Genomic DNA, 53610 nt, shown 5'->3' with positions numbered 1-53610 from the left:
GATCTTAGACAGGTGTGATCTTAGATAGTGTGTAGAACGCACAGGTGTGATCTTAGATGGTGTGTAGACACAGGTGTGATCTTAGATGGTGTGTAGAACGCACAGGTGTGATCTTAGATAGTGTGTAGACACAGGTGTGATCTTAGATAGTGTGTAGAACGCACAGGTGTGATCTTAGATGGTGTGTAGACACAGGTGTGATCTTAGATGGTGTGTAGAACGCACAGGTGTGATCTTAGATAGTGTGTAGAACGCACAGGTGTGATCTTAGACAGGTGTGATCTTAGATAGTGTGTAGAACGTACAGGTGTGATCTTAGATGGTGTGTAGAACGCACAGGTGTGATCTTAGATAGTGTGTAGACACAGGTGTGATCTTAGATGGTGTGTAGAACGCACAGGTGTGATCTTAGATAGTGTGTAGAACGCACAGGTGTGATCTTAGACAGGTGTGATCTTAGATAGTGTGTAGAACGTACAGGTGTGATCTTAGATGGTGTGTAGACACAGGTGTGATCTTAGATGGTGTGTAGAACGCACAGGTGTGATCTTAGATAGTGTGTAGAACGCACAGGTGTGATCTTAGATAGTGTGTAGAACGCACAGGTGTGATCTTAGATAGTGTGTAGAACGCACAGGTGTGATCTTAGATAGTGTGTAGAACGCACAGGTGTGATCTTAGATAGTGTGTACGCTAAAATCCACGCGTTCACATTTATAAGAGCAGTCATGATGTGGAAATGATGTTCGCGTCTGAGCAGCCGAACGCTCTTCTCTTATGGCGCTTTTCCACTGCATGGTACGTTACGGCTCGGTTCGGTACGGCACGCTTTGGCGCTTTTCCACTGCATGGTACGGTACGGCTCGGTTCGGTACGGCTCACTTTTGGCGCATTTCCACTGCATGGTACGGTACGGTACGGCTCGCTTCAGCTCGCTTTAAATGGTACCACCTCTGTTGAGGTTCCAAGCGTACCGTACCGATACTAAAATGTGACGTGAAAACACTGCAGATCACTGATTGGTCAGACAGAATCATCACTACCAGCGTCATTGTATTTACGACACGAGACACTAAACCCACTAGATTTAAATAGCCAGTAGACAACAGCCAGCGCTGTAGCGCCTGTTTTAAAAGTATTTGCTTTAAAAAAATAAAAATAAAAAAAAAAATACTTCGAGTATAAACTTCGAAAAAAGAAATGGCTGAATCGTGGTCAGTGGACGAGGTGCAGACGTTCCTCTCGTTGGTTACACGGAATGAAAAATTCGCATTTAATATGATGATATCATGGCAGTAGAGACGGCAAACGATCAGTCCCACCCACTTTTTTTGAAGCGGTACTAACTGCAGTGGAAAAGCAACCGAGCTAAAGCGAACCGAACCGTGCCGTACCGAGTCGAGTCGTACCACGCAGTGGAAAAGCGAAGCGAGCCGAACCGTTCCGTGCCGAGTCGAACCGTACCGAGCCGAACCATGCAGTGGAAAAGCGCCATTACTGCATTAATACTCATGAAACACTGTCAGCATTATTACACAGCAGTAAAACTCAATTACTGACATCTGGAAGAGAGGCGTGTTTGTACACACATGTGAGAAATGACCTTTTGACCTTTTCTGCAGTGTTCATCAGAACCACACACGTGACCGGTTCAGAAAAGGCCCGATTTATTGAGACACGTTTCCTCAGGCAGAACATGAAATGAATATTTACATTCTTTCAGGTATAATGGATTCGTTCTTTCATCGAGACGACGACACTGACACAGTACACACTTGACAAACACACCAAGTCGGATTCGGGTTAAACTGGCCTAAAGACACACAAACACACTCCGACATGAGACCGGGTTTCCATCCTCATGCAAAGGCCGAGACGACACCGACGAACGAACGAACGAACGAAAGCTCCAGTGCACGAATCCAGGCACTGCGATTCACCAACACACATGCAAACGCCAGAAACATGATGTGCTGTACGCCATGAAGACATCAACTAAAACTCAAACATGTATTAGCTTCAGATATAATCCACAGACTGACGAAGACCACGAGCTTCGAGCACAGAGCTCCAGATGACTGAGGTTAAGGGCTGACGGCTGTGTTTCTGAGTCCGCTTTAAAGGGTCCGCAGGCGATCCTGTAGCCGTACCATCAAACGCTGTCAGAGCGGGACAACTCCGGATAAAGGAGCAAGAGTCTAGGAGTCCAGGCGCACAGGTCAAAGTTCAAAAGCAGGGAAGCCGGATCGCTCGGGCTGGAGGACGTCTGAGAGATAGTGGACGGCTCCTGCCATTCCTGCAGACAAAACAGCCTCGTTAGGAGAGATATTCAGAACATCATGAGATCATATGATTTAATGTGCTTAAACTCGTCATGAGAGGGAAGTTGTGCTGGTCTTCTCTCCTCTATTGTGTCGTATATCGAGTGAATCGCTTCTGGAACAAGAACAAATGTGGGCGGGGCTTGATTGTGTCTGTGGGGAGTTGATTGGCTGGTTGGATGGTTGTGGTTTGCTATTGGCTGATCTCATGTGAGTGACAGGTTGCCCCGCCCTCGTCATCATCAGAGAAGAGAAGAGATGCTGCAAGAGGAACTTATTCTCATTCAACATTATTAACACAGTAATGATGATGTGCACCCATTAATCATTTACAATAAACACTGCAGTATTCCATAAAAAAAAGGATTTGTCCATTTTGATTTAATGATGACTTTAAGTCCAAATGCCTAATTGAATTAGACTAGAATTATGTATGTATGTGTGTGTGTGTGTGTGTGTGTGTGTGAGAAAGTGTTTGTGTGTGTGTAGTGAGGCTGAGGGACACTGTGTGTGTGTGTGTGTGTGTGTGTGTGTGTGTGTGTGTGTGTGAAAGTGTTTGTGTGTGTGTGTGTGTGTGTCACCAACGGAAGAGACTTGAGTCTCCGAGCGACCAATCAGAGTGTTTCAGGAAGTGTGTTGCCATGACAACAGCAGGTGAAGCAGCGGACGACTCTGAGCACGAGCGTCTCCAGCAGAACTGATTTACACACCGATAATAATCATAAGTGTTTCTTGATCATCAAATCATCATATCAGAGTGATTTCTGAAGGATCATGTGACACTGAAGACTGGAGTAATGATGCTGAACATTCAGCTTTGATCACAGGAATAAATTACACTTTACTGTATATTCACATAGAAAACAGATGATTTACATTAGAATAATATTTCACTGTTTTTACTGTATTTTTGATCAAATAAATGCAGCTTTTGGTGAGCAGAAGAGACAAAAAACTCAAAGTTTTGAACGTTATGTATGAAGACAATAAATTGCACATGTGTGGAAGCACATAAATAAATTAATATAATATAATATAATATAATATAATATAATATAATATAATATAATATAATATAATAAAAGGAGCCCATTCTCACACTCATAAATCATGCCACTGTACTCAGCTCTTTCTGGATGAACAGGCTTCATAACTGGCCTAACTGGCAGAACATCACACACACACACACACACACACACACACACACACGAGTCATCAGAACATCCAGCTCCACACAGACCATCCACCATCCACTCCACTGATGTTGAGGAGTCGTGATTATTAATTTACCTTCAAACAGGGAATATGGCCGGTCGGGGATGCGGCAGCCGTGCGTCCCGTAGTCTAGACACCACTCTGCAAACTAGACACACACACACACACACACACACGAGCCGTCAGAAAAACATCATCTGGAACACCAAACACACGGTTTATAAGAAAACCTTGATCTGCCTGAAGTGTGTGTGTATGCAAATCCCTGAACCATGTCCAGTGTCTCCTCGTCTAAAACACGAGTGATGAAGGCTGTGAATCATGGGACAGAAAGCTTTTCACTGAAGCAGGAGTTATTCGCTGGTGCAGACGAGAGCTGGTTAATCTGCGTGTGAGTGTGTGTGTGTGTGTGTGTCATGAGAACAGCAGGTTCGACAGACTGAGGCCATTATCGGCAGGTTGACGATACCAGCAAACATCAATCTTCCAGACCGAGCTGGTGCCGTGAGCTGATCTGGGATCAGATTATGAGAGGTGAGCTGTAGTAACACTTCAGAATAGACAATACACAGTTTTTAAAAAGTAAAACATGACACTGATAATATAATATATATATTAGATGTTATATATTAGGACTGTCATAATTAATGTGTTAACAAACAGAATGAATTTTTTCGTTTTAACGCATTCAAAATATTTGACGTAATTACGGCAGTATCCGTTTCTCCAGCACCGTCTGGCTACAGTTACATTATATGATCACGCTCGTATTCATGCTAATGCTTTTATACCGTTCAAGCGTAACGAGACACAGAAGAGAATGAAGTGCAGTATCTCCTGTCTGTGTGACACACACACACTCTCAGACACACACACACACACACTCTCACACACACACACACACTCTCACACACACTCTCACACACACTCACACACACACTCTCACACACACACACACTCTCACACACACACACACACACACACACACACACACACACACACACACACACTCGCAGACACACATACACACTCTCTCTCTCACACACACACACTCTCAGACACACACACACACACACACACTCTCACACACACACACACACACTCTCACACACACTCTCACACACACTCACACACACACTCTCACACACACACACACACACTCTCACTCGCAGACACACATACACACTCTCTCTCACACACACACACACACACACGTGCGCACAGAAAGCTGCTTCAGACAGTGCTTGAATGGACAAAAACATTTATTAAACACAACTATGCCAAAATGCCCCTTTTGTCGAGTATCCTCGCAAGCACAGTCTTAAACGAGTTAAATGAAGTCTTGAAGAACTTATGAATTAAAGCTCCAATATGTAACAATTTTGTAATAAAATTTCCGAAAATAACTTGCACAGTGTGATATATTTCCTCCAGTTGTGTACTTACAATATCTCAAAAGTCTCCAAAGATTTTTTATTTCAGAGAAATTTACCAAAATTGACCAAAATTGTTCCACCACACCGGAATATCACATGGTCAAATGCGGTTATAAGTGGTGGTTATAGCGTTATAGCCATAGACTGTATGGTTACAGCTGTTATGGATCACGATTACTCTTTGGCGAGTATTGAAGTGCCAATAAAACGAAAGCGTCCATATTCGGATACACGCAGAGACTGTGTGACAAACGGAGGAATAAAACCCGGATAAATATCGGCCAGGCGTTTTCGAGATGGAGAGAGCTGCGCGACAGTCTTGGACTTGACAGAGACTCTGCTCTCGCGAGTGTATTGATAGACAGGTAAGCAAATCAATTTTTTTTTTATTGTACAAGTAACGTAATAGTTACAGTAAAGATGATTTTAATAGATATGAATTAATGACAAATAGCTGTAAGTTGTAACGGGATAATATAGCATAACATTTCACGTTCCTTGCAGTTCATTAATTATGATGACATAAAATAATACGATCAGACATACAGGTAATACAAAAACGAATAAATTACCTCATCCGTGATCATGATTCATTAATTCCATTTAGATACATCGCTAGATGGTGAAAACGCATTAAAAACGACATCTCCCATCGTCACCTCCTTCATAGCGTCATCAAGCTTCGCCTTTGTTATTGTTGGAAACTGCGCCCTCTTGTGGTGAACACTTTTTACATATTGGAGCTTTAACGTTTAAAGAGCATGCGTCAGCTCTTAAAGTGACATCAGCCTAATTAACCTGCTCTGTCGTTAATGTTAATCTAACAACGAAAGACAGAGAAAATCACTCACTGCTCTCGACTGAATCTACTTTTGTAGTTTTAATAAGGATTCATCTATATTTATTTATAATTTATTCAGTGAAGACTGTGTAATGTTTGATAACTTTATTCAATTTCTGTACATTTCCTACTTGAAACTCTTAAAGCACTGTTTACAAGGTTAAAAACAATGAAAACAATCAGTTTTTGAGCATTTTGATAGAGCAAGTAAAAGTCTGCTCTGACTGGGCCAATCGATAACACTGAGCCCTGATATACTGAAGGGTAAATGTGACATTTATTCTAATAGGTTTATGTGAAGATTGGTAAATTAAAAGCTGTATTTAACCCTCTGGGGACCACAAACGCGCCCGCACGTTTTGCTCGTTTTTTTTTTTTAGCAATGAAAATAAACACTAAATGCTCTGTTAATTTTGATCTTTCATTTTCGTGTAATACATCAATCGATCCTGTTCAGTTTCTATTTTTTTTCTGTATACTCACAATAAAAATAAAGTGTTTTGCTTTTTGACAAATAAAGAAAAATTAACATGATGCGATTTCTGCCTTCTCTCTGTCAGTAAACTCCCATTTGAAACGCGTTCGAAAATGATCTATAACTCCGCGAAAATTCAGTCAAACAGGCAAACAGACCCACGGGCATAAAGCTTGAGATCGCATCTTTTAAATGAAGTCATTTATATAAAAAACAAATATTCTCAGCTTCTGTAATCTGTATAAAAAGAGAGCGACTCCTGTCGAGTTCATTAGGAGCTCATTCACAGTAATGTGACCACTCCCCGGAGAGCGCGTGCTATTCAAACGCAAATTCTGAGAACTATTTCAGAGCTGTGAAACGCCCACATCAGCTGTAAACAAAGCGCGTCGCGACTCCTTGCGAGTGAGACATTATAGCCTACCTTATGGAGAAAAGATTCCTCAGAACAGTGCTGATGAGGAGCAATATCTCCTGAAATGAGGAGCAGATTCCGCTGAGGAGTGAGGTAGGCTGTTTTCTTTTCTCACGTGTGGAATAACGTTATGGAATAACGTTAGTGTAGGCCTATGTAAACCGCAAAAAGATGAATCGCATTTCTATAATATGACTCGCCTTTCTGTGAGATGAATGAAGGGGACATATTTGTAAAGACTGTTTAGCCTAAATATGAATCACGCGTCTGTGTGTGAAAGAATAAACTGCTTTGCTATAGCCTACTGAGATGAGTAAAAATCGACTGGAATATGTTGAAATAAAATGTATTTGTATAAGCAACGTATTAAACTGCAAAAAAAATACTATTTTTGTCAAAAATAAATTCATAGACTAAGATGTTAGATGTTCCAATGTTGGCTATATTCAAACTAATGAATACATATGATAAAATGTAGGCCTATAATCTTTTTTTTTTTTTTACAAAGAAAGAGTACACTTGAAATATTGTTGAAATTGTAATTAGTGTTGTAATTGTAACCTTTTTAATTAAAGCTGCAAGCAGCGATGAAAGGGCCCTCGCACCCGTGCCATCGTCACTCGGTGGCTTTAGGAAGACAGAGCATGGTTGGGCAATGTGCATTTAAGGAGGTATATATAGTAGTTGCTAGCATGTTTATTATGTTTCTAGCATGCTTAGTACACAATAGTTATGTGGTTAGTTCTGCATTACTGTGTTAACCATGTCAGTTTTTGTTGCCAGTAGGTGGGGCTATGTCTATATCTGAATATCGCTATTTAGATGTGTTCAGTGCAGGACTTTTATCAAACATGTGAAGTTTGGGGCAGATTGGACATTGTATACTTGAGTTACAACAACTTCCTTTAGCATTTCTAGCATGTTTTAGAACTTAGCTATGTGTTGCTAGCATGGTTCTTGCATGTTGCATATTAAGTTTGGGGCAGATTGGACATTCCATGCCTGAGTTACAGCAAATTCCTATTTAATTGCAGTAATAGCATGCTTTAGCACTTAGCTAAGTGTTTGCTAGCATATTTTAGCATGTTTCTAGTATGTTGTTAGCATGTTTAGCACTTGCTGGCACTTTTTTATATGTTATCAGGAGTTCACAACAGTGTTAAACATGCCACTTCCTGTTGCCAGCAGGCGGCACTATGACTGTAACTGAATATGAGCATGGTCATGTGTTTAGGACAGAACGTTTATCAAAAGTGTGAAGTTTGGCGCAGATTAGACATTGCCTTCTTGAGTAACAACAACATCCTGTTTCATTGAATTAGCATGCTTTAGCACTTAGCTAAGTATTGCTAGCATGTTTTAACATGTTTCTAGCATGTTTAGAAGTCAATGGCATTTTTAACATGTTGCTAGAACAGCATCAACGTGTTAAACATGTCACTTCCTGTTGCCAGTAGGTGGCGCTATTACTATAACTGAATTTGAGCATGGACATGTGTTCAGGCCATGATTCTTATCAAATGTGTGAAGTTTGGGGCAGATTGGACATTCCATGCCTGAGTTACAGCAAATTCCTATTTAATTGCAGTAATAGCATGCTTTAGCACTTAGCTAAGTGTTTGCTAGCATGTTTTAGCATGTTTCTAGTATGTTGTTAGCATGTTTAGCACTTGCTGGCACTTTTTTATATGTTATTAGGAGTCCACAACAGTGTTAAACATGTCACTTCCTGTTGCCAGCAGGTGGCGCTATGACTGTAACTGAATATAAGCATGGTCATGTGTTCAGGACAGAACGCTTATCAAAAGTGTGAAGTTTGGGGCAGATTGGACATTCCATGCCTGAGTTACAGCAAATTCATATTTAATTGCAGTAATATCATTCTTTAGCACTTAGCTAAGTGTTTGCTAGTATGTTTTAGCATGTCTCTAGTATGTTGGTAGGATGTTTAGCACCTACTGGCATTTTTTTATATGTTTTTAGGAGTCAAGAACAGTGTTAAATGTCACTTCCTGTTGCCAGCAGGTGGTGCTATGACTATAACTAAATATGAGCATGGACATGTGTTCAAGAGATAACTCTTATCAAAAGTGTGAAGTTTGGGGTAGATTGTACATTGCCTTCTTGAGTAACAACAAAGTCCTGTTTCATTGAATTAGCATGCTTTAGCACTTAGCTAAGTATTGCTAGCATGTTTTAATATGTTTCTAGCATGTTTAGAACTCAATGGCATTTTTAACATGTTGCTAGAACGGCATCAACGTGTTAAACATGTCACGTCCTGTTGCCAGTAGGTGGCGCTATTACTATAACTGAATTTGAGCATAGACATGTGTTCAGGCCATGATTCTTATCAAACGTGTGAAGTTTGGGGCAGATTGGACATTCCATGCCTGAGTTACAGCAAATTCCTATTTAATTGCAGTAATAGCATGCTTTAGCACTTAGCTAAGTGTTTGCTAGCATGTTTCTAGTATGTTGCTAACCTGTTTAGCACTTGCTGGCTCTTTTTTATATGTTATTAGGAGACCACAACAGTGTTAAACATGTCACTTTCTGTTGACAGCAGGTGGCGCTATTACTATAACTGAATATTCTCATGTAGATGTGTTCAGGCCATGACTCTTATCAAACGTGTGAAGTTTGGGGCAGATTGGACATTCCATGCCTGTGTTACAGCAAATTCCTATTTAATTGCAGCAATAGCATGCTTTAGCACTTAGCTAAGAGTTTGCTAGCATGTTTTAGCATGCTTCTAGTATGTTGTTAGCATGTTTAGCACTTGTTGGCACTTTTTTATATGTTATTAGGAGTCCATAACAGTGTTAAACATGTCACTTCCTGTTGCCAGCAGGTGGCGCTATGACTATAACTGAATATGAGCATGGTCATGTGTTCAGGACAGAACTCTTATCATATGTGTGAAGTTTGGGGCAGATTGGACATTCCATGCCTGAGTTACAGCAACTTCCTGTTTCATGGCGAAACATCGAAATTTGTCAGGCCGCCGAGGACCCGCCCTTCGACGAAAACTCAAGATCTTCGCAATTTAACGTCGCAAAGGCCTTAAGATTACACTCACCAAATTTGAAGATGATCAGATTAAAACTGTAGGAGGAGTTCGTTAAAGTACGAGGCCTGAAAATGGCAAAAACTGCACAAAAATCTGAGAGGAAGTTCAAAATGGCTGACTTCCTGTTGTGTTTAGGGCTATGCTCCAAGAGACTTTTTTGTAGGTATTAGGTCATTACATGTATGTACCGAATTTCGTGCACGTACGTGGAACGTTGCGGGAGGCGCACTCCGTTGAACTTTTATAGGTGGCGCTATCGAGCCATTTTGCCCCGTCCAATTCTGAAACCTATATCAGATGTAAATTTTCGCCAGTTCTGACGCGTGTGCAAAGTTTTGTGAGTTTTCGAGCATGTTTAGGCCTTCAAAAATGCAATTAAATGCGGAGAAGAATAATAATAATAATAATAATAATAAACAGAGCAATTCCAAGAGGGTCCTCACACCATCGGTGCTCGGGCCCTAATAATAAACAGAGCAATTCCAAGAGGGTCCTCACACCATCGGTGCTCGGGCCCTAATAATAAACAGAGCAATTCCAAGAGGGTCCTCACACCATCGGTGCTCGGGCCCTAATAAAATAGCAAAACATATTTACAAGAGAGATGTAAGCGAAATCTTAAATGGTCAATATAAGTCTTCTTCTAAATACATCTTTTGTCCTTGCATTGTGGCTCAGTCAGTTTCACACCTGAGTGAATGGCTCATTATGCAGAGTGGGTGGGACATTCATAATCTAAGGTGTAAACTACTCCTCCCCCTCGCATATTGGCTTTCCAAGCAAAACCTGTTTTACACCATTTAAATCAATGTATTTTTTTTTTGTGAACGATAAAGCAAGACTATTTTTACATAATTTTGAAGCTAGAACTCAAAGGGACAACATCCATTAGTCAAAAGTCTTGTGGACACATATTTAATATGTGTTTTGTGGTCTTAATTCAGCAACTTTCATTTTAATTTTTTCCAATAACCACGCATAAACATTATTCTCTTAAAAATACAAACATCTACATACACGTTGCTCGCATATTATGGTAGCCCTGTTTGTGCTATATAGAGTGAATTTACACCTTTGCCATTAACATGTTTATAAATAACTGAAAAAAGCACAAATGTCAGGGCATGTCAGAACATCTCAAGGACCCCAAAAACAGCTTGGTCCCCAGAGGGTTAAAATTAAAGCCTAATAAGTATTTAATTTATAGCTTTCAAAGTATACTGTAATGTTGAATACCTATAATTAACAGCTAAAATTGAGAATTTCATTGAGACATCAGTGGCAACATTAGTATCAGTGATATTGGCCTTTTTTGGGAAGTGTGAAATTTGAAATTATTACAATATAAAAGTTCAGAAGAACAGCATTTATTTGAAATACAATCTTTTACAACAATATAAACATCTTAAAGGTGCTCTAAGCCCAAAGTGGGGGCGGCAGGGGGGCCTGAGCAAGTTGAAAAAAAAGCGAGGAAAAAAAAAGTTAAAAAACGTAAAAATATTTGTTAATATGAGTATTGTTATGATATAGCATTATAATAATTTGTTAAAACGCGGTCTCTGTAGACACCCCAGGCTCCACAAACTGCAAGAAAAACAAACTGGGCTAACCCGCACCACGAAACATAACAAGCTGTTCCAGCCAATAACCGACAAGAAGGATTTGGGGGTGTGGTTTGGGGGGTTAGTGCGCGGATGAGGAGGAGGGAGGGTCGAGCTAGCCTCCATTTTGTTTGACAATACTTCGAACGTCAACAAGAAGTGACATCACCCAACATCACTTAGAGCAGCTTTAACTATGATTTCTGATCAATATAATGAGTCATAGCACAATAAAATTATTACTTTCCAACAAATTTAATATATAAATCATATCATCATTTCACATGTATGTAATATTTATGGTTTAAAAAAAAAATTAGTGAAGAATTCATGTCACCTGATCGTAACGATTCTTTCTAAGTTACCTTTTTTTTTTTCTGGAATACTGTTTTATTGACTGCTTTTTTCATATTACACCAAAAAAAAAACTAAATTTCATAAGGAATTTATCATCAGTGTGATTAAAATATCTCAGAATGTGATATATAGTATAAAAAAAGCTGAAAATAGCTAAAAACACCATATGTAAACAGATAGACCTATATATCTAGAGTGGTCATGTGACTGGTGTATTGAGATGCTAACGCCTGATTGGCTGAGAGCAGTGTGTCCACTGAGATACAGTGATGAAGCGACTGTGTGCAGCTTCACTATCCTGGAGTGAAGAACGTTTGTCATCAGTTCCCATGCAGGGTTCCTGTACAGTCACACACACACACACACACACACACACACACACACACACACACAAACACACACAAACACACACACACTCTACCTTGCAGGCCCGATACAGGTACTTCTTGTCGTGTGTGAGCTGGTAGAGGGAGAGGAAGGCGTATCCATTTCCTGCGGTGCCGTGACAGATCCCGTAACCTTTCCTCAGCAGACCTTTCTGCCAGATCAGCTCTCCACAGTCCACAGCGTCACGCAGGTACTTCTCATCCTTGAACACCTGAGACACACAACAACACACAGAACACCTGAGACACACAACAACACACAGATTACAGCGTCACGCAGGCACTTCTCATCCTTGAACACCTGAGACACACAACAACACACAGAACACCTGAGACACACAACAACACACAGATTACAGCGTCACGCAGGCACTTCTCATCCTTGAACACCTGAGACACACAACAACACACAGAACACCTGAGACACACAACAACACACAGATTACAGCGTCACACAGGCACTTCTCATCCTTGAACACCTGAGACACACAACACACAGATTACAGCGTCACACAGGCACTTCTCATCCTTGAACACCTGAGACACACAACAACACACAGAACACCTGAGACACACAACAACACACAGATTACAGCGTCACGCAGGCACTTCTCATCCTTGAACACCTGAGACACACAACAACACACAGAACACCTGAGACACACAACAACACACAGATTACAGCGTCACGCAGGCACTTCTCATCCTTGAACACCTGAGACACACAACAACACACAGAACACCTGAGACACACAACAACACACAGATTACAGCGTCACGCAGGCACTTCTCATCCCTGAACACCTGAGACACACAACAACACACAGATTACAGCGTCACGCAGGCACTTCTCATCCCTGAACACCTGAGACACACAACAACACACAGAACACCTGAGACACACAACAACACACAGATTACAGCGTCACACAGGCACTTCTCATCCTTGAACACCTGAGACACACAACACACAGATTACAGCGTCACACAGGCACTTCTCATCCTTGAACACCTGAGACACACAACAACACACAGAACACCTGAGACACACAACAACACACAGATTACAGCGTCACGCAGGCACTTCTCATCCTTGAACACCTGAGACACACAACAACACACAGAACACCTGAGACACACAACAACACACAGATTACAGCGTCACGCAGGCACTTCTCATCCTTGAACACCTGAGACACACAACAACACACAGAACACCTGAGACACACAACAACACACAGATTACAGCGTCACGCAGGCACTTCTCATCCCTGAACACCTGAGACACACAACAACACACAGATTACAGCGTCACGCAGGCACTTCTCATCCCTGAACACCTGAGACACACAACAACACACAGATTACAGCGTCACGCAGGCGCTTCTCATCCCTGAACACCTGAGACACACAACAACACACAGATTACAGCGTCACGCAGGCGCTTCTCATCCCTGAACACCTGAGACACACAACAACACACAGATTACAGCGTCACGCAGGCACTTCTCATCCCTGAACACCTGAGACACACAACAACACACAGATTACAGCGTCACACAGGCACTTCTCATCCCTGAACACCTGAGACACACAACAACACACAGATTACAGCGTCACGCAGGCACTTCTCATCCCTGAACACCTGAGACACACAACAACACACAGATTACAGCGTCACACAGGCACTTCTCATCCCTGAACACCTGGGACACACAACAACACACAGATTACAGCGTCACGCAGGCACTTCTCATCCCTGAACACCTGAGACACACAACAACACACAGACTACAGCGTCACGCAGGCACTTCTCATCCCTGAACACCTGAGACACACAACAACACACAGATTACAGCGTCACGCAGGCACTTCTCATCCCTGAACACCTGAGACACACAACAACACACAGATTACAGCGTCACGCAGGCACTTCTCATCCCTGAACACCTGAGACACACAACAACACACAGATTACAGCGTCACGCAGGCACTTCTCATCCCTGAACACCTGAGACACACAACAACACACAGATTACAGCGTCACGCAGGCACTTCTCATCCCTGAACACCTGAGACACACAACAACACACAGACTACAGCGTCACGCAGGCACTTCTCATCCCTGAACACCTGAGACACACAACAACACACAGATTACAGCGTCACGCAGGCACTTCTCATCCCTGAACACCTGAGACACACAACAACACACAGATTACAGCGTCACGCAGGCACTTCTCATCCCTGAACACCTGAGACACACAACAACACACAGATTACAGCGTCACGCAGGCACTTCTCATCCCTGAACACCTGAGACACACAACAACACACAGATTACAGCGTCACACAGGCACTTCTCATCCCTGAACACCTGAGACACACAACAACACACAGATTACAGCGTCACGCAGGCACTTCTCATCCCTGAACACCTGAGACACACAACAACACACAGATTACAGCGTCACGCAGGCACTTCTCATCCCTGAACACCTGAGACACACAACAACACACAGAGTACAGCGTCACACAGACACTTCTCATCCCTGAACACCTGAGACACACAACAACACACAGATTACAGCGTCACACAGACACTTCTCATCCCTGAACACCTGAGACACAACAACACACAGATTACAGCGTCACGCAGGCACTTCTCATCCTTGAACACCTGAGACACACAACAACACACAGAACACCTGAGACACACAACAACACACAGAACACCTGAGACACACAACAACACACAGATTACAGCGTCACGCAGGCACTTCTCATCCCTGAACACCTGAGACACACAACAACACACAGATTACAGCGTCACGCAGGCACTTCTCATCCCTGAACACCTGAGACACACAACAACACACAGATTACAGCGTCACACAGGCACTTCTCATCCCTGAACACCTGAGACACACAACAACACACAGATTACAGCGTCACGCAGGCACTTCTCATCCCTGAACACCTGAGACACACAACAACACACAGATTACAGCGTCACGCAGGCACTTCTCATCCCTGAACACCTGAGACACACAACAACACACAGATTACAGCATCACACAGGCACTTCTCATCCCTGAACACCTGAGACACACAACAACACACAGATTACAGCGTCACACAGGCACTTCTCATCCCTGAACACCTGGGACACACAACAACACACAGATTACAGCGTCACACAGGCACTTCTCATCCCTGAACACCTGAGACACACAACAACACACAGATTACAGCGTCACACAGGCACTTCTCATCCCTGAACACCTGAGACACACAACAACACACAGATTACAGCGTCACACAGGCACTTCTCATCCCTGAACACCTGGGACACACAACAACACACAGATTACAGCGTCACACAGGCACTTCTCATCCCTGAACACCTGGGACACACAACAACACACAGATTACAGCGTCACACAGGCGCTTCTCATCCCTGAACACCTGAGACACACAACAACACACAGATTACAGCGTCACGCAGGCACTTCTCATCCCTGAACACCTGAGACACACAACAACACACAGATTACAGCGTCACGCAGGCACTTCTCATCCCTGAACACCTGAGACACACAACAACACACAGATTACAGCGTCACGCAGGCACTTCTCATCCCTGAACACCTGAGACACACAACAACACACAGATTACAGCGTCACGCAGGCACTTCTCATCCCTGAACACCTGAGACACACAACAACACACAGATTACAGCGTCACGCAGGCACTTCTCATCCCTGAACACCTGAGACACACAACAACACACAGATTACAGCGTCACACAGGCGCTTCTCATCCCTGAACACCTAAAACACAACAACACACAGATTACAGCGTCACGCAGGCACTTCTCATCCCTGAACACCTGAGACACACAACAACACACAGATTAACGCGTCATGCAGGCACTTCTCATCCTTGAACACCTGAGACACACAACAACACACAGATTACAGCGTCACACAGGCACTTCTCATCCCTGAACACCTGAGACACACAACAACACACAGATTACAGCGTCACGCAGGCACTTCTCATCCCTGAACACCTGAGACACACAACACACAGATTACAGCGTCACACAGGCGCTTCTCATCCCTGAACACCTGAGACACACAACAACACACAGATTACAGCGTCACGCAGGCACTTCTCATCCCTGAACACCTGAGACACACAACACCACACAGATTACAGCGTCACACAGGCACTTCTCATCCCTGAACACCTGGGACACACAACAACACACAGATTACAGCGTCACGCAGGCACTTCTCATCCCTGAACACCTGAGACACACAACAACACACAGAACACCTGAGACACACAACAACACACAGATTACAGCGTCACACAGGCACTTCTCATCCCTGAACACCTGAGACACACAACACCACACAGAACACCTGAGACACACAACAACACACAGATTACAGCGTCACACAGGCACTTCTCATCCCTGAACACCTGAGACACACAACAACACACAGATTACAGCGTCACACAGGCACTTCTCATCCCTGAACACCTGAGACACACAACAACACACAGATTACAGCGTCACACAGGCACTTCTCATCCCTGAACACCTGAGACACACAACAACACACAGATTACAGCGTCACGCAGGCACTTCTCATCCCTGAACACCTGAGACACACAACAACACACAGAACACCTGAGACACACAACAACACACAGATTACAGCGTCACACAGGCACTTCTCATCCCTGAACACCTGAGACACACAACAACACACAGAACACCTGAGACACACAACAACACACAGATTACAGCGTCACACAGGCACTTCTCATCCCTGAACACCTGAGACACACAACAACACACAGATTACAGCGTCACACAGGCACTTCTCATCCCTGAACACCTGAGACACACAACAACACACAGATTACAGCGTCACACAGGCACTTCTCATCCCTGAACACCTGAGACACACAACAACACACAGAACACCTGAGACACACAACAACACACAGATTACAGCGTCACACAGGCACTTCTCATCCCTGAACACCTGAGACACACAACAACACACAGAACACCTGAGACACACAACAACACACAGATTACAGCGTCACACAGGCACTTCTCATCCCTGAACACCTGAGACACACAACAACACACAGATTACAGCGTCACGCAGGCACTTCTCATCCCTGAACACCTGAGACACACAACAACACACAGATTACAGCGTCACACAGGCACTTCTCATCCCTGTACACCTGAGACACACAACAACTCACAGAACACCTGAGACACACAACAACACACAGATTACAGCGTCACACAGGCACTTCTCATCCCTGAACACCTGAGACACACAACAACACACAGATTACAGCGTCACGCAGGCACTTCTCATCCCTGAACACCTGAGACATACAACAACACACAGACTACAGCGTCACACAGGCACTTCTCATCCCTGAACACCTGAGACACACAACAACACACAGAGTACAGCGTCACACAGACACTTCTCATCCCTGAACACCTGAGACACACAACAACACACAGATTACAGCGTCACGCAGGCACTTCTCATCCCTGAACACCTGAGACACACAACAACACACAGATTACAGCGTCACGCAGGCACTTCTCATCCCTGAACACCTGAGACACACAACAACACACAGATTACAGCGTCACGCAGGCACTTCTCATCCCTGAACACCTGAGACACACAACAACACACAGACTACAGCGTCACACAGGCACTTCTCATCCTTGAACACCTGAGACACACAACAACACACAGATTACAGCGTCACACAGGCACTTCTCATCCCTGTACACCTGAGACACACAACAACACACAGAACACCTGAGACACACAACAACACACAGATTACAGCATCACACAGGCACTTCTCATCCCTGAACACCTGAGACACACAACAACACACAGATTACAGCGTCACGCAGGCACTTCTCATCCCTGAACACCTGAGACACACAACAACACACAGATTACAGCGTCACACAGGCACTTCTCATCCCTGAACACCTGAGACACACAACAACACACAGACTACAGCGTCACACAGGCACTTCTCATCCTTGAACACCTGAGACACACAACAACACACAGATTACAGCGTCACGCAGGCACTTCTCATCCCTGAACACCTGAGACACACAACAACACACAGATTACAGCGTCACACAGGCACTTCTCATCCCTGTACACCTGAGACACACAACAACACACAGAACACCTGAGACACACAACAACACACAGATTACAGCATCACACAGGCACTTCTCATCCCTGAACACCTGAGACACACAACAACACACAGATTACAGCGTCACGCAGGCACTTCTCATCCCTGAACACCTGAGACACACAACAACACACAGATTACAGCGTCACGCAGGCACTTCTCATCCCTGAACACCTGAGACACACAACAACACACAGATTACAGCGTCACGCAGGCACTTCTCATCCCTGAACACCTGAGACACACAACAACACACAGATTACAGCGTCACGCAGGCACTTCTCATCCCTGAACACCTGAGACACACAACAACACACAGAACACCTGAGACACACAACAACACACAGATTACAGCATCACACAGGCACTTCTCATCCCTGAACACCTGAGACACACAACAACACACAGATTACAGCGTCACACAGACACTTCTCATCCCTGAACACCTGAGACACACAACAACACACAGATTACAGCGTCACACAGGCACTTCTCATCCCTGAACACCTGAGACACACAACAACACACAGATTACAGCGTCACACAGGCACTTCTCATCCCTGAACACCTGAGACACACAACAACACACAGATTACAGCGTCACGCAGGCACTTCTCATCCCTGAACACCTGAGACACACAACAACACACAGATTACAGCGTCACACAGACACTTCTCATCCCTGAACACCTGAGACACACAACAACACACAGATTACAGCGTCACGCAGGCACTTCTCATCCCTGAACACCTGAGACACACAACAACACACAGATTACACAGTCACCAGGGGTCTCACTTATAAAACTGTGCGTAGGATCCTTACTAAAAGTGTACGTGTGGCTGAAAGCTAAAAATGGTGTACGGCAAAAAATATTCAGACTTATAAAAGCGTTTGTACGCCAGAACCTGCGCAAAGTTACCTTTATAAACCCAGTTGGCGGAAGATTGTGTTCACATGGGTCTCCGAAATAACCATATATGAGCTTACAACACCTCGTTTTACTATGCATATCCTCATCTGCATATCATTTGCATATGCATATTCATCCACGTGATGCCATGTTTAACGGTACGAGACATTAGGAGAACATGAGATACGGATGTGCGTCACATTACATTGATAAAAATCATTTAGTAGCCGATCCTTGCCTTGTTTTTGATTAATTAAATCAAATAGTACAAAATACATTTCAGAGAAAGTTTTTCTCAATCTTTTCCACTGGTCAAATAGTATTTTTAATTGCTTTATATTTTTAATGGAAACAGATTATAGATCATTATTTGCACGAAAATATTTTCTGCTATTATTATGTGCTAAGCAAACATTAACAGGAAAAGTGTTCAAAAGCAAAATATTTATATTTATTAGAATATAATAAATGTTGTAACTTCTCGGTAATAATTTAATGCAATTTAAGTGCTGAACTCCATTAATGAGAGTGGCATATTTAATCTAAATGAGTATATCAGATGTAAAACATAGTTTAAATCATTCTTTTATTTATTTAAACTGTGAACATGCACTGTATTTATGATTAGGACTCATAATAAAGAGATTTACAGTGGTTTTCCTTCATCAGTCCCTCAGATCTCCATCGGTGCCGTTAAACTGTCGTCTCTAACGCTCGGCTCTTTCAGGGCCGGTTCTGTGCGACGCAGCGGTTATAAATGAGACCCGGATCTGTTCCGCAGACTCCTGTGATGACTGACAAATCACACACTTATTATGTTTTAACTACAGTAATTACATCATTGCAGTCAAATCCAGTAATGACGGGTCTGCAGACTGTATTTACTGTCATAACCTTTCCTGCGTATAATTACACACTCACTGTCTATTCATGATCAGAACTCAGAACAACTGCATTCACACTGCATTTAGAAGTTTCAAAGTTTGAGGTCAGTAAGATTTTTTTTAAAAGAAATTAATACTTTTATTCATCAAGGTTACATTTCTATGATATGGTTTGTTGACTGGTGTGTGTGTGTGTGCGTGTGTGTGTGTGTGTGTGTATGTGTGTGTATAATTGCATCATTTGTCAGAGCTCTGGTGTAAAAGTTGCTGGAAGAAAAATTCACTTTCCAAATATAACACATGCTCAATTTTCCCTTTCAGCCTTCAGGCGACTCAGTCAGACAGAGAGAGAGAGAGAGAGAGAGAGAGAGAGAGTCAGACAGAGAGAGAGAGAGAGAGAGAGAGAGAGAGAGAGAGTCAGACAGAGAGAGAGAGAGAGAGAGAGAGAGAGAGAGAGAATTAAAAATATCAACTCATTAAAACTATAGTGATATTTAACTATACACAACAATTTTCAGATTTTAATTGACACTATACTATTTAATTAGGTAACTAAACTTTTAGTACTTTTAAAACTTTTAATACATTAAATGGTAATTGTATAACATGCTTTAAATATCACAATAAAGGCAATTTCACTGATAAAAGTGACCACTAGATGTCACTGTCGGCTGCTGTATTTCGAGAGAGAGAAAAAAAACTGTAAAGAACTAAGAAATAAACTCAATGAATTTTAAAACAAGAACAGAAGAAGCATGACCTTGAGACTGAGAGGCGGACAGCGTGACAGACGCACTGATGTCATATCATACAGTCCCGTAACATGATACTGTATTTATGAAACATAAAGCCCAGAGAGAGCATGTATAGAGATGTAAGACCTGTAATTATATATAGTACTGTATATATATAGGAAGAATGAATGCAAACAGTCTTCTCGTGTGTACTGAGCTGATGAGTGTGTGTGTGAGACTCACTTTATGAGCCATGATGAGCATATGCAGGACTCCCGGCGCCCCGTGACACCAGTGCACGAGTCTGTCGCTCTCGTTGCTGAGGGATGATGGGTAATTGCCGGACCGGAACCTCTTGTGCCGCAGGTAATCCACACTGGGCCGAAGCAGCTCGTTCAGAACCTCCTGGCTCACTTTAGCACTGGGCTGCGAGCAAAGAGACGTATAATTAACCCTTCAGTGCCACTAATGACCCTTCATGGCAGAAACAGCAGCGTTTCTCAGAGATCGTGCTGTGACAACTCAACGCTTTTAATGTATATGTACAAGATGATTCACTGTAAAAAATTAGCAACGCTTTAGCAATACATCGAAACAATTGTCATGCCAATAAAGCACATTTTGAATTGAACTGACTGATATTACTGTACATTTGTTCAGGCAGCTTGTTTCGTTTCAGCAAATTTAAAAAAACAGACGAATCATCATCATCATCATCATCATCATCACGCCTACATGAATATTTGCATCCTTTAGTTGGAGAGCAGCGACGCTGGACCGTTGTGATGCTGCGTCGCCATGACGACACTCATGTTACCGTGCCGACCGCAAGCCAATCAGCTCGCAGGAGCCTTTTCCATCTCTATAAACACACACTTCTGACACTGGGACTGAAGAAGAGCTCATTAATAGCCTTTATAATGCTGTTATATCATCCGTTCCCTGCTAACCAGCTGATCAGACCGGCTCAGTTACTGATGTCATCAACACCAGTGATGCTTTAGAATGATGTCATATGTCATCATCAAACGAGATCGGAGGAGGGACTAGTGTGACATCATTAAGAACAGAATCAGTTCGTTTAGAGGTCATTTGGGGAGTTTGAAACAGTTTGTCAAAGTGATCTTTCTGGAGAAGTTTGCTCCGGCTGATAAACGCCTCTGAGCTCCCATTGGTCTGTGTGGTGATGATATAATAGGTGGGTGTGTCTCTGAGGCTCCGCCTTCTTTGAGGTGTAAATCTGTTCAGTCGGTTCCTTCACTGACTTGCAGAACAAAAAAGAATATTCTCTCACTGCACCAAAACAACCCTTCTTCTCTCCACTATTCATATACAGTATATAGAGTATAGAGTATATAGAGTATATAGAGTATAGAGTATATAGAGTATATGCAGTATATAGAGTATATAGAGTATAGAGTATATAGAGTATATAGAGTATAGAGTATATAGAGTATAGAGTATAGAGTATATAGAGTATAGAGTATATAGAGTATAGAGTATAGATTATATAGAGTATATAGAGTATAGAGTATATAGAGTATAGAGTATATAGAGTATATAGAGTATAGAGTATATAGAGTATAGAGTATAGAGTATATAGAGTATAGAGTATATAGAGTATATAGAGTATAGAGTATAGAGTATATAGAGTATATAGAGTATAGAGTATATAGAGTATAGAGTATATAGAGTATAGAGTATAGAGTATAGAGTATATAGAGTATATAGAGTATAGAGTATATAGAGTATAGAGTATATAGAGTATAGAGTATATAGAGTATAGAGAGTATAGAGTATATACAGTATATAGAGTATAGAGTGTATACAGTATATAGAGTATATGCAGTATATAGAGTATATAGAGTATAGAGTATATAGAGTATAGAGTATATGCAGTATATAGAGTATAGAGTGTATACAGTATATAGAGTATATGCAGTATATAGAGTATAGAGTATATAGAGTATAGAGTATATAGAGTATATAGAGTATAGAGTATATAGAGTATATAGAGTATAGAGTATATAGAGTATATAGAGTATAGAGTATATAGAGTATAGAGTATATAGAGTATATAGAGTATAGAGTATATAGAGTATATAGAGTATAGAGTATATAGAGTATAGAGTATATAGAGTATATAGAGTATATAGAGTATATAGAGTATAGAGTATATAGAGTATATAGAGTATAGAGTATAGAGTATATAGAGTATATAGAGTATAGAGTATATAGAGTATATAGAGTATAGAGTATAGAGTATATAGAGTATAGAGTATATAGAGTATATAGAGTATAGAGTATATAGAGTATAGAGTATATAGAGTATAGAGTATAGAGTATATAGAGTATATAGAGTATAGAGTATATAGAGTATAGAGTATAGAGTATATAGAGTATAGAGTATATAGAGTATATAGAGTATAGAGTATAGAGTATATAGAGTATATAGAGTATATAGAGTATAGAGTATATAGAGTATAGAGTATAGAGTATATAGAGTATAGAGTATATAGAGTATATAGAGTATAGAGTATATAGAGTATATAGAGTATAGAGTATAGAGTATATAGAGTATAGAGTATATAGAGTATATAGAGTATAGAGTATAGAGTATATAGAGTATAGAGTATATAGAGTATATAGAGTATAGAGTATATAGAGTATATAGAGTATAGAGTATATAGAGTATATAGAGTATAGAGTATATAGAGTATAGAGTATATAGAGTATATAGAGTATAGAGTATAGAGTATATAGAGTATATAGAGTATAGAGTATATAGAGTATATAGAGTATAGAGTATATAGAGTATAGAGTATAGAGTATATAGAGTATAGAGTATAGAGTATATAGAGTATATAGAGTATAGAGTATATAGAGTATAGAGTATATAGAGTATATAGAGTATAGAGTATATAGAGTATAGAGTATATACAGTATATAGAGTATATGCAGTATATAGAGTATAGAGTATAGAGTATATAGAGTATAGAGTATATAGAGTATATAGAGTATAGAGTATATACAGTATATAGAGTATATGCAGTATATAGAGTATAGAGTATATAGAGTATAGAGTATATAGAGTATATAGAGTATAGAGTATATAGAGTATATAGAGTATATAGAGTATAGAGTATATAGAGTATATAGAGTATAGAGTATAGAGTATATAGAGTATATAGAGTATATAGAGTATAGAGTATATAGAGTATAGAGTATAGAGTATATAGAGTATAGAGTATATAGAGTATAGAGTATAGAGTATATAGAGTATAGAGTATATAGAGTATATAGAGTATAGAGTATAGAGTATATAGAGTATAGAGTATATAGAGTATATAGAGTATAGAGTATATAGAGTATATAGAGTATAGAGTATATACAGTATATAGAGTATATGCAGTATATAGAGTATAGAGTATAGAGTATATAGAGTATAGAGTATATAGAGTATATAGAGTATAGAGTATATACAGTATATAGAGTATATGCAGTATATAGAGTATAGAGTATATAGAGTATAGAGTATATAGAGTATAGAGTATAGAGTATAGAGTATATAGAGTATAGAGTATAGAGTATATAGAGTATGTAGAGTATAGAGTATATAGAGTATAGAGTATATAGAGTATAGAGTATATAGAGTATATAGAGTATAGAGTATATACAGTATATAGAGTATATGCAGTATATAGAGTATAGAGTATAGAGTATATAGAGTATAGAGTATATAGAGTATAGAGTATATAGAGTATAGAGTATATAGAGTATATAGAGTATAGAGTATATAGAGTATAGAGTATAGAGTATATAGAGTATATAGAGTATAGAGTATAGAGTATATAGAGTATAGAGTATAGAGTATATAGAGTATATAGAGTATAGAGTATAGAGTATATAGAGTATAGAGTATATAGAGTATATAGAGTATAGAGTATATAGAGTATAGAGTATATAGAGTATATAGAGTATATAGAGTATAGAGTATAGAGTATATAGAGTATAGAGTATAGAGTATATAGAGTATATAGAGTATAGAGTATATAGAGTATATAGAGTATATGCAGTATATAGAGTATAGAGTATATAGAGTATAGAGTATATAGAGTATATAGAGTATAGAGTATAGAGTATATAGAGTATATAGAGTATAGAGTATATAGAGTATATAGAGTATAGAGTATATAGAGTATATAGAGTATATAGAGTATAGAGTATATAGAGTATATAGAGTATAGAGTATAGAGTATAGAGTATATAGAGTATAGAGTATATAGAGTATAGAGTATAGCGTATAGAGTATATAGAGTATAGAGTATAGAGTATATAGAGTATATAGAGTATAGAGTATAGAGTATATAGAGTATAGAGTATATAGAGTATATAGAGTATAGAGTATATAGAGTATAGAGTATATACAGTATATAGAGTATATGCAGTATATAGAGTATAGAGTATAGAGTATATAGAGTATAGAGTATATAGAGTATATAGAGTATAGAGTATATACAGTATATAGAGTATATGCAGTATATAGAGTATAGAGTATATAGAGTATAGAGTATATAGAGTATAGAGTATATAGAGTATATAGAGTATAGAGTATATAGAGTATAGAGCAGGGAACGACAACTGGCGGCCCGCGGGCCAAAACTGGCCCGCCAGCAATATTTTCTGGCCCGCCGGATTATTTTGGAAGTCCTGAATGCTGCACAAAACTCTTCCAATACTTGAGAAAAGCCGTAGTCGCACGGCGATTACAAATTCTGTATAACTGTGCGTTCACACCGGACGCGAATAGCGCGTCAAATTCGCGCCTGCCGCGTCTTGTTATACGCTCGACCACTTTGTGTGCATTCGCGCGTCAAAAGACGGTAGCGGTCAGAACTCTGGTGTTGGACTGAGCGCGGTCTGACTGACAATAGCCCACTCCCGACATCTTTTGACAGCGTATCCGCACTTCATTCTGACCACCTGTACACCGAGCTCTGAGGAGCTGTTTGGTACTGAAACCATTGTCAGTCAACAACATTCTTTTTTTGCAAGGATGTTTGAAATAGTTCGGCAGAAAATAGCCTACTTCATTTGTCAGTAGGGCAATATGATTTTCGTTTATGTTGCTTTGAAATTTGAGTGATATGCTTTGTCCTATTCAATTTATGTTATTTATATTTCATAAATTTTTCCTGTGGCATTTTTTTTCTCTTTTTGAGTGATAGGCTTATTTCTCTGCTGACAGCAGGCTACAATGTTAAAATAGCCTAATATTTATATTGACATTAACCCAATTTTTGTATAGCATTTATAATTATTATAGGCTACTTAATCTCCTTCTTTCCGTTAGAGACATTTGAATGTGAGATTATGGAAACGAGATCTAAATTTTGCGGACCCCTCAGGTCGGGAAATAAAGCGGGTGAACACAGAGTGTATTGTAAGCGGTTGCTGAACAGAACCTTGTGGGAGCGGGACGGAAAAAAACAGTCCCGCGCAGACCTCCTTAAACCTTTAGGTGTGTATGTGTGTGTCCCGAATAAATAATAATAATAAAAAAAGGAATAAAGTTCAAAAGTCGGACTGTAAGCGAATGAGGCATGATTGCTATTCACACCTTTATTAAAATGGCTGTAATCTGTTACCACAATAGTACTTGATCTGTTTAAAATGATTTCCTTGATATATTTACATAAAATTGACATAAAATTTGTCTAATCCAGTAATTAATTTTTTCTATTTTTGATCTGAGCACAATCAGAAAATCAGAAAACCCGTCGTTATTCGTTTTTTTCATTTTAGTTCAGGAAATAAATAATGGAAAAACAAGTCGTTTTTCATCTTTTTATTTTTGTTTTTACTTTTTATTTTTAAACGATTGAACGAATGATCCACGGACGGTGACGGACCCATCATATTCCGCGATTATAGGCCTACAGAAGAGTATTTGTATCCATAGGCCTACTCTGTGTAGCTGGCCCGCCATCTACTGGCTAAAAAAAATATTGGCCCGCGGCCAAAGTTACTTGCCGACCCCTGGTATAGAGTATAGAGTATATACAGTATATACAGTATATAGAGTATATAGTATATAGTATATAGAGTATAGAGTATATAGTATATAGAGTATAGAGTATAGAGCGGGGGTCGGCAACCCGCGGCTCTAGAGCCACATGCGGCTCTTAAGCGCCGCCCTAGTGGCTCCCTGGAGCTTTTTCAAAAATATGAAAATGGAAAAAATATTTTTTGTTTTAATATAATTTCTGTAGGAAGAAAAACATGACAAACATTTTAAAGTTTTTCAACGTTGTAAAAATAATACACGAATAAATAAAACGAAACATAATACATTAAAATTATAATGGAAGTTAAACTTAAAGCACGATCGTACAGCAGAGTAGTCACGTGGTGCGTCATTCTCTCCAGGATGCGCTGCAGGGAAAATAAACATTTAATCATGAATGCTCATTATGTATTTGTTGCCTACTTATCATTTTGATACTAGGGGGCTATTAAAGCTAATATAGACACTTACAGCATGTGTTGCCTTCATTATAAGGCTTATATAAGGCTTTTAATTTTTTGCGGCTCCAGACAGATGTTTTTTTTTGTTTTTTTGGTCCAGTATGGCTCTTTCAACATTTTGGGTTGCCGACCCCTGGTATAGAGTATATACAGTATATAGAGTATAGAGGCGTATGTTCCTGCACTGTTTAACATCAGAGCTCATAGAGCTGGCTATAATAACCTGAACCGCAGCACTGCTACTATTACCTCAGATTACATCACAATCCTCCAGGGTTGGACTCTAAACATCTGTCAGTCAGAAACCACTGCGCTACGTCTCTGTTAGCGCTGTTAGTAGATCATTTACTAGCGGTGCATTCGCCCTCACACACGCCTTTATTACAGGGGATGAAATATTAGGCATTTTAGTGCCTCTCGCCTCCGCTTTTCCCTGTAAAGCATGGAAACGGCCCATAAAGACGTGGGTTACACAGGAGCCGACTGCATATGATGCTCAGGGGACACGGCAGTGGAGGAAGAACAGATGTAAGCTAATGCTACGAGACATGATGGTGCATCTTGGGATGCTTTTTGAAGGAGTATAAACAGATTTCACATGTTGCATTCAGTCAAGTGTGTCCAAACATCTCAGCAATGGCTTACAAGGGAGATCTTTTCAGTCACAGAAACCGTAATTTACACCACACGTTGTAAATTTGACAGATTTAATGCGAGAACAAACAAAATAAATCTATCTTGATACAGACAGTTCAACTAACTCAAGGAAATGAATCAGACTTTAAAGAGATTAAAGCACCAATATTAAAATCAACATCAAAAAGCTGGTGATTATTTTTCTGCTGTAGTCAATTACACTGATATTGTTTTGCCTAAATCAATTTAAAATGAAACACTAATAGCTAAAATTAATTCATTTAAATGAAACAACTGAATTTAGGCTTTACAGTATGAAAAAGGTATTTTTCTAAAGATTCCAAGTGTTATTAAAGCCACACCGTGTAACTTTTCAACCTTCATAATATATTTCCAAGACCCTTGTGATGGTACATCGACTTACAATAGGTTGAATGACACGTCTGCCATAGCCTGACGGGGTCTGTATCGCTTTTACTGGCACTATGTAACTTCGGGGTTCGGGTAGTAACCAGAGCACAAAAAGAACTACAAAATTCGACTGCTTTACGGCATACGTCACTTCCCCCACCACTTCCTCAAATTCGGACGTGAGCGTTTATATACTGTCTATGGACGTGAGATGCCAACCAGCGTTTGTTTTCGGCTTTCGTGCGTATGTTTTTGTCATGGGGGCTGTTGTGTTTAGACCTGGCCACTTCATGCGTTTTCTCAGATCGTATAGCTATCTGATCGTGAAAAAAACAGGTGTAAATGCCCTCCGAAACGCATTCAAGATGCTCAAACCACTTCAGGAGGAGGTCTGAGACGCATTCCAGACGAAACTGAACAAGTGTAAATGCATCTGGTTGTTGAAACCACATATGTAAACTGTACTCCTCCCAAAAATGCTAAAAAATAGATAATAAAAAAACCATGTGAGAGCGTGTTATAGGCTATATGTTATTGCCTGATATGACGACGCGCTGGAACACGCATCACCGCAGATGAGAAGCTGAGCATCAGATCATCAAGCCAACGTGCAAACTATCGCAAATCAAAGTGAAAGTAAGTCGCAGATGCTTAACACACAATCATCATCATTAAAAGTAAAGAAACAAAATGATCTTACCAGGGCTGTTACTTCTCTCTCTTATTGTGGTCTTTGATTTTGAAATTTTAGCTGATGATCAATAAAATGCAGAGGGGTATTTAATAATAGGAGGGGTATTTACGACAGTGCAAGTATTCCACAGAGACTCTAGGGGTCGCTGTTTGACAAAAACACAATTTCTCCACAGTGTCCCTTTAAATTATTAGTGGTTTTAAAGATTAACTAAACTAAGTGCTAGATGATTGCAATAGATAGTGGAAATGAGCATATACTTTATTAAACATCAAAATTAACTAACTAATATTGAGTTAATAGCGACAAATACAAAATAAACCTTCTAATTTGGGGCAATATTGGTGTTATACATCATGCATCTGTAAAAAAGAACTGACTTGGTTCCTGAACTGAAAGGGTTCCTCTATTATGACTTTTTCAACTTTAGTGAGTGTGTAATGTTGCTGTCTCCGCATAAATGACATCTGTAAGGTTACAAAGCTCAGAGTCCACTGCAAAGGGAGATATTTTAACATGATCCCCTTTTCAAGAACTACATGAACGCCTCGTTTGGACTACAACGCGATGTTTCCTGCCTGAGCCTGATGAACTTAGAGTGGTTAAAACTTATTGAAACACTGTTCCTGAACATTATAACACCAACGTTTGCTGCACATCTGATGGAGAACAGCTTGTTTTCTGTAGCTTCTGTAAGCTCTCGCTTTTGGAAGACGGTTCACCGCTACTTAGGAAAATTAACCAGGGTTTTGTGAATGATTACCGTTTGTATTACCAGTTTTCCGACAAATATTAATTAAATGGTGGATAACATCGTATCTGAACTGTATTAAAAACATTACAAAAAAACATTCCACTCTGAAACGTCCAGTGAAACCTGTTCTGCACGATCCTCTTGTTCGTTAACACTGTCAGGGTCTGAATCGAGCTCGAACTTGTTTGAAATTGACGCCATCCTTATTCATATTTACACTAGAGAAGAACTCATGGTCATGGTAAAGGAGCTAACCAATCACAGCACACTGGGCCAGCTAACCAATCACAGCACACTGGGCCAGCTAACCCATCACAGCACACTGGGCCAGCTAACCAATCACAGCACACTGGGCCAGCTAACCAATCACAGCACACTGGGCAAGCTAACCAATCACAGCACACTGGGCCAGCTAACACACTGAGCCAGCTAACCAATCACAGCACACTGGGCAAGCTAACCAATCACAGCACACTGGGCAAGCTAACCAATCACAGCACACTGGGCCAGCTAACCAATCACAGCACACTGGGCCAGCTAACCAATCACAGCACACTGGGCCAGCTAACCAATCACAGCACACTGGGCAAGCTAACCAATCACAGCACACTGGGCAAGCTAACCAATCACAGCACATTGGGCAAGCTAACCAATCACAGCACACTGGGCCAGCTAACCAATCACAGCACACTGGGCAAGCTAACCAATCACAGCACACTGAGCCAGCTAACCAATCACAGCACACTGGGCCAGCTAACCAATCACAGCACACTGGGCCAGCTAACCAATCACAGTACACTGGGCCAGCTAACCAATCACAGCACACTGGGCCAGCTAACCAATCACAGCACACTGGGCCAGCTAACCAATCACAGCACACTGGGCAAGCTAACCAATCACAGCACACTGGGCCAGCTAACCAATCACAGCACATTTCGCATTTCAGAAGGAGGGGCTTCATCGAAATCGGCGTGTTCGACACAGACTGGGGAGAGGAGTGTAATAATGCAAAATGTGTGAAAAACTATAACATTTTTGAACAATCAAGCATGAAAACATATTCTAGTACACCCCAATAACAACATCAAGACTCCATAAAAGGGCATGGACCCATTTAAAGACAATTTGTGCAAAAAAAAAAATTTGAACATTGAAAGCACATTAAAATTATTGTGATATTCATGAGGTTGCTTAATTTGATGTCAAAACAATCATATAATATTTACTATTTATATTAACCATTTTCAGCAGTAGAGTTCTTGAGGTATAAATAGGAATCACTTCTGTCAGACTAAACTTAATAAAAGCGTGTTTGAATCTACTGTTCACACATATACGATTGTTTCAATGTGTCTGAAAGAGCCTCTTCTGCTCAAAGCTGCGTTTATTTGATCAAAAATACAGAAATATTATTCTAATGTAAATCATCTGTTTTCTATGTGAATATACAGTAAAGTGTAATTTATTCCTGTGATCAAAGCTGAATGTTCAGCATCATTACTCCAGTCTTCAGTGTCACATGATCCTTCAGAAATCACTCTAATATGATGATTTGATGCTCAAGAAACATTTATGATTATTATCAGTGTTGAAAACAGCTTCATATTTTGTGGAAACCGTCTTTTTTTCAGGATTCTTTGATGAATACAAAGTTCAAAAGAGAACAGAATCTATTTAAAACAGAATCGTTGTAACATTATAAATGTCTTTACTGTCACTTTTGATCATTTAATGCATCCTTAATGAATAAAAGTATTTCTTTTTAAAATCGTCCCTACTGAAAGCTTTTTAAACATGACTCTTTGTTTGGGGTTTCATTTTATTACAGGCTTGCTTCTTTTAAACACTTATGTGATTTAGATTTCCCTAAAGCAGTTTAATATTAAAATTGAATTAACTTCCATCCCACAGTGCTGTTAGTCTCAGAGAGGGCAGAAGCCGCCGACGCTGCAGTAAAACCCTCACTGGTGCATTCGGGATTCCTGTCAGATCTGGGCTAGATGCCCTCAGTCCATCCGGCCTCGTCGTCACTAATGTGGTTTACAGATCAACATCTTAAAGTTCAGGATAAATTATTCATCACCTCTGCAGACCTCTAATCAATCTCTCAGCTGACTGCTGTGAACTCCAGCTCGTTCATAAGAGATGTTTTAAAGAAATGAAAGCACAACAGCACAGACTGCAGTCGGTTATGCTTGAATAGATGATTCATCATTGCATTATTTGAAGATTTGCTGTATACAAACATTTGTGTGCACTGTAACCTACAGGTGCACATCAGCTACTTTAATAAATCAATGGAACAACGTGTTCAGACAAAAAGCCAACATTAGCATGTTTTCTGGAAAGGTCAGATGGTCTGAGAAGGTCAAATCCTGACAGAAGGATTCCTCATTTAAATAATTAATGCGCAGAATAAAGGGGCGGGGCCTGGTTGAGTTAGTTAGTAGTGTGTTAAACTGGTGGTTATAGTAAGGGGCGGGACTTTCCCAAACACACTCGAAGCGCTCGACCAATCACAACACACTGCTCCAGCCGACCAATCAGAGCACAGTGTGCTTTTCAGAAGGAGGGGCTTCATAGAGACAGGGCGTTACTGACAGACTGGGAAGCGAGGAGCCGCAACAATGGAGAATATGAGGAGAATAATCAACATTCAAGCAGGAAAACCTGTTCTAGTAGAGCCTGAAAACATCATCAAGACTGCATAACAGATCCTGCTTTCTTCACACACACACACACACACACACACACACACACTCACCTGCATGAGCATGTAGTAAATGCCTGCCAGACCGTGAGCGGCTCCTACGTACTGCTTCTTGTGCCACTCGTACAGCAGTGGACATCGCTCGCTCTTCTTCTCCTCTTTAGACAAGTTCTTCCCAGACTCCAGAATAGCCGTCACCACCTTGGAACAACCGAGAGCACAGTGGGATGAGATGATAGTCTTGTTCTGGATCAGTATCGGTCACTTTTCAGCAGAATTATTCACAGCGGTTCAGCGAAGGTAAAAGAATGGATTAAAATACTCTGTGAGCAACGCCACAGTGAAATACAACAGAGGACTATTACAAAGCAGCAAACGTATGAAAAATTTGACCGATATGAAAAATTTGACCGATATCAATAACCGATAATTCTTTATATTTGAAAGCCGATAACCGATATATTGGCCGATAAATCTAAATCCAAGTTTTTATATAATTTTTGAGAGACCGATTACAAAAACCTAAACACACAATTACACTGTTCTCATGATCATGTTATGTAGCCGATATGACAGATTTGAGCTGTTCATGTTTCACTGAACTGTATTTTCCTTTTTGAAGTGATTCTGATCATATTTCAAGCAATTTAAACCCATCATGTTGAACAGTCGCATCTGAAGCGTCTCAGCTCAAGGAAATAATACATTATTTATCGGCTTTAAAACATCGGCCAAATGTTCTAATCAGGCCGATAACGATAACATTAAAACTGAACATATATCGGCCGATACCGATATGGCCGCTGATATATATCGCGCATCCCTGTACATTAGGTCTATAAAAGGTCTATCGTTGCGGTGAAAACAATGAGCAATGGATTCTTCAGTTCTCCTTTTGTGTTTAACAGACTAAATAACAAAAAACACTGGTTTGGAACGACATGAGGGCAAGTAGATAATGAGATACATTCACTTTTGGTGAGTCTTTGAGTCTAGATGAGCAGTGAGATGTTAGCCGTAAGAGCGCCGTGTCATCGGGACAGATGAACCAAACATGTGCCTCGTCATAAAGCAGAAGAACACTAGGAAGCGATGGATAGAGGGATAAGACTGCAATAGAGAGGATAAATGAAAGCGGTTACAAGTAGTAAAATGAACCTGACTGGAGGTTAATGGCGCTGAGGCTATTTCAGGAGCAGAATACTGGATGAGGATAGATCTGTCCCGGGATAAGAAGGACCTCTGGTCAGCAGAGATGTCTCTCTCCGTCTCTGAAACTGCCCCATCACCAAAACCAGCCGAGATTCTCTGGAGATCCGACGGTGAACATGAATCCGATAGTGCAGATTCAGATCTCTGTCCTAATCACGAGCGCTACTGGAAACTCAGCTCTGCACTCGCGTGTCCAAACTACAGCATCACGTCCGAGTCACCAGGAAGAACAACATACGCCCAACTCCAGATTGAGACACGCAACTGGAGCGAGCGCAATGGACAATGAAAACTGGCAACGTGTAGCATCAAGACAAACATTCCAGCCTGGAAACGCACATTTCAGAGTAAAATAACTTCTGTAGAAGTGTTTTTCAGAGAAACGAGTATGTGAACTTAGCATGTTTCCTCAAACATTACGGTATGTTTATGCTTTAGTCAAGTGAAAAAGATACATACAGCACCTTTAAACTGCAGTTCATCCACTGGCCACTAGAGACTCAATCCCATAGACCCCCCATGTTAAAATTCCCAACTTTACAGCAGAGAAAATATAGCTAATTATCTATATAGCTAATGTTGCCCTTCATGACGACTGTGAGGGCGATGATATAGCTCATCTGTTTAAATTATATTAAGCCATCAAGTTGTGCATAATTAAGGGTGTGGCCACTTGAATGACAGGTGGAGAAGCTGATGTCACTACTAGCCGTTTGTCTGCTAGCGCTAGCGTCACGTCACCTCAGCTAATCCGCCTCGTTGCACATTGTCGTTTATCCGGGAGTAGTCTCGCGTAGCCAGACCTTCAGACTGACGGCTGAAGGTCTGGAATTCATAGCAGCTTTCTTTGGCCAAGGCCCGCCCATAAGGCCGTTTGACCGACATGTCAAACAACCAATTACAGTTCGTTTCGTTCAGCGTCACGTTTCGGGGCGTGGAAATGTCCCCACAACAACAGACCGGCGTGCAACAAGTCAGTCAGCATAGAAAATCAAAGAAGGAGAAGAAAACAAGCAGTAAGTCATTGATCTGTTCGTGCACGTATAACCTCGCATACTTTTGAGAATCCTACGTTTAGCTGATCTTGATAAATGCTCATTGTCACTCATGTAAACACAACAGTTTTTCTTCCGCAATCACACGTCTGCGCTTTGTTTCCCGGCGGACCGAAAATAAACGCGACACTCGCGCCCCCGGAAATCCGATAAAATTCAACCAATCAGATGACGACTTCGACATTCCTGAAGTGTTTCCAGTTAAGTGTACCATATGCATCAGACGTTTAGCCAACGTTCCGTGGGCGTGACGTCTGAGGCTGAGACTAATCCGGGAGTGACGCGCAGCCAAGATGGCGACGGCCGGCTCCGCCCACTTTGGGCTTCAGAAACACTACGGGTGACGTCACACACACTACGCCCAGTGTTTTACACAGTCTATGGCAGAACCGCATCCATCTGTCCCATGATGCTCTGCAACACTCCCTAGGTATAATTCAGCACAGGAACATTACAGACAAATGATGAGATAATGACTGCAACAGACAGATATTGATAACTGTGAGATATACACAGCCATTTAGTTTGGGATCGGTAAGATTTTTAATGTTTTTAAAGTCTCTTCTGCTCACCAAGCACACATTTATTTGATTAAAAATACAACAAAAAAAAAAATATATATATATAGTGAATATATAGTAAAGTGTAATTTATTCCTGTGATCAAAGCTGAATTTTCAGCATCATTACTCCAGTCTTCAGTGTCACATGATCCTTCAGAAATCACTCTAATATGAGGATTTGATGATCAAGAAACATTTATGATTATTATCAGTGTTGAAAACTGTTGTGTAAATCTTTTTTTTTTTTCAGGATTCTTTGATGAATAATTTTCAAAAGAACAAGCTTTATTTGAAATAGAATCATTTGTAATGATTTTTGTGTGTATGTTTTTGTCATGGGGGCTGTTTACACCTGGCCACTTCGTGCGTTTTCTCAGATCGGATAGCTATCCGTGAAAAGACCAGGTGTAAATGCCCTCCGAAACGCATTCAAGACGGATTTGAATCCGACCGCTCAAACCACTTCAGGAGGAGATCTGAGACGCATTCCAGACGAAACTGGACAAGTGTGCATCTGGTTGTTGAAACCACATATGTAAATTGTACTCCTCCCAAAAATGTTAAAAAAATAAATATAAAAAAACGTGTGAGAGCGTGTTATAGTCTATATGTTATAGCCAGATATGACGACGCGCTGGAACACGCATTACCGCAGCTGAGCATCGATTCATCAAGCCAACGTGCAAACTATCACAAATCAAAGTGAAAGTAAGTCGCAGACGCTTATCACACAATCATCATCATTAAAAGTAAAGGGGAGGGGTATTTGCAAGTATTCCACAGCGACTCTAGGGGTCGCTGTTTGACAAAAACACAATTTCTCCACAGTGTGCCTTTAAAAAATGTATATAAATAAATCCCTCAGAACACAAAAAACATTCTAAATCAAAAACCCAACAAAACAAAATACCATAAATGAAACACACACACACACACACACACACACACACACGTACACAAACAAAGGCATCTTATATGACAAAAGATCAGGGAAATTTGATTTCTCATGTCATGATCCCTTTAACTGCACCAAACTTCATTCTTTCCCACATCTTTAATAACCATAAATCCTCCAGATGCCGGATTCAACTCAACGGCAGCTTTAATGTTATATAATTACTGTGGCAAACATCTCACACACGATATATGTCGTGCCAACAAACACATTCCTCTCCTTCATCTTTCTTCACCTCTTTTCTGGCATCCTCATCAGCTCTGCCCACATGCGCTGCAGAACTGGACGCTGGCCAGCGCACAGGACTATAATGCATGACGTACAGTAAAGCTGCCCACGAGAAGCTGAACATTTACAGTCAGGTCAGCGGGTTTAATGCATCCGTGAGAAACACACATTCAGACGCTCTCTAGAGACAGAACAACTGCGGCTTTATCAATGGATGTACTGTAATGCATTTTATCAATGCAAGTTAAAAGTCCCCCTGTGGTGAAAATCCAGCTTTTAATGTTGTTTATGTGTGTATGTGGTGTTTTTAATGTGCTTTAAGACAAATCATGTGTAAATTCATAAGTCGACTCCATTGCTGAGTATTTCCTCCTTAAAACTGCAGTGAACCAAAGACAGTCTCAAAAACACGCTTTGAAATCGCTGGTGTTTCTGACGTCACAAACTACCTTGTAACCAATCAGATCAACGTGTGATCGTCAACCAGTGGATCTCTGAGCTGAGCGAGTGAGTGGAGGCGGGGCTCATTTGCATATTCATAGAACCGCGCATACTAAATGAGGCAAGGGTGTCGAGTTACATTCAAGATATTTTAAGGCATGAAGAATATTTTTTCAATGAAAAACATTTAAATATGTCATTTTGGTGATCAAAGATGAGTTTTTACTTTTGCGTGGACTTTATGCTCCACGTTTATGCATGAATATATTTTTATTATGAATAGCATGAAAGATGACAATCACCTTGGCGATGGTTGTCTCATCCACCACATCCGGCCCGATTTCTTTGTTGACATAAAGCAGGGCGTAAAGATAGCCGGCCCGTCCGTACAGAAGCTCGTCGGGAACGTCTGAGTCTGGGCTGAGGACGGAGCGCTGGAGCGCGAGCAATCTGGAGAAACACAGGAGAAGACATGCAAGAAACAAAAGAGAAATTAGTTCAATCTCTCTTATCTTTGTACAACATCGTGAAGAATGTCTCCTTGGGGTGGTTGATTATCATCTCACTTGTCTAACTTTAGTTAGTGTGTAATGTTGCTGTTTGAGCATAAACCACATCTGCAAGGTTGCAATGCTCAAAGTTCAAAGTTCAAAGCTCAAAGAGAGAGAGAGAGAGAGAGAGAGAGAGAGAGACCACAGACTGGCTGTAGAGAGAGGACGGCACAGGCAGAGATGGCAGCCGAGAGAGCAGAGACTGTGTTCACTGTGCTCTCAGAGAGAGGTGTGTGTGTGTGTGTGTGTGTGTGAGCAGAGACTGTGTTCACTGTGCTCTCAGAGAGAGGTGTGTGTGTGTGTGTGTGTGTGAGCAGAGACTGTGTTCACTGTGCTCTCATAGAGAGGTGTGTGTGTGTGTGTGTGTGTGTGTGTGTGTGAGCAGAGACTGTGTTCACTGTGCTCTCAGAGAGAGGCGTGTGTGTGTGTGTGTGTGTGTGTGTGAGCAGAGACTGTGTTCACTGTGCTCTCAGAGAGAGGTGTGTGTGTGTGTGTGTGTGTGTGTGTGTGAGCAGAGACTGTGTTCACTGTGCTCTCAGAGAGAGGCGTGTGTGTGTGTGTGTGTGTGTGTGTGTGTGTGTGTGTGTGTGAGCAGAGACTGTGTTCACTGTGCTCTCAGAGAGAGGTGGAGACAGAAGAACACTTCCTGATACACTGTGATCACTATCACAGCATTAGATCAGACTATTTCACTAGATTCCAACAACTAGAACCAAATTTTATGGCACTACCAAATTCAGAACTCCAGCTCAATCACAACAGCAGCAAAATATGTGACAGCCACAAACTACGAGAGTCAGCCAGTGGACAAAACTACAGTCAGAATCACTCTCATCTTGTCTGAATGTTGGTACAAATGTACAAAGGTGTTTTTTTCTTTACTTTTTTTTTTTTTATATAAATGTATTCATGCATTTGTTCACTGATTGATTTGTTTACTGATTGATTTATTGACTTTATTGATTATTTGTTCATTGCTTATGTAATGGCCAATGCTTTGGCAATACTGTACAAGTCATGCCAATAAAGCTCATTTGAATTGAATTGAATTGAGAGAGAGAGAGAGAGAGAGAGAGGGAGAGAGGGAGGGAGGGAGAGAGAGAGAGAGAGAGAGAGAGAGAGAGAGAGAGAGAGAGGGAGAGAGAGAGAGAGAGAGAGAGAGAGAGAGAGAGAGAGAGGGAGAGAGGGAGGGAGAGGGAGAGAGAGAGAGAGAGAGAGAGAGGAGGGAGGGAGGGAGAGGGAGAGAGAGAGAGAGAGAGAGAGAGAGAGAGAGAGAGAGAGAGAGAGAGAGAGAGAGAGAGAGAGAGAGAGAGAGAGCACCGCATGCAGTTGCTGAATAACACACTCCCCACAGACGGATGAGCGAGAGACTTCACTACAACACCGGCATCTGTTTCTCACACACTGAAACGCCTCACAGGAGCAAAAGCAATTTCTACCTCCAGCTCTTCAATCAAATCCAAATCAATGCTTTCCTCTCCGCTATTCTGCAAACAGATGAAGTGTGTAGAAATCTGAGTGCAGAACAAACTCTAGTGCTCAACATCCGGCTGGTTCAGTGGCCGATGCCAACTTCTGGAAATCCTAGCGGCTAATATAATACAAATTAATGACAGCTAATCAATTTGGTAAAGTGCCCCAATTACGCTTTTTCAAATATTCCCAGTCATGTGGTGTGTGTGTGGTGTGTAATAAAACTGTTGGGGAATGTAAAAGACCTGCAAAGTTTCAAAGATCAAAGATGGAATTTTTCTCTCCTAAAAGAAAGAAGTGATTCTGAACTGAAACTCGTCCTGCTGAACTCATTAGCATAATGCCAGCCTGTGGTCTTGATTGGCTGAGCAGCGTCTCTTAGCTCCGCCCTCAAACACTGTAGTGTATCTGAGACTGGAAGAGTTTGGGCCGTGTTGTTCATGTGGAGAAGACGCTGTTTTCTGAGATTGATACGGTAAAACCCACGCCATCGTTACTGTTCGTATCACTGTGATCAAGAGCTGAGATTCAGATATGATAATGAGCGTTTGCTTTCTGACCAATCACAGCAGACTGGGCCATCTGACCAATCAGAGCAAAGCAGCTCTTAGAGAGGCGGGGTTTAGAGAGACTGAATCTTCAAACGAACCATTTCAGACTAAATTAAATGATGTTCAATGTGTATCATGAGAAAATTAAAGTGTTTGTTGACCTTGGATGCGTGTAAACCTGTGATAAGAGACTCCGTAAACAAAACTAGGAACCTTTAAAATAACATAATAGGGGCACTTATGATTAAATAAAATGGATTAATTTAATGTAATTAATTATTTTTTCTAAATAACACATTTAGACAACACACCCCCTGACTCTGTAATAGGTATTTTTCCCACTTTTACGCACACCCTTCTTGCAAAATCTCAGCTAGCTTGTCCAAAACACACGTACTAAGAGCAAGCAGAGAAAGCTAAAGAGAAAACAGACAAACGAAAGTCTGAAAAGGTTCTGACTTCGTGAGGCAGTCGAGTGACTCGGCCTGGTTCTTCAGGTGGTGGTGAACGACAGCGCCGACGGCTAAAGGCCCGGCGTCTCCGCACAGGAAGGACACGCGCCGGCCGCTCAGGCTCCTCAGGGTGCGCTTCACGTAATCCAGCGCGCGCTGCAAGTGCTGGCCCTCCTGCGTGGCGCGGTGCAGCTGCAGGTACAGCAGGGCGATGCCTGCCAATCACAGCACTCACTCAGGACAACTTCTGCATTCACTGCATCAGGCGGAGGTGTACAGTCCAGGCTCAGAAAGTAAAAGTCCTCCTCAGTATTTGCTAATTAGCAGTTTCTCAGCCAGGAGATTGAACTAATTAGTGAAAGTTCATGGGTGGAATACACATATGGCAGGACTTTTACTTTCTGACCCCTGGACTTTACACCTCTGATATTCGGCATATGAGGAAAAACGGATTCGAAACTATCCAAATACAGTCTAAAATACAGAAATTAACTTCATCATAAACAAAGCATTAACAATAATTAAAAAAAATTGTAAAAACATAAATTAAGTAATTCATATTTTTATTACTAATAAATAATGTAAAATATAGAGCATAACATTAAAAAGTAAATAAAATTAAAATATAAAAAATTATAATATAAATATTTTTATTACATTTTTAATTCAATAAAATCAACTGGATAAAAATGACATCAGAACGGGCAACAGTTAAGCCTAAATTAAAGTATCAGTCGGGACTTTCAGACAGAATGATGGTTCGTAGTAAATTACTGTGTATATTTCCCAGTGGAATCCAAACTATGTTACTTTCTTCAAGAATTTAATTGAAGGTTTTTCTTTTTTAACGAGGAAATCATGCAGTAACAGTATTTTACGAACAATGCTGGAATGTGTGCCTTTTTTTGCACACACACAAAAAAAAAAGTAATGGGACACCAGCTTTACTCTATTAACTGAAAGTGCCGTAGAGTGTGACGAGCGGAGTGATCTCACCCGTCCAGCCGGTGTAGGCGGAGGCATCGTGCGGATCTGCAGTCTTCAGGCCCTCCTCCATTTGTTGAAGAAGATCTTTGATTTTGCTTTGCACTTTCTTCTGAAATGCATCACTGATCTATTTCCAGAGAAGGAAAAAAAATTGTAAGTAAGCTTCCAAGATTAATTTGGCAAACATAATTAGTTTTATAATTAGTTGACATGAAGGCACACTGGCACTGAGTACTGTAACGCAATAGGCCAAGCAGTGTTCGAAACTTTTGCGGACCAAACACAGAGCCCTGTGGAATATCCATCAAATTAAAAAAAAATCACTAATTAACATATGTGCATATCCATGTCATACACACACTTCTAACCCTTAAACATAAACTGTACTTTAGAGACTTCATGGCCTTGCGATGCAACACCTCGGTTCAGCCTCAGTCGTTTCATGAATATTTGCAAACGTTTGACAGTGAATAAAGTCAGAAAGAGAGAAAGAGAGAATAGGTAGGCTGATTGTTGGAGCTGCATGATTCTGGATAAATTATGAATCACGATTCTAAACAGACCACAAAATAATGTAATTTACTAGAGGTTTGGACAAAATGATAATTGCGGCAGTCTATTTAAAAAATATTGAATTAATTTGAATTATTTTAAAAAATCAGCTTGAATGAATGACTCACTTATAAAGACTTCACTTGATTCATTACTGGATGAATCAGCATTTCTGAACGAATCTCTTGAATGAATGATTCAATTACACATTTTTAACAGTCACTTGTCGCCACCTACTGGTGTAATACATTATTTATTTGAAACATCAGGTTATTTTCAAAAGGTGATTTACTCTATTTTGATCTGTACCGTAGACATCAGTGTTTATATCTGAACTATAATCTTGTATTCAGTACTGATGTGATAATATGAATGATGGTAAGACAGAAATAATGATCCTGTGTGGTTGAAAAGACAGTTTGTGAAGCCGTTTCATATCTAATCATGACAACGGCTCTCTCTGGATCAGAACACAGATCTGAGTGTTCACCGTGATCGCACTCGTCAAGCTTTAATAGACAGAGCTGAAACGTTGTAATTAAGGAATAAGATTGCGCGGGTGTTTTAATTGAGATCACGATCTTTTAACGAGTAATCGTGCAGCTCTACTAATTGTATATTGATCTAACTGTCATCTGTGATATGCTGAGAATGGTACAAAAAAAAAGAAAATCATAATGTGTATTGCTATTTCTGAAAGTCTGAGTCCAAGCGCTTGGAGACCGTGGTCACGGAAGAGTGAAGGTGGATCGAGTCCAGAGTTCTGTGGTTCTGCTGCAGCAGTGAGTGTGTGAGCCGAATCCTGATGAGGAGCAAACCTGGCCTGAAACACACTCACCTGCAGACAGAAACTACAGCCAACACACTGACACGCGCAAACTTACCTAGTACCTAAGGAACTGTGGGGGAAATAGTCCCAGTAATGTCCAGTAATGTCCACTAGGGGCAGATATTTCAAGCCCACATCTGTATTTCCGCCTATGTTGCAGAACATGTTTGTAATGTATATTTCCCAGGGCTGAATGGATGAGCTTGACAGATGCAGTCAATATATTAAAAAAAAAAAAATGTACAAAAACAAGCTGTAGTTGACATTGCTGGTTGAATGAGAAAATGTTCTTCCTACTATGCCATTATAGTATAGAATACTGCAATAGAGAAAGAGTGATGGTGCAACTCGCTGCAGTCTCTGAACCAAACCTAATAATGAACATGTTTTCCTGCAGAGAGATGATTGAAAGCTGAGGGACGGAAACAAGAGACCCTGCTGAACCGCGAACCACTGCGGAGAATACTGAGGGAAAATCAGGCATACTGGGATAAAAAACTTTTGATCTTTCCTCTACAGAGGGGAAAACAGAGATGTAGATATAAAGATGGCTTTAAATCATGTGTGTTTGATGTAGATGTACAGTAACAGCATCTGAGAGAAATACCAGGATTATCTGATATATTATTGCATGGCACTCCAGTCCAAGGTATAGTACGACTGTCACGGTGGGATAAATGCAAAAAGGTGCAAGGACTCAAGTGCAGAGAAATGAAGTTTATTTATAAAAGAAACACTAAACACAAAACAAAACCCACAAGGGGGAAAACATAACTAATAAATACCAAACCAAAACAGAAAAGAACAAGAACTTTCTGGAGGATCACGGGGAACAGGAAACATTAGACAACGTACCGACACAGACTGCAAACAAGAGGGGACTAATAAGGGGAAACTAATCAGGAGGGAACAGGTGGATGAACTCAAACAATAATCAGATAACAAGGGGGAGGGATCAGACAATGACACGAGCACATGGCCCAACATAACAAAACACCCATGTGTAGCACAAGACAGGACAGGCACAGGTGGGAGGGACAGACCAGGGCGGGACGGGAGGGACAGACCAGGACGGGAATGTCAGTCCATCTAACGGCCAGGGCGGAGACTCTCCCTCCGGCGGTCAGGGCAGAGAGTTTCCTTCGGGCGGCCAGGGCGGAGCAGACAGTCCATCTGGCGGCCAGGGCGGAGACTTTCCCTCTGGCGGCCAGGGCGGAGCGGACTGTTCATCTAACGGCCAGGGCGGAGACGACCCCTCGGGCGGCCATGGCTCAGGAACAGGAACAGACACCGGCTCAGGAACAGGAACCGGCTCAGGAACAGACACCGGCTCAGGAACAGACACCGGCTCAGGAACAGACACCGGCTCAGGAACAGACACCGGCTTGGTGGCGGCCCTCTTGTCCGAAGACACAGGCTCGGCAGACGTGACATGAACAGTCTCTGTGGCATCCATCCTGTCCACAGACACTGGATCGGCAGACGTGACGTGAACAGTCTCTGGATCGGCAGACGTGATGGGTCGCTGGGGTGGCGCCGGCAGGGCGAGCAGCTCGGGTGGGGCCGGCACAGCAGGACGCCTGGGCGGTGTGTCAGTGATGGCAGTCACCTCCGGGATGGTCTCTGTGTTAGGAGCCACCGGACAATCAGTTGAAGAGGTCCTTTTCCTCCTTCTCCGTCTCCGGACCACCGGACTCGAGACCACCGAACCCGGGACCACCGGAACAGGGACCACCAGAACTGGGACCACCGGAACTGGGACCACCGGACTCAGGACTACCGGACTCGGGACCACCGGAACTGGGACCACTGGACTCGGGACCACCGGAACTGGGACCACCGGACTCGGGACCACCGGACTCGGGACCACCGGAACTGGGACCATTGGACTCGGGACCACCGGAACAACGTCCACCGGAACAGTCACGGAGGAGGTCTTCCTTCTCCTCCTCCGTCTCGGGACCACCGGAGTCAGGTCCTCTGGGACCACCGGGCTTGGGACCACAGAGCTAAGGGAAGCCACAGGAGCCCTCCACCTGTACCGGCGAGTGCGAGGCGGTGTGGGAATGACCGCCTCTGGGGTCTCTGTAGCTCCTTCCTCCACCTCAGAATAGGTGGCAGATGGGCCGGAGCATCTCTTCCTCCTCCCTCTCCCCGAAGGGGTCATCGGAGGACTGGGGACTTGGGAGTTTGTGAGGTAAATGGGAGGTGGGCCAAGAGGCGGAAGACCACCCTCCCATCCGCGATGGTAAACATACCCCACAAACTGCCAGAATGACAATATCCCCAGCATTCCCATCTCCCAGGCAGGCACAGGCATATTAAGGCTGGTGTTAAGTGTCCTTGAGCTCTGCGTCGCTGATGTTGAGCCCCTCCGCTACAACCACAAACTGGTGAGCAAACTCCTTTACGCTGGCATTCCCTTGTTGAAGCGAAAGGAGTTTGCTACGATGATCCACTTATTGAGCGGAGGGGCAGGGAGATGGGAGAAGGAAGATGCCCATTTCTTCTGCTGAGTCCTCAGTAGGTTGGTACGTTATGTCACGGTGGGATAAATGCAAAAAGGTGCGAGGACTCAAGTGCAGAGAAATGAAGTTTATTTATAAAAGAAACACTAAACAAAACCCACGAGGGGGAAAACATAACTAATAAATACCAGAACAGAACAGAGCAGAACAGAACAAGAACTTTCTGGAGGATCACGGGGAACAGGAAACATTAGACAACGTACCGACACAGACTGCAAACAAGAGGGGACTTATAAGGGGAAACTAATCAGGAGGGAAGAGGTGGATGAACTCAAACAATAATCAGATAACAAGGGGGAGGGATCAGACAATGACACGAGCACATGGCCCAACATAACAAAACACCCATGTGTAGCACAAGACAGGACAGGCATGTGACAACGACACTGTCATAGTGTATAATAACATCAGATCTTGTCAGATCTAAAAACAGTGAAATATTAGTTAATATTAGTTCTCTATGTGAATATATAGTAAAGTGTAATTTATTCCTGTGATCAAAGCTGAATGTTCAGCATCATTACTCCAGTCTTCAGTGTCACATGATCCTTCAGAAATCACTCTAATATGAGGATTTGATGCTCAAGAAACATTTATGATTATTATCAGTATTAAAAGTAGTCGTCCTGCTTCATGTTAATATATTACTATTGCACAATATTTGCTGACAAAGGCTTTAAAGACACACGTTTTATGTGAATTAATGACTTCCTCCAATGGTTTATGATGAGTATTTTCCAATCTAGAACGTCACGCTTGTCATGATGTAAGAAATGAGGGCATCAAACACAGCGATAGTGTAAATATTCAGTCGTGTGTGTGAAAATCCTCCGCGGAGAGTGAAGCTGCTGTCGAAGCTGATAACGGTTCAGCTCATCTGAGGGATTAACCAGCAAATACTCCCTGATGTTGTTATGTGTGTTACACTGCAAAAACACAAGTGTTTATTCTGTTCAAAGGTTTGGGGTCAGTGAGATGTGTTAATGTTTCTGAAAGAGTCTCTTCTGCTCACTAAGGTTGTGTTTATTTGATCAAAAATACAGTAAAAAATACAGCCGCTATCATAATAATCTGGCTGCGGCGCGGCCCGACGCTACGTCGCGAGTGCGGACTCGTAGGAAGACCGCGAGTGTTTAGGGCCCTTTGACCTCACTCTGACCACACCACATCACAGCGCCACCTACTGTTCAAAGGCAGTGGTGGGCCGTCAGGCCTAAACACGATCAGAATCACTGACTAGTGCTTTAATATATTTTTTTCCATTAATGTGTATTAAATTATACCCAATAATTTGGTTCCAGTAGTGTATGTTTATGTTAGAGCTTTTATCCAATCATATTTCAGCCATCATGTGTTGCCAGGGTCAGATAAATCTGCCTTGAGGCCTTCAGAATCGACAGTGCGGGCGCCTGTAGCTTAAAATGAACAGCAATGAAACGGTTGCTTTAACCAATCAGATGATCAGTCAGATTTAATCAGCCAATCAGATTTCGATTAGACTGCAGCGGGGCCATCTAGCAGGCGTACAGTAACGTCAGCGTTTTCAAGACCTTTGATTGGATGGTCAGAGCGTGTAGCGTACTAGTAGACCCACTAGAAGTCAGAGCTAGCTAAGCGTATCTGTAGCGAACTGCATAAACTAAAATATTCTTGAAGATTTAATAGTTTTTCAACCCACAAATGAATGTTTCTCTCCCTCCTCGACCCCCAGCAGGTTCAAACCTACCGGAAAAAAATCCCTTATCCAGCCTTATCCAGCTCAGAGTCACGGAGCTGTACTCGATCTGTCCGGGAAAAGCAGAACTGACCGACTGTCATGTATGCCGTGTCTGACTGTGAAGGCGAAAGTCTGGCTGATGTCATTGATCTCCTTCAGAGCTGTGTGTGAGAGCATGGGTCAGCTGTACACACACCGTCATGTGTAGCGGAGACTGTCCCTGTCCACGGCTTCGTCCAGCGCACACTCTCTGCTCTAACGCCAAGGAAACTGAATTGAATTGAATTATTTTTGTCCGTTTTTTCCGTAATGAATATGATTTTCTTCTTAATTTTTCTTGTAAATTTATGATTGAAACTTTATTTTTTCAACGTCTGAAGAACATCAGACGAGGGACATGAACTTTCTCGCTCGTTTCCCGGTCCTTTCCCGAGCTCAGCGCATTAACCCTGTACCTGCCGGCGCACAACCAAACAGCAATGAGTCTGTGCGCTATTACGAGCATATTAAGAGGAGTCACTCAGGTAGGACACCACTGAAGTGCACACCCGCCACTGTTCTGATACACCACTTATGTTACCAGTGACTATATTTATGATTTTTTTCAGCCATTTTGCCTAAAATCATCCTAAAATGTCTTTAATTGCTCAATGTTGCAGTTGGTCTGCCATTAGGGTGACAGACATCAAACACACCAAATGTGGGACGATTATAGGTGTGTGTGGGACAGTGTGGGACATGTTACCAACACTAAACATAACCTGAATGAACAAATAAAATATAAAACATGAAATTCACAAACAGAACATTGTTTTCATTGTATTAGAATCAAGCTCTAATTCAGTCAAAGTATGAATAAAGTGTGAAATTTTAATTGTGAATTTAGGATGCAGTTATGAAACTAGCTATGACTTTCAGAGGCACCTGACTCCAGTGTTGGACATATTAAAGTTATTGAAGAGAGTGTGCATATTGAGATGATTTACAGTTATTAGCGCGCAGGGCTAAAGCAGAAGAGGGAAGATGGTTAGGAAACACTTTACAATTATATTCATTAGTTAACAAACTGAGAATGAACAACACATTTTCACAGCATTTATTAATCTTAAAATGTTTTTATTAACTAACATTAACAAAGATGAACTAATATAGTAATAAATGTATTGCTCATGGTTAGTTCATGTTAGTTAATACATTAAATAATGTTAACTAATGCTTATTGTAAAGTGTGGTTACACTTTATTTGGTAGCACTTTATTTTACAGTGTCCTTGTTACATTTGTTACATGCACTTACCATAGTAATAACAGTAAATTCTGCATAATTACATGCAACTAACCCTCAAACAAACCCTAATCCTACCCTAACCCTATAGTAACATGTAGTGTACTGAGTAATATTAAGCAACTACATGTACTTACTATAGGGTTAGGGTAGGATTAGGGTTTGGTTGAGGGTTAGTTGCATGTAATTATGCATAATTTACTGTTATTACTATGGTAAGTAGGCTACGTAACATACGTAACAAAGACACTAAATAAAGTGTTACCGATTGTTTCTAGTTAACTTGTACGCGTAAGGCCAGACTTGAATTGTCAATTAATAAGAGACATCTGAATCTGAACATGTTCATGGTGAATATCGAGCATGTCCTGAGTTGGTAAACAAACCCGCTCACACACACTCCTGCCACACACAGGCGTTGAAGCTGCGGATAAAGCGCTCACACACACCTTCCCGGTGGCGTCGAACAGCTCTGCGGGCTCGGGCTCGTGTTCTCCGGCGTGTGGGGACAGCAGGAGCCCCGGGTCCCAGTCCGGGAACGGGTTCGGGAAACTGCGCTCCTCCATAGCGGACTCCGAGCCCGACACGAGCTTCAGGCGCTTAGACATGTTCTCGCCCATCGCGACGGCGGCCCGCCAGGGACACGCGCGTACGGCCGAAACGCGTTTGGGTTTCTGATGCTGGTGCTGATGCTGCAACTGCTGATGATGAAGCTCAGAAGTCTCGAGTCCTTTACCATGAAAAATGTGTAGTATGTTATAAACACCAAATCCAACAGGTATGAACTGTTTTTAATTGCATAGGAAATCATGTTATATAGGCTATTTGAATCAGCAATATAATATTTAAAACTGATACATATCGAAAATATAGTTCAATATAGTTAAAAATGTATATTATATAAAGGGGCATTCACATATGTGAACCATGTGAATCATATTTGTTTAGATTTATTAGTTAATTATAAGTGATGTGACTTTTATTATCAGTTATAAAGCATGTTTCATGCAGTTTATGTTCATGTCTATGTGTGTGTGTTTTCTCTTTTGTAACTGTTCTTTGTTATTATTGATCACAGTTGCTGAAGAGACCAATTTGAAGGTATCATGTGGCCTCTGTGAAAATGTAAATGTTCTTATTAATTTACTAAGTAAAATAAGCCGTTATTAAACGAGCAGTGATAGGCCTAAGTACATTGCACTTTTCCCTATTCATTTAATAACTCATATATAGAAAAATAACAGAAAGCATTGTTACAAGGAAAATGGATGGAAACAAATAGCTAGTAAACGATAAAAACATTTCTTATTTTTTTACAATCTGTAGACTTTTTGGGTAAACTATTCATTAAATGCATTAATGTGCGCATGCTCAGTCCATTGTACACATATTGATAGCTGCAATTGGTTGGTAGTACAGTTAACATTATACGATTTCATGACATAGGCTACAGTTATTATGAGATGTAAAGCATATCAAACCGCTTGTAACATCACCAGTTCCGGCACGCGCACGCACATGATGCGTCAACAGCAGTAAATGCTCGTGCATTCATTAGTCTGTTTTCATTCATGAGATCCGGACACGTTTCACTTACATTCTCACATCCTCGTCCAGTGCAGCATCATGCAGTCCTGCTTCAGTCCTGAAGATCTTCCTCTCTCTCAGCATCAGACCAGTGCGATCTGATCAGTTAAAGCCGGTCTCCCATCGATATTCCCAGATGACATTACCAGTCCTCTCCTTTCTCATTTCCGGGCTTTGACTTTCTCTTCTCTCTCTCTCTCTCACACACACACACACACACACAGAGTGGACGGGAGATCCGGCGGGTGACACCAGAGCAGATGATGATGATGATGATGGTGATGATGATGATGATGATGATGTCCTGCCTCTATCTTGAGCACATTTGATCCATAAGAGGAACAGATGGCGATTCCGCTCCACCATCCAGGATTATACAGCAAACAAATCCATAAAGCCCTTCTGCCTCGTGCACTCTCTCTCTCTCTCTCTCTCACACACACACACACACACACACACACATTTAGTCGTTAACATCGGCTGAGAAGTGAAGTAAATCTGCGATTAAACATTGATAAAATGTTAATAGGCTACTATTAGTCTTTTTACTAATTTTGTCATGTATAATTCTCTCTGTTAGAGGCTTAAATAAATCCATATACAAGGTTGGCGCTGCACTGTAAAAAAAAAATATATATATATAGGCTATATATTATTGTTTTAACTTAAAAAAGTAAGTTACCAGGTTGCCTTAAAATATTGAGTTACTTTAATGCAATGAAGGAGATTGATTTAATCAACAGAAACTCAACATATAATGTTATCTGAACTACATTAATTATCTAAGTTGATTTGACCAAATAAAAATAAAAACTGTGATAACAAATCATGAAAATATTTATTTTACAGTGTGGTCATATCATTAAACGCCTTGGGGTGGATAATATTGTAAAATACACTATACTTGCAGCGAAAGTGAATATTTCAAGCCATTCTGCTGTCAAACTCCAGGACATTCTCGAACTGTAAGTCTCTTGAAGAGATGCAAGCGTTTGAGTTGAGATCTCATACACAGACTGCTTCTGTTTCGGCCAAATCAACAGTATATCGGCTCCTAAATATAGACTCCATCTGTGCTTCACAGCAAGACGTCCTCATGCTGTTTATTTCCTTACTTCTGCAAGATTAGTAATGTTGTGTGAAAGCTTCCTAAGTACAAATCTATAGGCAAAATCTGCAGCACTGGGAAACGACCTTATCTCAAAGGCCAACTGTCCGTCTTCACAAAATATGAATTCTTGACATTTCCATGTGATGTGTTGGGGAATGAGGGACAGTGAACGCCTGGTTTCTGGACGGATGACTGGACCTGCAGTCTGTGACATGAAACCATGTTTAATAATCATGACGGGAAGCACATGACAGATGCATGAGGAGAGATCATGGACGACACACACATATGCATCATGTCATCTTCAGCACACGGACCACATGCGTGCGTGTGTGTGTGTGTGTGTGTGTGAGTGCACTGCATCGCGAGTGTGAAACAGAGATGCGAATGCCAGTGTTACATGACTGGATCTGCGGGTGTGTCGCAGTTTTGGGTTATAAATACACTTTAAAGAAGCTCCTCATCCCAGTGAATATGATGAGATATGAAAGATCTGTCATGCTGCGCTGCTGTCAGGTCAGATCAATGAGAATAACCCATTCAGATTTAAAGGGATCATGACATGAGAAATCAAATTTGCCTTGATCGTTTGACATATAAGAGGCTTTTGTACCATTAAAACACCCTGCAAGTTTCAGTGCTTAAAACCTCCTCATTATAAACAAGGCATTTGTTCATTCAAGCTCCAAAAACAGCTTGTTTTGATATTGCGAGATCTGTGATATCTATGCTATTTATATTTCTATAATAAGAACATAGATCTTACCTTTCAAGCAATATGGGAGCAAAATTACTAAATATAAAAAGTAAATGTAATCTTTGCAAGGAGTCAAGGACAGACTGTTATTGGTTTAAACAGTCTTTCTTTTTATTATATAATTAGAATCAAACTATTTTTTTTAAATCAATATTACCTGATTTCATTTGAATTTTAAACAGTACATTTTACTGTAAACCAAAAAAAAATACAGTTTTACAGTGCTGCAAATCATGTGCATGTAGTGAGATTTTAAATATTATTTAATTTTAATTACATTTTAAACTGTAAATTTGAGATATTTTACAGTAAAACCACACACCAAAAACATGTTTTACAGTGCAAATCCTGGCTTTTAAATCAGCATTATTTAATTTCAATTTAATTTTAAACTGTACAGGAAACCAGAGACCAAAATAATGAAATGTTTTACAGCTCAAATCCACAGTAGTGATTAGTTCAGGAAAGCTGCCAGAAAGCCCTCGTCCTCCATCGCTCGCCGCTAGCGCTGACGTCTCCACTGATGTCCTCCATCTCTCGCCGCTAGCGCTGACGTCTCCGCTGATGTCCTCAAACGCTCGCCGCTTGCGCTGACGTCTCCGCTGATGTCCTCAAACGCTCGCCGCTAGCGCTGACGTCCTCAAACGCTCGCCGCTAGCGCTGACCTCGCCGCTAGCGCTGACGTCTCCGCTGATGTCCTCAAACGCTCGCCGCTAGTCCTCCATCGCTCGCCGCTAGCGCTGACCTCGCCGCTAGCACTGACGTCTCCTCTGATGTCCTCCAACGCTCGCCGCTAGCGCTGACCTCTCCGCTGATGTCCTCAAATGCTTGCCGCTAGCGCTGACCTCGCCGCTAGTGCTGACGTCTCCACTGATGTCCTCAAACGCTCGCCGCTAGCGCTGACGTCTCCGCTGATGTCCTCCAACGCTCGCCGCTAGCGTTGACGTCTCCGCTGATGTCCTCCAACGCTCGCCGCTAGCGCTGACGTCTCCGCTGATGTCCTCAAACGCTCGCCGCTAGCGCTGACCTCGCCGCTAGTGCTGACGTCTCCGCTGATGTCCTCCATCTCTCGCCGCTAGCGCTGACGTCTCCGCTGATGTCCTCCATCTCTCGCCGCTAGCGCTGACGTCTCCGCTGATGTCCTCCATCTCTCGCCGCTTGCGCTGACGTCTCCGCTGATGTCCTCCATCGCTCGCCGCTAGCGCTGACGTCTCCGCTGATGTCCTTCATCGCTCGCCGCTAGCGCTGACGTCTCCGCTGATGTCCTCCAACGCTCGCCGCTAGCGCTGACGTCTCCGCTGATGTCCTCCATCTCTCGCCGCTAGCGCTGACGTCTCCGCTGATGTCCTCCAACGCTCGCCGCTAGCGCTGACGTCTCCGCTGATGTCCTCCATCTCTCGCCGCTAGCGCTGAAGTCTCCGCTGATGTTCTCCAACGCTCACCGCTAGCGCTGACGTCTCCGCTGATGTCCTCCATCTCTCGCCGCTAGCGCTGACGTCTCCGCTGATGTCCTCCATCTCTCGCAGCTAGCGCTGACGTCTCCGCTGATGTCCTCCAACGCTCGCCGCTAGCGCTGACGTCTCCGCTGATGTCCTCCATCTCTCGCCGCTAGCGCTGACGTCTCCGCTGATGTCCTCCATCGCTCGCCGCTAGCGCTGACGTCTCCGCTGATGTCCTCCATCTCTCGCCGCTTGCGCTGACGTCTCCGCTGATGTCCTCCATCTCTCGCCGCTAGCGCTGACGTCTCCGCTGATGTCCTGCTGTGAGATCACACACATCTGTGAGAAGCTTTGGTCTTACTCTCTTCCAAACAGCCAAACACACAATAAACAGGAGACACTGAGAAAGTGCAAGTGATAAACATTATTCTAGCAGCAGGAGGTAATGGTAATGTTGTCTTCCAGCTAGCGTGATAAACTAGCTCCAGTATAATCAGGGAAACTAGCTAACAGGACCAACGGATGCTGACGATAACCCTGCTCTAGTGAGCGATGAGTGAGAACACTAGAGGACTGGCACACAGAGATCACTAACAGGAGCAGATTGAACTCAGTGACCTCGAAACCTTGCCATGCATGTATTATTACTGGGGGAAACTGGGGAAAAC

General features: G+C 41.7%; 1 protein-coding gene across 1 annotated transcript; it reads right to left on the bottom strand.

The window, feature by feature from the left end:
- Positions 1-1650: 1650 nt before the first annotated feature.
- On the bottom strand, positions 1651-50059 carry lancl2 (LanC lantibiotic synthetase component C-like 2 (bacterial)). Its single transcript, XM_084102877.1, has 10 exons — positions 49646-50059; positions 48498-48778; positions 41148-41265; positions 40159-40366; positions 37427-37574; positions 32726-32872; positions 21182-21364; positions 12156-12332; positions 3612-3684; positions 1651-2296 (listed from the first exon to the last, which is right to left on the bottom strand). Exons 2-10 carry the CDS (start codon positions 48666-48668, stop codon positions 2220-2222), a joined length of 1302 nt encoding a protein of 433 aa, XP_083959003.1. The 5' UTR covers positions 48669-48778; positions 49646-50059; the 3' UTR covers positions 1651-2219.
- Between the last annotated feature and the right edge of the window lie 3551 nt (positions 50060-53610).

The sequence above is a fragment of the Abramis brama genome, assembly GCF_963993115.1.
Source record: "Abramis brama genome assembly, chromosome: 24".
Taxonomy (NCBI): Eukaryota; Metazoa; Chordata; class Actinopteri; order Cypriniformes; family Leuciscidae; genus Abramis; species Abramis brama.
Note: the sequence above shows the minus strand (reverse complement) of the source record. Positions and strands in the feature narration are given on the sequence as shown.

Bases quoted from the DNA above. Each gene is read 5' to 3' on its own strand.
- lancl2 (XM_084102877.1), bottom strand. From the start codon at position 48,668: ATGGGCGAGAACATGTCTAAGCGCCTGAAGCTCGTGTCGGGCTCGGAG. The intron at 40,367-41,147 runs GTGAGATCACTC...TGTGATTGGCAG, and splicing joins CGCCTACACCGGCTGGACGG to GCATCGCCCTGCTGTACCTG. The intron at 21,365-32,725 runs GTGAGTGTGTGT...CTTTGCTCGCAG, and splicing joins TTTACTACATGCTCATGCAG to CCCAGTGCTAAAGTGAGCCA.